Source organism: Nannobrachium achirus (genome assembly GCF_963921795.1).
Source record: "Nannobrachium achirus genome assembly, chromosome: 17".
NCBI classification, from domain to species: Eukaryota; Metazoa; Chordata; class Actinopteri; order Myctophiformes; family Myctophidae; genus Nannobrachium; species Nannobrachium achirus.
This window is the reverse complement of record NC_137824.1, coordinates 6160776-6232864: the sequence shown is the minus strand read 5'-3', so window position 1 is coordinate 6232864 and position 72089 is coordinate 6160776. Positions and strand designations below refer to the sequence as shown.

The window sequence follows — 72089 nt, the reverse complement described above, 5'->3', positions numbered from 1 at the left end:
CACAACATCCTTTGCCCTGCCTCTTAAGTGAATGAGAATCTCCTCAGCTTGATTTTCCAGTTGAACATTGCTTTTCCTTATGTAAGTTTTCATCGAGTCCTCCCATTCATCAACAGCCAATGTATCTGAACTCTCCCCTCTGAATGTAGGTGGCTCTTTGACTTGCCTCTGAGTGAACAGTTGGACTTGTGAGAGATCTAGTGTGTGGCTGGAGAGAGCATCTCTGCTTCTGTATGCATCATCACGGCCTGGGTGCCCCGCAGTAGCAGGGGTTGACGTGAGATGTAATGCAGGCGTTGATGGGAGGTGAGATGCAGGGGTTGATGTGAGATGTGGTGCAGGTGTAGATGTGGGATGTGGTGCAGGTGTAGATGTGAGGTGTGTCAGAATGCTATCTGCTATCTGCTGTCCTATTTGCTGTACAACAGTACTCATCTGATCAGCAAGTCTCATATCATCAGAGATAGGGTCTGAGGCAGGCATGCTAATGCTCTGAGCTGGGTGCAACCTGCCTGTAGGCTGACCGTGAGGTGAGGATATATTGTCACATTCTAAATGGCTGTCCACAGAATCAACTAAACCCGCCCCATCCCTCACTTGACCAGCACACAGTGTAAACGGAAGAGGTGTGCGATTTAACCCACATGTAATACCCCTGCCCGCAGTGAGAGGGGTTTCATCAAACATATCAGGCTTGCCAGAACTCATATTTGATCATAAAGTCCCCACACATATAATATAGACAGCTTCAGGTGAACGTGGCCGATATAACTAAAAGAACCTGAGAATCCACCACACTGAATGAAGGCATACAGCTCCGACGATGCAGTGATGAGAAGACACCAGCTCGGTCCGACAGTCATCGACGAGTCACGGCACCAATGTGACCGATGTAAGATGTCTCCTCTCTGAATTAACACACTCGGAGTTCAGGTGGTGGTAACAGCTCAGCAGCAGGTTGTTTATTCTGCATTCATAAACTGCATTCATAAAATGTGGGCACATGAGACAGTATGTCAGTATGGGTACATGTGGACCAAAGCACTGTCTCTCATGAAATCCTCCATTGCAGTGAGGATTGACTAGTATAGTCCGGTTCACTATGTTAAGAAATGTTTATTCGTTCAAAATTTGTGGGGATTTGTAAAACTATACATTTTTGGAATCTTCAGAGCATGGGGAATCCAAAAATCTTTGTTTGCATTTGCACAGACAACTGCAAAGCCGCCATATTGGACGTTCAAAATGGCCGACATAAAATACATAATTTGTGCTATCTTGGCTTCTAGACAACCTAGAAGCTTAATTAAACATGCCAATCCTATGTTTTCTGGGTAAAGGAATCAAATGAGTAAATGATGGGTGTAAAATATTCCGGACCCCCACCCCCTTTCTGGGGGTTATCTATTTTGGGACCTCCCAGAACAGTACACCAGCCAGTTAATGTCCAATTTTCATAATATTAGTGTTGTTTTGTAGGTTTTAAAACATCCTGAGTTCATTTATTACACTTTTAAAGCAGCCAGAATAACCTTTCTGACTTTTGGTTGGGGTCTTTCCTCACCGGGGACCCCCCAGACAGACCCCTGAGCCTATCTCAGTAATCGCTCTGCTCCTGCTCCAGAACAATGGTAAATTATATCATAATTGAAGTATAGAAGTTGTTGTAGCTGGGATTCTGGAAACAGAAATGAGTAGTAGCAAATAACAGGGGTCTTCCACAGGGGGTCCGGGACCCCTGGGGGGTCCTCATAGTTACTACAGGGGGTCCGCCAAATCTTTATGGGATCTTTTTTTTTTTTTTTTTTTTTACATTTGAAACTTGAATGTTTTTAGGTATCCTGGGTTATGTATTGTACTTTGCAGGGATTGCAATGATTAAGGTATTGCAACTTCTTACTTTGGGCGTGCAGAACAACGTGTCTATTTATTGCACTGCACTACCCACTGACAACACAACACGCACACCTCTTTTTATTGTCACCCCAAAACCCTCACCCTATCCAAGAGCCCATGGTCAATTATGCCCAAAGAGATTCACTACAATACAGTAATTTCAGACATGCAGGATCTATTCGTCTTCATCATCATCATCTTCAATGTCCAACCTAATAGTGTTGACACAGTCTCCACCATAGCATTGAGTGAAAAGCAGGTTATTTGACTAGCTGCAACGTCCCTTGCAAACTGCTTTTCAGTCACAATATGAGCTCAAGTACTGCCTTTGGAGCAGGGAGGGCAAGACACCTGACTGGAACATACCCTCAACTCTCTGAATTCCATCTATTTTCTTCAATTGGTGGGCAATTTGACAGGTATGATTTATCCCTCATTGTAACGTAGTTGGCACAGAGGATATGTGGTAACAGTGCAGCACAAGTTGGAGGTAGCATCTGAGTTCCCATCTGAGTAATTGCAGGGTGGACCTTTTCACCAAAATTGCTTTCTTTCACCTTAGAAATATTGCAAGAATTAGACCTCCTTATCTGTCATTGGATGATGCAAAAACATTGATCCATGCTTTTGTCTTCTCCAGACTAGACTATTGCAATGCACTTTTTTCTGGCCTACCAAAGAAAACTACAGATCGACTTCAACTAGTCCAAAATGCAGCAGCCAGGGTGGTAACTAAAACTAAGATGAGAGAACACATCACTCCAGTTTTAGCCTTGTTACACTGGCTCCCAGTTGGTTTTAGGATTGATTTTAAAATTTATTTATAAAGTTTATAAATCTCTTAATGGTCTGGCACCGTCGTACCTCGTCGACTGCCTGTCTAGATATGAACCAAACCACCCCCTCAGGCCTTCTACTGCAGGTCTGCTCATTGTACCCTCAATGACTTATAAGAAATATGTTGAAGCGGCTTTCTGTTTCTATGGGCCGACAGCCTGGAATAAACTTCCAGAACACCTAAGACAGGCACCCTCTGTGGATAGTTTTATTTTTACACTCTTGCTTTTGGGTGATTTTAAATATATGTGCCTGATATATTTTATGTCCACCCTGTCTGTATAATGTTTTTATTATAGAGCTCTTATTGACAGACTCGTGTGCAGACACACAAGGGAGGGAGAGAAGGAAAAATGCGGTTCATGGTCATCACCATCAGGCTTCAAGTTGGCATTGACCCATGTACTTTGGAGATTCCAACAAATGTTCTTCCCCAGTCAGCAACAGGTAGATTGTGTAGGCCAAGGAACCCTTGACATTTGTGACATCCTATAACTTGACCTCGCTCGAATATATCTATATTCTTTTTTTTTTACCTGTTGCAAATTTCAGAGAAGTAACAGCAGGAGGACATCAGTGTCGGGTGACCAAACACATATCTCGCAAAGCACCATAAGCAGTAGAGGCAAGGACTTGAGTAATCAGGGCCTATTCATGTGTGTGCACTTCCTCAAAATCATGTCCCTTGATGAATGTATTGTATTGCCTAACACAAAAAAAATGTATAAATAATACTGAGAATACTAATAAACCATCAGTATACATAAAAACGGACCCCCTGGGGTCCCGGACCCCCTGTGGAAGACCCCTGGTATTTGCTACTGCTCCTTTTTGTTTTCAAAGCCCAGCTACAACAACTTCTATGCTTCAATTATGATCTGATTTAACATTGTTCTGGAGCAGGAGCAGAGCGATTACTGAGATAGGCTCAGGGGTCTGTCTGGGGGGTCCCAGGTGAGGAAAGACCCCAACCAAAAGTCAGAAAGGTTATTCTGGCTGCTTTAAAAGTGTAATAAATGAACTCAGGATGTTTTAAAACCTAAAAAACAACTCTAATATTATGAAAATTGGACATTAACTGGCTGGCGTACTGTTCTGGGTGGTCCCAAAAGTGATAACCCGCAGAAATGGGGTGGGGGTCCGGAATATTTTACACCCATTTGATTCCTTGACCCAGAAAACATAGTATTGGCATGTTTAATTAAGTGTCTAGGTTGTCTAGAAGCCAAGATAGCACAAATGATGTATTTTATGTCGGCCATTTTGAACGTCCAAAATGGCAGCTTTGCAGGTTTCTGTGCAAATGCAAACAAAGATTTTGGATTCCCCGTGCTCTGAAGATTCCAAAAATGTATAGTTTTACTAATCCCCACAAATTTTGAACGAAAATACATAGTGAACCTGACTAAGTATGCTGTACATGGCATTCTTACAGATCTAGTGATCGTATAGTGGATTTTATATAGTTTGCACAAATAAAACAAAATACAACAAAACTGTTCTCTTCAATAAATACAGAAAACATGAAAATACATGTACAGTAGTATCTTTTTACCATGAACTGTTACCGTTTTTTATAATATTTTATCTTATTTATCAAATCACATGAAATGAAACATTTGCTTAATGAAATGACAAGACTCTTAAACAACATACCTGCATTCATAAAATGTGGGCACATGAGACAGTATGTCAGTATGGGTAGGCTACATGTGGACCAAAGCACTGTCTGGAAAGACAACAACATATTCTGTCAACTAGTTGCACTGGAACGTTTTTTACAAGTGACAAAACACACAAGAAATGAATGACTGACCCAACAAAAACGTCACAGAATTAGTCTAATGTAGTTAGCTTTAAGGCAGTTAGCCCAGATTAACTTGTAAGTGCTTTTTAATATAGTTTATATATTCGTTTTGTCCACAGACAAGAGACACATTACCTCTCATGAAATCCTCCATTGCAGTGAGGATTACCCACAATCCCTTGCTACTATGAAGCTTGGTGCAGGAATGTTGGACAGTAGGAGGCGTAGTCTCCCCATTTAGTGGGATTTTAACTACAACCTTTTGGACTATGTCACACATGTATGCTACTGTAGATTCGTTCCCCCATTCAACACACGCAGTTACAAATACAAACAGGAGACATCTCACTGAGATCTATATAAAATAACGGATTGCCGACGCATTTGCCGTTGATAATTGCGACTTGCGACGATATAGCCTATGTGTATGTCCACTGTTTGTGTTGGTTAATGTTCTTGGTGCTTCGTGGTATCTCAACTGCAGGGCTGGGGAACACAATTCTGCCTAATCGTCCTCTTTTAAAAACAGATATATAAAACAAACAGGCTTTGCTTTTATATTTGATTTGCAGCCGTGACTGCATACTAAAATCTGTCTCAAGTTGTTGTGTTGAAAGACACAGCTCAGCCGTGAGACTCTGTCTCTGACCAATCAGTATCAGCAGCGTGTATACGTCACTGATTTGGCCTCACTTGGCATAGGGGTACTAAAACGGCTCCACTCGAGAGTGGAGCCGTTTTGGTACCCCGTTAAGTACCACTTTCACACCACTCTACCCAGTTACCCATTATAACAGGTCTGACTCTAAAAGCCCGCAAGTTGCAACATTTGCAACTTTCACTTCGATGCACGAATAGCAGTGCGACTCGAGGGAGTGAAGGCAGTCAGTCAACGAGAGAGACAGAGAGAGGGAGCAAGCCAGGGAGAGAGGTGTTTCCTCCAGAATTAAAATCGACAAAAATATAAAACAAAAACAAACCCAGAATCTATAAGCGTTCTGCTTGTGCTTGTAGTAGGCCCTATGTCATCTTTATATGTCTTCTTGCATAATGTCAGTTAAATGTTGAAACATGCTGAACTTATGAAGTATATTGGAAATGCTCCTATTAGACTGAATTCTGAAAAGGTCCAGGAAGGATTTGAGGGAAAGATGAATGAAAACAGCAGTAGAGTTGTGTCCATTTATTGGCAGAGAATAAGCTGGTATCCAAGAGGCAACATTGTTAGAGTGCTGGAGTCAAACTCCCAGCTCAAACGAACAGCCTTCCAGCTTGTGGCTGGCTTTTCTCTCCTGAGATACATTTTGTTATACCTTAAGTACAGTTCAGTTCAAACAAAGAGGAGGGATCAATCTATCTTTAGGTTCTGCGGGAGGTAGGCACGGCTGATGACCTGCTCTATTCCCAAACCTCAAATCACTATTTTAACCAAGCAAATGTAATCTCTAAGTAATGTCTACTTTAATATTCAATGTGTGTATGTCTCATGTATATACATCTAAACCCTTAAAAACATGTGTTTGCATCTCATCATTTAATTTAAGGTTGGCTTACTTTAATTAAAGTAAGCCAACCTTAAATTCTATAGGTACCATGTTTAAGAATTACTGTATGTAAAAAGACAGGGTCTGATATCCAATCAGGAATTCAAATCAGTGCCGACACCTAATGCGAGCTTCAAAGACCTTCTGTTCAACAAGGTGATAACAGGATTTAAACACAGTTGAAATGTAAACACACTTAGAATTTGGGGCACAGACAGCCAGCTGTCAGTCTGCTAGCTCAAACTTACGCTTAAATCATAATACTTTATATGGGGCTTTTAAGCTGTGACATCATTTTGTAGGCAGAGGAGAACTCTGCCCCCAGAGCATTTTCTGTCCCTCGCTATTTCAACAGATCCGAGACAAAAATAACGACTAAAGTAATTCTAACACTTTCCTTTCAACAACAAAGAGAAGAAAAATGTGTAAATAGTAAAAAGATTCACAGAAACTGGGGGCAGAAATTCTCCTCTGCCTACAAAATGATGTCATACTTAACAGCCCCATTATGATGAATAATTATGCATTATTGGTCTGATCAGTTACCTCACATTCATTGTAAAATTGTACCACTGTAGCCTACTATTGGCTTTGGCTAACTGTAAATAAAGTAGGCCCCACACATTAATTTGTGTTTCATCTTGACCTATCGTTTTCCTGATGATATCTGCCTATGTTCTGTATGAAACTGTACCTTTTCCTAAGCAAACTTCTAATAAATTTCAATCAATCAACCAATTACATTGTTGTGTCAGTAGATGTCGCTGTAACACCACAAACGCAGAACACTCAATTCAGTTCAAAGGAGCTTTATTGGCATGAGAAAACATACGTTTACATTGCCAAAGCAAGTTTCAAAACATAAAAACAGTTGAAAATGGGGAACATAGGCCTATATACAGTTGGAGGGGGTACAGCAATGTGTAAACAGAGATATGTCACTACAGTATAGAGGGAGGGAGAGTGCCAAAGTGCTTTTTGGAACAAATAGCAGCATAATGGCATTTCTTTTTTCTCATTATGATTTCAATAGAAACTAGAAAAGAAAATTTCTAAGAAATTTTAAGTCTGCCTGCAGCTCGCTAAGTCTGTGCAACCTTGTGTAGCGGTTGGTGTTAGTGTTTCGTTTTGAGAGGGTCGTTCCCCCTGAAAAACACGTTTTGGCATGAAACGGTTACGTTTTGCGCGTTTGTGGTGCCCCCTATGGTTCGAAGTGGAAATGCTTTTGGGTATATGTTCAGTATAGCGCCCCCCACTTGTGGTTAAAATTTGGTGTTGACTGGATGTTTCGTTTGTGATTTATGGCTACTTCTTACAAAACGGGCTCCTCCCGCTAACTTTGGAACCCTGTTACGGAAGAACGGTATGGACTATCAAAATATCGTTTAAATATGTTTATCGCATGAGTCCATAGATTGTGTGTATCGATTTTTGTGACATTTGGAAAAAATATGTAGGAAAAGGAGCAAAAAGTGTGTTTTGAAGAAAATTCAAAATGGCGGAGAATCTATCCTGACGCAAATGGGCATGGCCTATATGAGGAGATGCGTCATGACCCAAGGAATCCAGGGAAAAAGGAATTTTAATTTTCCGACCCACGGTTCAAGAGTTACAGGCCGAAAGGTAAAGTGGACTGTTATAGCGCCACCATGAGGCCAACTGACGAAATTATTTTTTATTTAATCCTTGATATCATTATAAATCTCCTCTCCAAGTTTTGAAACTGTAGCCCCTATGGTTTGCGAGAAAAAAAATATTGAATGTGAGTTTTTGCGATTCCCATTATAAGTCAATGGGTAAAATTAATTCACTAATAAATTAATATCAATTAAACGATACAACTTTTCTCTTAGAAAAGTAATAGCAACCTATTCCCGGCCGAGCCGCACGTTTTGATGTATATATTGCGTGGGTGGTGTAAATTGTGCGGCAGTTATTACGAGCAGAAATTTGCAAGAACATGACCTACTGACTTAAGTATGGCGGATTACAATAAGTGTTTTGCCATTGCATGGCAGGCACACTTAATGAAGCACTCCGAGTCCCTACCGCGACCTGGCGTTTGTCAACAATATATATATATATATATATATATATATATATAAATACTTTATAAAGGTTAAGGATGTCCATAATTACAACACCAGAGGCAGCACTCTGTTTGTTTAGACTTAGGCCTACCAGTGAACTGTATCGTCATGAAACTGTACCTTTTCCTATGCAAACTTCTAATAAAGTCTTCAATCAATCAATCTAAGCTGGAACACAAAATTGTGCGACTGCGATGGCGGTCCATCCGTGCCGTGGAACAAAATATTTTGAGATGGGGATCCACGGCCAAACACAAATCATTTGCGGATCCTATTCCCCACGGATAGGGACATTCTACAAATGTCTTCTAAATCTCAACAGTTTTCTTGCCTCAGGCTCGTTGGTAAACGCCTCCCTACCTCCGGTTCAGCCAATCACAAGCCTTTGCGGGCGGGTCTTGCCTTTCCCCACGCGCCTTTCCAACACAGAGGAGGTTTCCATACCAACCTCACCAGTGTGATCCGGTTTAGAGCCCGCCCTCCATATCCGGCAGTTTGTACGTCATTCACACATACACACCATTTCCATATCCGGTATTAGACGCAGACAGGATCAACAACCTGACGGTCTAACACTCGGTGGGTGTAGAAATAAGTTGGATGAAACCGAAAGTAAACTTTTATTCCAGAAGCAACGTTTAATAGCAAGTTAACTCTTCACGGAGGAGCAGGAAGAGACAAGATGGCGGCTCGCTCTGTCTCTCATCGTTTCTTCCAAGTCACTCTGTGGACTCTGAAGTCATGGATGGTGGTTTATCTCTACATGGTTTGGATCGACTGTTACAACGCTGCTGTTACAGGTTGGTATTGGTAAAGATAGTTTCGGAATGGAGACCAGCTCCCATAGAACCGCACCCTCTGCTGTATGTAGAGTGACCATAGGCCTACGCCCTCTTTTACCCGGACATGTCCTCTTTTAGGGGGCTGTTCGGTCTGTCCGGAGGGGTTTTATGAATTCCTTCAAATGTCCGGGGTTTCGCGCATATCACAGTTAAAGCACGGGCATTTACAATGCACTTTCAATGGTTTGTTTGGAAACACACTGGGAGAGGCGCCTATGTGAAGTGAGCAGGAATAGCGTTAGCAGGAATAAGGCTTCCGGCGCCGATCTCTTCAGAATAAGAGTCCCCCTAAAGCCATTGAAAAACGTTGAAAACGGATAATTTTGCCATAATATGGACGTTAAAAATATAGATTAGGTATATTCTAACCCAGTAAGCATTTTGAGGTGTATTAGTTGCCTAATAGTCGTGTTTTTATCTTCTACACCACGCGTTGAAAATCAGTGTTGTAAAGGTCTAGATTTGATATTTTTGACTAGTTGTTTAGTCGGCTATATTTACACGGGTTGCTACATATACCACTATTAGTCGGATACAAAAAGTCTACATTTCGCCGTTAGCGGCCGTCGAAAGTAGTGAAAAGTAGGGCGACGGTGGGATTCGATCCACTAATCTCTGACACTCAAGTCGGCGACGCTATCCACTCAGCCATCAATGCTGATATGATAGTATAGACTTTCTGGCCGTATTAAAAGGTGACATTGCCCACCTGTGTTCATTTTAGTGTAGTGCACATTGTTGAGGAAACTAAATGTTAGCGTGTGTGTGTGTGTGTGTGTGTGTGTGTGTGTGTGTGTGTGTGTGTGTGTGTGTGTGTGTGTGCGCGTGCGCGTGTGTGTGTGTGTGTGTGTGTACGCCCCGGACTCATTTTTGAAGCTTGTGATTGGCTGAACCGGACGTAGGGAGCGCTCCGTTGTAGTCACTTGGACCGCGCGAGGTGCACCAAAACCCAATTATCATGGCGTTTATCGTGCGCTTGCCCAGGCCGTAAATATAACGATTGCATTTACCACGGCTTCGTAACTCGCGCGGCGCTCCGCCGGCCGCTTGCAATGTCGTGGACAATAACTGAAAACGAGCGCTCTTTGCCGTTTCCATCCATCTTTCCCAGTTGGATCCATAATCACGCGGCACTGCACTGTCTGACTGACAGACGAGGAGTTCATTTCATCGTATATTTTTGTTTTAAAGACTTTATATTGACATTGGTTTAAAAAAAGGCGTTGAAAAGCCGGCTATACAACGACTACACCCAGACAAATAGCTTAATGATCGGATGGCTATTGGAATCATTTTACACCAATATTTCGAGATCAGTTCTGCAACGTGGAGTTGTTTTTTTAAAGAAATGTTTATTGAAATATGGATTAAATCTAATTGTCTAAATTCGGTGTAAATATAAACGTTGATACGGCGACTATAATTAGTTGGCTAAATCTCGGCTAGATCTAAACTATACTTAATAATGATCAACGGATATTATAATTATGTTAGTCCAATATTAGGAGATCAGTTAAGCACCTTACTGTTGTTTTTTTTAATAAATTGTTATCGAATCATGGAATAAATTGCAAAGTATATTTTCGGTGTGAATATAACCGGAATCTAGCCGGGTGAAATTAAGGCTAAAAAAAAACTAGTCGTGTAAAAAACGACTATTGCTCAGTGGGAAACGAACATACAAAATGCTAATTAGGTTTTTGTGTAAAAAAAGAAGGTTTTAATAACATAAAAACATGATAAATGGATAAATGCTGTTCACTGGGGTGCATAGCCTTTACAAATTTGTCTCTGGACAGCAGACGGCTCTTTGCGTCGGCACTTTGAAAACACGCACGCGTTCGGGGAGATGAATGCCAGAAAAGTCGACCTCTTTCAAAGTCGACCCCAAACTCGTTTCCCAACGGGTCTGAGGCCTTAGCTAGATGCAGAATAGACAAAAATCAAATATTTGCTTCTGGGGGTCCCTGGAACTAAATATTTTGTGATGGGGGTCCGTAGCCAAATACATATCATTCTGGGGGTCCTTCACATGACAAAGTTTGAGAAACACAGATGGCCACATAAGTTTTTTTCAGAAAATTGTTATGATTTAGAAGACATTTGTAGAATGTGCCTATAAGTGGTTAAGGACCCCCAAAATGTATTTTTGGCCGTGGACCCCCATCTCAAAATAGTTTGTTCCACGGATGGACCCCTATTGCTAACCTTTTTGTTCCAGGGACCCCCAGAAGCACAGATTTGATTTTAGTCAAATCTGTGGCTAATTTTAGCCACAGACCCGTTGGGAAAAGAGTCTGGGTCGACTTTGAAAGAGGTCAACTTATTTGGCTACCGGGGAGACCTCCTCTATCACACCACACTCTTCGCTAAGCAGGAAAGGTGTAAAATCTAATTCTGTTGGCTTTCCAGTGCAGCCACTCGCTCAAAAAGTGCAGTTTTTACTTGGCAAAGGCAAACGGCTGGGAGTAGGGATAATATGTGGGAATGAGAAAGTGAGTATTTATTGATGGAAATTAAAACGACTTGCAAAAAATGTTTCATGTGTTTGTCCTATCTTGGAATACTCCTCTGGAGTTTGGGATTCAGGTAACTTAAAGGTGTAAGTGTGCATGAGAGGGATATTAGATATTTTCTGGGAGTTTACACATTTGCTCATATATCTGCTTTAATGGTGACATGGGATGGATGCCGTGTGAAGTTAGGTGGAAGATTAATATGATAAACCTGTGGAACAGAATGCTTGACCTGCCAGATGACAGAATGGCAAGTAGGATTTTCAGGTGGGATATTGTAGGAGGGTCACTCCTATTAAAATGTGTATGAATGTGAAAAATGTGTTGTGTGTGATCTATCTATGAGCCAGCGATCTCTGTGTGCACTGTTTTGCTTGGGAATATTGCCACTTCGTATTGAATCAGGACGGTAAACTGGAACAGAATTAAATCAAAGACTATGTGGCTAGTGGAGGATGAGACCCACTTTCTATTGTACTGCCCATTTTATCATGATTTCAGAAAACACTTGACATTTTCTGACATCTGGCCACGCTTTTTTATACAGATCTCCGGCTTAGCAGAGAATAAAATAATACAGACAAGGTCCAAACTCCTGAGGAGTAATCCAATATAGGACAAACACATGAAACAGGTTAAGATTTTCCTTTTAATTTCCTAACATCAATTATAACTAGGGGTGTCTTCTAAAAAGACACCCCTATCGTCGTTTTACGCGTCGTTTTAAGCCCCGGGAATCGACGCCAATTGTTTGAGTCGAAGCGAAAATATATATTTTTTTATATCACCAGTTAGCCTACTACTGCCAGTACTGCGGTGCACTGCTGGACTGGTGTGGTGTCATGTACTTCCAATGAGAAGTAGCAATTGGCGAACAGTTATTTATTGTCTCGCACCAGCGTCGGGTTGAAAGTGAGACGGAACGGCCAGAACGGTTCAGACCGCCGCTTCGTTAAAACATTCAGAGCCGGGACAGTGTTCCGTTAAGAGGAGGAAGCACGCTGTCAAAATCCCATATTAAATAACCTGCCACAGCACAAACGCGCGTCCACGAAGTAGTAAACAATCTTCTAAAGTCAAATTAACATACACAAGTGTAGGCTACAAGTTACATTTTCTAATTAAAGTGCTTCTGAATTGTTCCAGTGTTGTAATCCATGATGAATGATTGTGTTTCGCTGTGTTTGCGTCCATGACATGTCCACACTGCTGGCTCAAGCGGGAGCTGTGCCTCCACCTGTTTATGATCCTTTTCTGAAATGAATCCGTTCTCGACACTGACTCATTACTCTGTCAGTGCTCTGTGTCCCGCGACTGCGGACTGGATCCCATCGTTCATTTAAAAGAGCCGTTCAAGAGAGCGGAATCGTTCGCGAATGTCTCATCTCTACTGCACGCTGCAGAGAGACGGGGCAGAGTTGAAACAGCGGAGATGTTTTATTTGTTTTAACGGTGTGTTATAACTCTATGGTTGTACACTGCTATGCAGATAACATTTGTGCTCGCGCACCGATATCACCGAAAACACTGTGTATTCAATTCATCTCTTAATGTATTATTCTATTATGTTGACGTGGTTTAAAGCAACACTTTTTTTTTTTTTTTTTACACAAAGTAGACTATAAAACGATTTATCGACGCGTCGGATTAACCCCCGCGACTCGAGTCGACTTCATAAATCCTTTGTCGAAGACAGCCCTAATTATAACTCACTTTCTCATTCGCACATGTTAACCCTGCTCCCAGCTGTTTGCCTTTGCCTTTGTCAAGTAAAAAATGCACTTTTTGTGCATCTGGCTGCACTGGAAAGCCAACAGCACTTTATTTTACACCTCTCCCGCTTAGCGGAGAGTCCGGTGTGGCAGAGGAGGTCTCCCTGCACGCGTGCATGTCTCCAAAGTGGTGACAGAATCCCAAAGTCCCATTTCAAGTTTTCAAATGTATAAATAAATATATTTTGAAAATAGAAGATCTACAAGCTCACGTGTACATAATGCAAATGTATTAACCTCTATGAGGATATAGGAGGTTTATATTGTATTATTTCTACATTAATGTTCTGGTTGGGGATAGGAGCTAAATCTAGTGCATTATATCTACATCGTCACTGTCTGGCCAAAACCTCTTAACTCCATTTTGAGGCTTTTGATTTTTTTGGCATAAATCAGGGCTTTACGTCTGTGTGTTGGTTAAAATAATATTGAACCAATGAAAAGTAGTAAAAAGCCCTTCAGTCAAAACCTCCTAACTCCACTTGAGCTCATTTTCCCGAAGGTTTCGGCCCGACAGCAGATACATATGCAATATTATGAACCTATATGCACATATATGGAACTGAATGTGCCATATATGCCTATATATAAGAGCTTTATTAGGTTGCATATATGTCCTACATATATAGGCCTATGAACCCTGAATTTGGTATACTATAGACGGGTTTCTGGTCCACGTTACACTGATAAGAAGTAGGTGCGTGCGCAGGTTCGGTACCAAAATTAGCCAATGAAACCAGCGCTCCCCAAAACAACAGGTTTGGGGATTGGTGGGAATTGATTACATGATACAGTCACCTGTGCATTTAGTCTCTATGTTTGTAAACAAGAAACCCGTCTATAAGACCTCTGCCACACCGCAGGCAGGAGAGGTGTAAAATAAAGTGCTGTTGGCTTTCCAGTGCATCCAGATGCACAAAAAGTGCCATTTTTACTTGGCAAAGGCAAAGGCAAACAGCTGGGAGTAGGGTTAACGTGCAAATGAGAAAGTGAGTATTTATTGATGTTAGGAAATTAAAAGGAAAATCTTTAACCTGTTTCATGTGTTTGTCCTATATTGGATTACTCCTCAGGAGTTTGGACATTGTCTGTATTCTTTTATTCTCTGCTAAGCTGTATAAAACAGCATGGCGGGCCGTCCAGTGCAGCCAGATGTCAGAAAATGTCAAGTGTATCCCCCCCCCTGAAATCTCAGTAGGCTATTTAGTTTTCTTCTTTTATTCATAGTGTCATAATTGCAGGTTTGTTGCAGTTTGAACTTCCATAAATGCTATCGTTTGGGAGCTTGTCAATCATGCTAGCCACACCACTCTCACTCTTACAGCACCCCTCTACAGCAAACTAACCGCTAATTTATCAACAATTTAAAAATATATGGGACCATAATTTAACAAAATGCATATGGTGATTGAACAGGGCAGGAATTTCACTGCGGTCGTGGTCCCTCTCTTTGGCCGTGTGCCCCTTGGAAAATGACATGCCCAAACGGCCAAAGTGGCTGTGGTGCTCCAGAGCCCACAGCAGCTCATTATCTTCATTTTACAGTTTTTCCTCTGCGTGATTTTCCAGTCATTACGGTGACACCAGCGCCTGGTTGGTTGAACTGCTCACATGACCAGTTGTAGATTCAATTTCAAGCCTTGCATGAGCTGTCGAGTCCTGTGACAGTGTTTATACTACACGACAAAAGCATCACCGGGCCAAACAGGAGTTAAATCTGATGCAGCCTGTTGAATAAACACGGATGTGCGAACAAATGCCTCAAACTCAGCTCTACTGAGCTGAGGGCAACAAAAAAAAACGCAATGCCAAGTGAAAAAAAAAAAAAAAAAAGCCATCATTTCCCCAAGAGGCTGAGCTGTCAGAAAGTTCATTATTCCAAGTATTTGAAGTTGAAAAAGGATCGCTCCGTGAACGGGAGGGCGGAGCTCGTGTGCATGTGTGCATGCACATGGCCAGTGGTGGAAAAAAGTACTCAAATCTTTTACTTAAAGAAAGATATCAATACTGCAATATAGAAATAGTAAAAGTCCTCCAAAATTAAAATATACTTGAGTAAAAGTACACAAGAACTGGTCAAAATGTACTTTAAGTACCAAAAGTAAAAGTACAACATTTTACAAAATGTAATCTTAAGTAGCCTAAAGTACAAATATCTCAAAATTACAATAAACAATTAACTACAATATTTAAGTAAATTTACTTAGTTACTTTAAACCACTGCACAAGACCATGGCGTGGATTTACAATCATTATTTTAATTGATGGCCTTCCTGCCCTGGCACAAAAATATTAAAGGCCAAGTGGTCTTGACCCTAAAATGACGAAATTCCAGGCCTGTGTTTGAAAGAAGACTTGATATGATATAGTACTTTATTGTCAGTTCACACTGAAATTTGTCTTGCGACACAGCCTTGATTGGAAGCATGAAGTATTTATGACAATGTTTATTAAGGTAATAAAATCAAGTGTAAAGATTGGCAAAAAACATCCGCTTTTTAGCACCAGCACTGGGGAAACAGCGAAACAAGTGTCCATTGATATGAACTTTGTCTTGAAGTCTGGGCTCTTGGTCATAACGCAATGAGAGAGGAAAACAGAGTCAAGCAGGACAGAAGAATCACCGTAATTTCTCAAATACATCGCCCTGTCATTAAGTGTGCCTGCCATGCAATGGCAAAACACTTATTGTAATCCGCCATACTTAAGTAAGTAAGTAAGTAATTAATGTTCTTGCAAATTTCGGCACGTAATAACTGCCGAACGATTTACGCCACCGCCGCAATATATACATCAAAACGTGCGGCTCGGCCGGGAATGGGGTGCTATTACTTTTCTAAGAGAAAAGTTGTATCGTTTAATTGATATTAATTTATTAGTGAATTAATTTTACCCATTGACTTATAATGGGAATGGCAAAAACTCACATTCAATATTTTTTTTCTCGCAAACCATAGGGGCTACAGTTTCAAAACTTGGAGAGGAGATTTATAATGATATCAAGGATTAAATAAAAAATTATTTCGTCAGTTGGCCTCATGGTGGCGCTATAACAGTCCACTTTACCTTTCGGCCTGTAACTCTTGAACCGTGGGTCGGAAAATTAAAATTCCCTTTTCCCTGGATTCCTTGGGTCATGACGCATCTCCTCATATAGGCCACGCCCATTTGCGTCAGGATAGATTTTCCGCCATTTTGAATTTTCTTCAAAATACACTTTTTGCTCCTTTTCCTACATATTTTCTCCAAATGTCACAAAAATCGATACACACGATCTATGGACTCATGCGATAAACATATTTAAACGATATTTTGATAGTCCATACCGTTCTTCCGTAACAGGGTTCCAAAGTTAGCGGGAGGAGCCCGTTTTGTAAGAAGTAGCCATAAATCACAAACGAAACATCCAGTCAACACCAAATTTTAACCACAAGTGGGGGGCGCTATACTGAACATATACCCAAAAGCATTTCCACTTCGACCCATAGGGGGCACCACAAACGCGCAAAGCGTAACCGTTTCATGCCAAAACGTGTTTTTCAGGGGGAACGACCCTCTCAAAACGAAACACTAACACCAACCGCTACACAAGGTTGCACAGACTTAGCGAGCTGCAGGCTGCAGGCTTAGAAATTTTCTTTTCTAGTTCATATTTATTCCCGACCCCAAAATACAGCTCATTCATTAGGGGACACGTCTTTTAGTTTCCAAATACGTAACAATCCCGTATTACGAGACGGATGGTAACCGTGTGTCACACGCACGTGCTCGTTCATACCCTAACCCTAACCTAGAGTTGGCTCCAGTATAGCTGCGTAGCCAATCAGAAGTGTAGAAAGGAATAATGGTGCACTGAAGTCTCAGTTTCAACACTTCTGATTGGTTACACAGCTACCTCCATCATGGAGGCTCCATGATGACATCATGATTAGGGATGGAGCTCGTTAATTTTTATTGATAATGAGCACCTTATCGATCATGTTTATCGAGACAGGCTTTTATCAAGCCCACTATTGAGCATTTTCTGTTATTTTGTGGAAAGCCATGATGAGACCCTATCAATTCTGAAGCTTTTTTAAATATAATATATATATATATATATATATATATATATATATATATATATATATACAGTATATATATATATATATATATATATATATATATTTATATATATATATATTAGGGCTGGGATGCGATTAAAAAATGTAATCTAATTAATTACAGGCTCTGAGATTAATTAACACTCGTACACCATTACTTTGGTGTACGAGTGAATCAACAAGTGAGTTTTTTAAATCCAAATTTCGCATTCACTGGGCCAAGCAAAGCGCTCTGATCGGCTACTTTTCCCTTTGTGTTTGTTGTCTCTTCTTGGTTGGTGCATCGTTATGATCGGTATGCCCGAAACTGAAGGTTCTGTGGTGTAAAAGCTAAGTGCGATTAAAATGCGTTATTTTTTTTAATCGCGTTAATTTTCTGTAATTAATTAATCGCAATTAATCAGTTAAAGTCCCAGCATTTCCACTTCGACCCATAGGGGGCACCACAAACGCGCAAAACGTAACCGTTTCATGCCAAAACGTGTTTTTCAGGGGGAACGACCCTCTCAAAACGAAACACTAACACCAACCGCTACACAAGGTTGCACAGACTTAGCGAGCTGCAGGCTGCAGGCTTAGAAATTTTCTTTTCTAGTTCATATTTATTCCCGACCCCAAAATACAGCTCATTCATTAGGGGACACGTCTTTTAGTTTCCAAATACGTAACAATCCCGTATTACGAGACGGATGGTAACCGTGTGTCACACGCACGTGCTCGTTCATACCCTAACCCTAACCTAGAGTTGGCTCCAGTATAGCTGCGTAGCCAATCAGAAGTGTAGAAAGGAATAATGGTGCACTGAAGTCTCAGTTTCAACACTTCTGATTGGTTACACAGCTACCTCCATCATGGAGGCTCCATGATGACATCATGATTAGGGATGGAGCTCGTTAATTTTTATTGATAATGAGCACCTTATCGATCATGTTTATCGAGACAGGCTTTTATCAAGCCCACTATTGAGCATTTTCTGTTAATTTGTGGAAAGCCATGATGAGACCCTATCAATTCTGAAGCTTTTTTAAATATAATATATATATATATATATATATATATATATATATATATATATATATACAGTATATATATATATATATATATATATATATATATATATATATATATATATATATATATATATATATATATTAGGGCTGGGATGCGATTAAAAAATGTAATCTAATTAATTACAGGCTCTGAGATTAATTAACACTCGTACACCATTACTTTGGTGTACGAGTGAATCAACAAGTGAGTTTTTTAAATCCAAATTTCGCATTCACTGGGCCAAGCAAAGCGCTCTGATCGGCTACTTTTCCCTTTGTGTTTGTTGTCTCTTCTTGGTTGGTGCATCGTTATGATCGGTATGCCCGAAACTGAAGGTTCTGTGGTGTAAAAGCTAAGTGCGATTAAAATGCGTTATTTTTTTTAATCGCGTTAATTTTCTGTAATTAATTAATCGCAATTAATCAGTTAAAGTCCCAGCCTTTATATATATATATATATATATATATATGTATATATATATATATATATATATATATATATATATATATATATATATATATATAAATAGATGTAGGGGTGTGTGTGTGTGTGTGTGTGTGTGTGTGTGTGTGTGTGTGTGTGTGAGTGTGTGTGTGTGTGTGTGTGTGTGTGTGTGTGTGTGTGTGTGGTTTTACAGTACTATTCATGAATTAATAATAATAGCCTACTGTAAAACTATACTATAAATTGTATATTTGGGTATATAATATAAACTATACATTTTTTTTTTTTTTACAGTAAATGCATATCTGTTTTTTCCATTATCTTTTCTTTGTTTTAAGCAACAACAAAAATCTATATTTGCACTACATTAACTAGGGCCTTCGAATTCAGTACTTTAACAGACAGAAGGCAAATAACCTTTTTATTTTTGGAAAATATTTGAAGAAACTAAATGTGCACCGTCTCTTTAAAAGTGTAATTTATAACGCATAGTATGACAGTGTCACGCAACAAAAAATACCCAATCAACAAGCTCACACTGTGTCTACTCGCATCGCAAAGTGAGCTTGTAGATCTGCAATTTTCGGTAGACTGAGAAGAAGTCACGCTGGCAACGATACAGATTCATTCGCAATGAGCGATATAGTACCAGTAAGACTCACTAATCGGGAGATAAGCGTGATTTTAGCGCAATATGTGTAGGAGCAGTGTCCAAAAATGTGTTTGAAAAAAAAACGTTCAGATGGTGGCGCTATATGGGACAGATCCATGTTGATGACATGAGTATAGACATACTGTGTACCGATTTGCGTGATTTTAGGGCAAAATCTGTCGGAGCAGTGTCCAAAAATGTTTTTGAAAAAATCGGCCTGATGGTGGCACTATATGGGACAGATCCATGTTGTTGACATGAGTGTAGACATACTGTGTACAGAATTGCGTGATTTTAGGGCAAAATCTGTAGGAGCAGTGTCCAAAAATGTGTTTGAAACAATGGGCCTGATGGTGGCACTATATGGGACAGATTCATGTTGACGGCTCTCTTGGCGCCGCCGAGGCGGACGCGTGGGTACCGGCCCCGGCTCTCCCGGTCGCTCCTAGCCCGAGTTACGGCATTTTATGTGCGCTGCAGTGGCGGGGGTCCTCCACTAGGGGCATCCATGCTGGAGCACCAGGAGTCGGTGGTCCCCGGGAATTCCCCGTGAACAGCCCCGTTTGGGTGGTCATTTGGTCATTTTTGCACTTTTTGGCGGCGGCGTAAGGGGGTCCCTGGAGGTCCCTGATGCTCCGGGGGTCCCTGGTGGGGTGGAGGTTGTGCATTGGCAGGCAAGGAGTGTGTGTGCAAAGTTTGGCATGGATTGGGGCGACGGTGGCGGAGATATGAGTTGGGGAAAAGTGTGACGTGACGGACAGACTGACAGACTGACTGAGGGGCAGACTGACAGACAGCCGGTGGAGGTTTTGGTAGTAACTGTGACCTGACGGTCGCAATAAATCTATGGCAGGGATTTTGAGTATCCCAAACGGATTATTATCAATGGAATCATTCATATTTTCAAGCACCACATACTTTGGGTGGAAGAGAACGGTTGTCACGCTGCTGCAACAGCCGACGCTGGCGTTGTTTCAGCTGTACCTCCCGGCCTGGACCCTATAGCGGCCCATGACGTGACGGTGTGACAGTTACCCGATAACAGGCTCGACAAGCCAAAAGCGTATTGATACTCGGGTCTCGATAAATTCAGAACCGGGTTTGTAATGGACCCGGTTTTCGGGCTCCATCCCTAGTCATGATCATTGTGTCTTTTAAGGCAGGTCTTAACTGCACCTAATCTCCCACAAATCGCCGCCGTAAAGCGTTCTTGCCGACAGGCAGCCATCGGGAGCTTGTCTGCAAGAGGCGCTTGCCGTCGATAGGGCTTTCGAAACCCGTCGATGGAAAACTGAGCATGTTCAGTCAGTGCTTGCGGTCGGTGGTAAATCCTCTGCTAGAATGGACCAGAGTCTAGTCTGATACAGTGCAGAAATTTACAGAAGCAAACCTAAATAAGCCAGAGACATTTTCCCTTTGCACATTTTAACTAATACAATCTCAACTGTCAATTTCCTATAATCAAGTTCAAAGCAACGCTAGTAATAGTGCATGACTGTTGTTTTGTTGCAAGCAGAGCAAGAAAAAAAAAACATCTCCGGTTGCCAGATTCTGTGAGTGAAACAAGCGGCCAGGTCTATACAAATAAGCCCAAAAGAAGGGACCAGTTTCAACTATTGAGCTCTATTACATTAGCTATTTTCTAAAAGAATGTTGAAAGCAAGGCTAAATAAGCAACTACACCTCAGAAACAAGCCCAAACTAGAAAATAAATTTTCTACGAAAGTGTGCCTGCAGCTCGCTAAGTGGGTGCAACCTTGTGTAGCGGTTGGTGTTAGCATTAGCATTTTTAGCATTAAAATTAACATCAGCATTAACATTAGAATTTTTAACATTAGCTTTAACATTGGCATTTTTAACATTAGCTAGCATTAGCATTACCATTTTTATCATTAGCATTTTTAGCTTATCATTATCAGAAGTAGCGGTTAGCATTAGTGGTTAGCCGTTGGGACTGTGGTACCACCCACCGAGTTTGAGACCAGTAATGTGTTGGGAAGTGGAGTTATGGATGTTTAAAGCCCAGCCAATAGGAAGGCAGAGGGGCGGGGCTTAAGCAATTACAGATCATTCCTATTGGCCATGTAAGTACACACACCAAATTCCGAGACAGTATAATGCTGCAAACTGGAGTTATGGCTGTTTAAAGCTCAGCCAATAGGAAGAGAGGGGGTAGGGCTTCAGCAATTACATTTCATTCCTATTGGCTGTATATTATCCTGCTTATTAAACAGCTACTTAACCCTCGTAGGGTCTTCGGGTCACTTTGACCCGGTTTTCAATTTTCAACATCAAGAAAAAGTATGTTAAAATATATCTTTTTCCACGAAACTTCTTCTGCTTGGCTTATTTATTGTACTAAACATGTGATATGAAAATGGTACATGTCATGCATTTGCAACACCCCCCTGTATCAACATATAACACCCAGGGTCTTCGGGTCACTTTGACCCGGCCATTGAAAGTGTATGCTAAATGGCTAATATTTAGACCATTTCTTTCTGAAAAAAACATTGGACAAATGAATTCTCTAGTACATAATTTGCTCACCATTAGAAACTACATTGATAACAATTCAATCAATATTATCTCCGCCAGGCCGGGATGGCCAAAGGTGAGTGATTATGTTTTCGTTGCTTCTGTCTGTGAACAGCTAATCTCAGTCACCGCTGGACCAGTCAGCGTGAAACTTTACATGTACTCCCCCAGGAGGCCTAGGAAGATATTCAACCCCAAATCATCCTGTTATAGCGCCACCATGAGGCAGAATTGAGCAAAACAAGTTTTGGGGGATATTTCCAAATTTTCTCTGGTCATTTTGATCAATGTCATGACCTACAGTATGTGTCACATTTTCTATTTAGAGTGGCCACGATTCCAAAGGTGCTTACGATTTTTGCGGGAGTGGCACATTTTGCTACCAAATGGGAACTTCATCCCTATGCCACTTTACAAATTCCAAGTTCCACAGCTTTCCGATGTGATTTGTAGCATTTATTTTATTTTATTTTATTTTGAGTAGCCAATTTTTTTACCCACTTTTTCTCCCCAATCCAGTCCTTATGCCAATTGATTCCTCCCCTATGTTGTCACTGCTGTTGTAGCCTACCAAATCACCTGACAGTGAGGAGCCCCCACCGAGAGGACTATAGGGCCTTCGCCCTTCGTCCTACTCCTCCCTCCCAAAACCAGCTGCCACCCAGCCTGGCTGTAGGAATTCATGTAGTGACAATTATCACCCTCTCCGCCCAGCTTCCCATCCCTCGAACAACAATTGTGTTTGCATAGATGCCCCACGATTGATTCAAATCCACAACCTCTTTAGTGGTAGCAGGGACACTGTGCCACCCGGGCACCTGTAGCACCTTGTGCAAATCAGAATGGGAGAAATATTTGATATAGTTCTTGATCAAATGACAATAGGGATAATATGTACCAATTGGTGTGAGGTTTGGACAAAGTCTATATGGTAATACCAACAAAATATTTTGCAAAGATCAGTCTCATGGTGGTGCTATGAAAGACAGATGGGAAAGATTTCTAGTGGAGTTTCTTTCTAGGCCTCCTGGGCGTATGTGTGCCAAGTTTGATGCTGAAGTGGTGCCTGAGATTAGCTGTTCACACAACGGCCTGATGGTGGCGCTGTGAAGAATTTGGGGAGGAGGTTCTTCCTAGGCCTCCTGGGAGTGTGTGTGTAGTTTCACACTAATTGGTCCAACTTTCCCGAGATTAGCTGTCCACAGACAGAGGGGTGAAAATATAATCCCTCACCTTTGGCCATCCCGGCCTGGCGGGGATAATAAAAAATATTGATTGAATTGTTAGTAAAGTAGTTAGTAATGACAATCAAATTGTGTTTAATATGATTTTTTGGGATTTCTAACTACTTTAGAATGGTTTAATATGAGCCGGGTCAAAGTGACCCGAAGGCCCTGGGTGTGACTAGAACACGAGGATCCTACGAGGGTTAATTCATTCATAAATTGACTCCTTCTTTCTTTCCAGTAATGAAAGTGTTCCATAAGTGTGGATATCACTACATTAAAGTCATTCTGTTTTGTTTTCAGGACAACATCAGGTGATCGGGTCTTCTCAGCCTGTGCTGGCCAGAGAGGGAGATGATGTCATCCTTCCATGTCACATTGAACCCCCTGTCGACATGGAGGAGCAGACTGTGGAGTGGACCAGACCTGACTTGACACCAACATATGTGCACGTTCACCAAGATGGACGTTACAAGTTCCAGTATACCAACCCATCGTACAAACAGAGGACAACCCTGTTTCATGAAAAGTTGTCTCGTGGTAACATTTCACTGAAGCTGTACGGAGTGAGGCTCTCAGACGAGGGGACCTACAAGTGTTCTGCAATAACCCCGGACCCCAGCAGCAGTTCGATCGAGCTCCGTGTTGGTAAGATTTAATGTTCAAAATGGGTCAATAGGGTATACCGTATGCACTAGGGATGCGAAGATATACCGGTACGGATCGTAATCGCGATACAAGCGTCCGCGATACGAGTGAATCGGTTCATTCAGTGTGTACCGGTACAATAGACGGCCGAAATCGTGATGGATCGTACCGTGAGTGTCTGGATCGGTACATTCCACGGTTGTATCGGTTCTTCCATATAGTATTTCATTCTATCCTGTGTTTCCGAGGCGCCATGAATGCACCATCATCAACCGTTCAGCCCCCTCCCCAAAAGCCAGTCTTTAACGCGAGCTGCGACTCGGACAGACGGACAACATCTGCACTCTGCATGCAGGCAACCAGGGAGACAGACAGTGCAGCGAAATGCGAGTGAATCAACACGGACGAACTAGCAGCCCCACGGGTTAAAAAGATGCAATATTAGTATGTACAGTACTTAGCTTTATAACATCCAAGTCAGCTGCGCTGATTGTTGTCACAGAGTAGCACAGGCTGATCGAGTGATATGTAATCAACAGCCGTTTCTTAGCGAATCTCCGACGGACAATTGATTGAGATCATCTTCTGCGCTATATTAACTGCACACACACAACAACAATGTTGCTGGGTGTTGTAGGACTACTGCTTGCGTTTAAAACAAAGTATTTGTCACTGTTATACAACTTTCCTGTCATGCAACTCATGCAAGCAACTCTCTCACTTTCTCTGCTGCTAGTTCTGCTCTGGGAAAGAAGCCTAATTTATACATCGCAGTACAAGGGTGTCGCACCTAAAATAGCAGACCTACAAGCTCACAATGCGTCGTGGATGCGACGCGCTGTGAGCTTGTAGGTCTGTTTTAAAACATTTTGGCTATAAAAATTGCATAATCCTGGATTAAATATAATATAATATAATATAATATAATATAATATAATAATACAAACCAGGGAGAACTTTATTGTTTTTCAGGTCAAGGACCCCTTAGCTCAGACAGAGATCAAGCAGGGACCCTCGCTGTAGGCTAGGCATTACTGTATCACACAAATATTTGGCAGGCCCCCTGTAATAACCCTGGATTGGGATCCCTGACCCCCAGTTGAAGACATATAGGCCTACTAATAATGACATAGGCCTTCTATATGATTAGTTATCAAACAATTCTACAATAGCCAGCAGCTTTGTGTTCTCCCAGAATACTATATGTTGGGTTGTTAGACAGAGCCTAGTACTACAGTGAAACAATAAATTCTCTTGAATTTAAATTTCATACATTTTTAGTCGCTATGTTTTGTAAATTTGGGGATTTGGGCTTGAATCGTGGTGAATCGTGAATCGTATCGCATCGTATCGGGAACAGGGCTGGATCGTGATGTATCGTATCGGCAGGATTTCAATGTATCGCAATTATATCGTATCGCTGGCAGTGTATCGAGGTGCGTATCGTATCGCCACAGTGGTCGAGATTCGCATCCCTAGTATGCACATATGCCATTTTGTTCTAGCCTGGCGGAGCCAGACGTTATTATCTGTGTTCATTCCTTCCACAGTATAACGTCTGGACTTTTGGCCTATTGGCAGCTTGAAAAGTGGGCGGGTGTACTTGCCTTGACAGACAGACTCCTCTAACCAATCAGCATAGCAGAACATCTCTCAGCCAGTCGGAAGAACGGCAAACAAACACGTCTTTTCGGCCGATAAACTCCACTAGCGCATCCCCTGTGTTCCTTTTTAATTGTTGTAATTGATTCCAACTCTGAAATAACTGCACTTATTGCTTCTTTTATGGTTAGAGCGTTAACTGTTACACTTGTTGCATCGCGAGGGCAGCCATTGTTGTTTTGAAAATGCTGCAGCAGCAGCATGCATCTACATCCCCGTCTACACATGGACCAATCAGGGGAAGCTTTCCACTTGTTGTCAGGAAGACTACGTTTGTTGTGCGGAAGCATAGTGCGGAAGCAGTCATTGATTGGCCCCGATCAGAGAATAATCGGTATACTCGCTGCCAATCAACGGAAGTCCAGACGTTATACTGTGGAAGGAATGAACACAGATAATAACGTCTGGCTCCGCCAGGCTAATTTTGTTCTACTTCCGGGTGTCTTTCGACTTCCTTCACAGGTGTTACTGATGATACTAATTAAGGCTCTGTTTGATTTATTGTACAATGGTTCTTTAATTTCAAGGACCCCCATAACTCTCCGCAAGGGTCCATTTGATTCCATTTGTACACTCAGAGTTACACACCTGTATGTGGACATTTGGAACCCACTCAAGCAGTGCCGAGGGAAGTAGGGGTGCTGGGGGTGCGGCCGCACCCCCTCCCCCACGTCCCACCGCACCCCCCACCGCACCCCCTAAAGGGGGGTTGGGGGAAAAATATTGCCGATCGGCAAGTAGAGGCTCTGACATCAGTGGCGTGAAGTAGGAGCTATTTGGCTACTTCTATTTCCAGTACAATTTCAAAATAAACATGTGTTGAATGATCGATTGTATAGACAAAAAAAAAAGAAAGGCTCTTGTTTTGAAATGTGCTTCTGGGCACTGTTTAGACAGGAAATGGCTTTCAAAGGACTTCCCTTTTAACTTGTCTAAGCGTCTGTCTCTCCGTGCGTAACATATGCGTCATGGACTCGGGTGAATTATAACAATACGGGCATAAAAGGAATATACAGAACACCAAGACAACACAACCTAGGCTATGAAGGCATTAAACATCGCCCTCTGCTAGCCCTGGCGTCCTCACTGGTGAGTCGTGGCTAAAGACTTGTAATGATGAATGCTATGTTATGCTGCTGTGCTGCCTGGCTAGGCTAATGTTTGGGCTAGCTAGTGGCTAATGGCTATGGTGTACCAGAAGTTGACCAGCTGTTTCCTAACACTGGGGTCTGGACCGATGCGGCGGACAATATAGCATCTAATAATATCCTGCTGGCTGCAATCAGATCAGTGGCATATGGCCACTGTGTGCGCATTTTTTATATGTCTCCGCACTGTCCACAGCCCGTTTGGAGAGGCAAAGGGAAAGTTTAGTGTGCAGTTCCCAATTGTGTTACATTTAGCTAAAAAATAAACCGCGGAAACCCGAATAAAACATGCAAAAAAGGTTATAAAACACAATTAAAATCCAATTTTTTGCGCGCGCGCGAACGGGGATCGTGTCACTGCACGCGCGCTTCGCGCGCGTGCGTGACACGATCGACAGCCCCTCCTGCCTCAAATTAGTTCCCACGGCTATGCACTCAAGAACACTTTGAGACCCACTGGTGTAGCAGAGTGTTTCCAGTGAGCCATGCACAATATCAGCACCCTGACTCTGTTTGAGAGGCCCGGAAGTAGAACAAAATGGCATTTGTGCAATTGTGCATATACCCTATGCTCAAGTTCCCTCAGCCCTATGTTCCCTCGATGTTAACCACTATGCCCAGCCTAACTCTAACCCTAACCTCAGAGAGGGAACATAGCCAAGATCCCTTCAAAACATGGATGGGGAAACAGAAAGCAGTAATTTACCCTTCATCTCCATTCCCATATAGAACTATTTAACACTGTTACTGAACAAACACTCTATAGCAATGATTACTGTCACAATATAGAGTTATTTAACACTGTTACTGAACACACACACTCTATAGCAATGATTACTGTCACAATATAGAGCTATTTAACACTGTTACTGAACAAACACTCTATAGCAATGATTACTGTCACATAGAGCTATTTAACACTGTTACTGAACAAACACTCTATAGCAATGATTACTGTCACAATATAGAGCTATTTAACACTGTTACTGAACAAACACTCTATAGCAATGATTACTGTCACAATATAGAGCTATTTAACACTGTTACTGAACAAACACTCTATAGCAATGATTATTGTCACAATATAGAGCTATTTAACACTGTTACTGAACAAACACTCTATAGCAATGATTACTGTCACAATATAGAGCTATTTAACACTGTTACTGAACAAACGCTCTATAGCAATGATTACTGTCACAATATAGAGATATTTAACACTGTTACTGAACAAACTCTCTATAGCAATGATTACTGTCACAATATATCTGCCATTCATTTTTCCCATAGACTTTTACCAGTATTAGTATCTTAGATTTTTGGATTTGTCACAAAGACAACATACCTCAAGTTCTTTGTGGAGAGAGTTATTGAAATAGTAATAATTATCGTAAATTATTATTAACTTACTATTAACCCTATTTTGGCTCTAGGTGAAAATATCAGATCTACAAGTTGACAAGGCATCTCATTCTCAATGCAACCTGATGTGAGCTTGTAGATAATCTTATACTGTTGTACTGGGATCTGACCAGTACAACCACAGTGTGTTACTGTTGTACTGGGAGCTGACCAGTACAACCACAGTGTGTTACTGTTGTACTGGGAGCTGACCAGTAAAACGACAGTCTGTTACTGTTGTACTGGGAGCTGACCGGTACAACCACAGTGTGTTACTGTTGTACTGGAAGCTGACCAGTACAACCACAGTGTGTTACTGTTGTACTGGGAGCTGACCGGTACAACCACAGTCTGTTACTGTTGTACAGGGAGCTGACCAGTACAACCACAGTGTGTTACTGTTGTACTGGGAGCTGACCAGTACAACCACAGTGTGTTACTGTTGTACTGGGAGCTGACCAGTAGCTGACCAGTACAACCACAGTGTGTTACTGTTGTACTGGGAGCTGACCAGTACAACCACAGTGTGTTACTGTTGTACTGGGAGCTGACCAGTACTGGGAGCTGACCAGTACAACCACAGTGTGTTACTCAGTGTTGCACCCGAACGCGTTCAATGAACGATCGTTCATGAACACGTTCATATATTGGCCGAACGTGAACTGAGCGTTCTTTGTTTTCGCTTGATGAACGATATTGTCGAACGCGTTCATTCTGACGCCCGTGAACGGTGTTCGTCGGCCGTTCATGCGGCGGTCTGCGCCTCCGTGGTCGTCTCTCCTCTCGTCTCTCTTTTCATTCACATGCTCCAATAGTATGCACTGCACGCAACTCCTCGCGAACGTTGATATGCAGTGCTGCAGCTGGGTGCTTCATCACATGAAGCACTGTGAATCTCCTCCTTGTTACGTCTCGCAGTCGCAACTCGCAAATAAAGCCTGACTACTTTGTCGTATGTGTGTTGCACTGCGAAAATAGCTGATCTGCAAGCTCACAACGCGTCGCATCCACAAGACAACGTGAGCTTGTAGATCAGCTATTTTATATGTTGTGCGCGGGGTTTAGAAACTTCGGCCTTCAGCCCTTCACAATAAGGGTGCAGGAAGACTGGGCACTGGGCAGTGGGCACCTAAATATTGTGGGCACCTCAATGTTAAGCTGGATGAAATTATTACTGTGTGTGGTTCTATATGGGCTGTGTCAATAATTCTGACAAATAATAGCTTGCAGCAACGTCTACATTTCTTTTTTTTTTAATAGCCAAAAGTATAAAAATATTATGGTTAAAAAAAGAACTAAAAAGAACTAAGTTAGTTCATTTTGGGGAACCATGAACTTTAGTTCAAAATGTAGAATTATAAACTATGAAATTAACTAGTTCATTTTAGAAGTTTTGAACTTGAACTTGAACTAGCTCATTTTGAAAGTGAACTTTCCCAACACTGGTGTTACTGTTGTACTGGGAGCTGACCACTGGGAGTGACCAGTACAACCACAGTCTATTAGTGTTGTACTGGGAGCTGACCAGTACAACCATAGTTGCGACCGTAGGTCGCATTTACTACCAAAAGCTCCACAGGCTGTCTGTCACTCCTTGACTGCCAAACTACAACCTCCAAGGACCCCCAGAGCCCCAGGGACCCCCAGGTCCCTGGGGGACCCCCAGATGTAAAAAATGACCAAATGTGCTCACACGTCACACTTTTTCCCTGCTTATATCTCCGCACCCGTTGACCCGATCCATGCCAGATTTTACACACACACTCCTTGCCTCCCAAACTACAACCTCCAAGGACCCCCGGAGCCCCCCCCCAGATGTAAAAAATGACCAAATGTGCAAAAATGACCAAATGACCACCCCAACGGGGCTGCTCACGGGGAATTCCCGGGGACCACCGACTCCTGGTGCTCCAGAACGGATGCAAAAGTGGTGGCGCCCCCAGTGGAGGACCCCCTGCCACTGCAGCGCACATAAAATGCCGTAACTCGGGCTAGGAGCGTCCGGGACAGCCGGGGCCGGTACCTATTCGTCCGCCAAGGCAACGCGGAGACCCCACCCCTCATTTCTCACATGGCCCTATTCTAGCGCCACCTTCAGGCCGATTTTTAAAACACATTTTTGGACACTGCTCCTACAGTTTTTGCCCTAAAATCACGAATATCACTATAATAATAATAATAAACCTTTATTTCTATAGCACCTTTCAAAACGAGGTTACAAAGTGCTTTACAAGAGTTACACAGAACATCAAAGGACAGAGAAAAAAACATACACACAAGAGGTTATAAGGATTAAAAATAATGCAGAAAAACAATGCATTGAATTAAAAACAAAGCTGACATATGGTAGGATACAAATACATAAAAGTTAAGAGAATTAGGGATTAAAAGCTAGTCTATAAAAATGAGTTTTAAGGAGGGATTTAAAGCGGGGGACGGACTCAGCGAGGCGAATCTCAGGGGGCAGGGCATTCCAAAGGGAAGGGGCTCTAAAAACAAAGGCCATATGTCCTTTGGTGTTATATTGACCTGTAGGAGGGTTGAGAAGTGCTTTATTGGCAGATCTTAGTGAACGTGAGGGCACATAATTAGTAATTAGATCTGAAATATAGGTGGGGGTAAGGCCCATCCTGGCCTTACATGTAATTAGGAGGATTTTAAAGTTAATTCTGAACTCAACTGGGAGCCAATGAAGAGATGCTAGGATGGGTGTGATGTGATCATATTTTCTGGTACCGGTTAATAGACGGGCTGCTGCATTTTGAACCAATTGGAGACTATGGATGGATTTTTTTGAAAGACATGTATACAATGAGTTACAGTAATCTAGACGAGAGAATATGAAGGCATGGACTACTTTTGACAGATCGGAAGGGGTTAGGAATGATTTGATTTGTGAAATATTTCTTATGTGATAGAATGATGATTGAATGACCTTTTTTATATGTTGTTGAAAGCTGAGGTCTGGGTCGAAAATTACACCAAGGTTTCTAACTGTGGGTTTAAGGTTGGGAATCAATGGGCCAAGGTTAAGTTCGATCTGGGCTCTGGCGAGGGGGGGGGCCGAACACCAAAACTTCTGATTTATTTTCATTTAATTGAAGGAAATTGTTGTGCATCCAGTTTTTTATATCAGTTATGTAGTTATGGAGGGTGGCTAGTCTGTCTGTATTGTCTGGGGTTAATGGTAAGTAAAGTTGAGTGTCGTCTGCGTAACAATGAAATTGAATGTTATGGCTACGGATTATATCACCTAGTGGGAGCATATACTGAGAAAAAAGGATAGGGCCGAGGATCGAGCCCTGGGGGACACCACAGTGTAAGGGGGCTACGGATGATGATGCATCACCGATAGCGACGGAAAAACATCTACCACTTAAATATGATGTAAACCATTTGAGGGCCACACCAGAAATGCCCACAACAGTCTCCAGTCGACTGATGAGGACCGCATGGTCGATGGTATCGAACGCGGCCATTAGGTCGAGCAGGACCTAGATGGAGCAACTGCCAGAACCGGTGGATAACAGCAGATCATTGGACACCTTTAGGAGCGCTGTTTCCGTGCTATGCATGGAGCGAAAACCTGACTGGAACTTTTCAAAAATTGAGTTTGCACTCAGGTGGGTTATTAACTGATTAAAAACTGTCTTTTCAAGAACATTCGATAAAAAGGGTAGTTTTGAGATAGGCCTGTAGTTGTTTGTAGCGGATGAATCTAGGTTTGGTTTTTTAAGCAGGGGGGTGACTATGGCAGTTTTAAAGAAGGCAGGAACAGTACCGGAAACCAGGGAGCTATTGATTAGTGAAAGAATATGGGGACCAACAGAGGGCAGTATTTCCTTTAAAAGTTGAGTGGGTACAATGTCTAATTTACAGGAGGTGGACTTCATAAGGGAGATGGTTTTAATAAGTGTTTCTATGGATACAATTACAAAGGAGGAGAAGGAGCTGATGGGGGGATCAAGAGAGTTGGGGGTAACTGTAGGGGATTGGATATTGGCCATCTGTGTTCTGATGGAATAAATCTTTTCAGTGAAAAAGGTTAAAAATGTCTCACAGTGCTCAGAAGAAGCAGGCATGTCGAGGTTTTGGGGAGCACCAACCACACGCTCTATAGTTTTAAACAAAATTTTGGGATTTTGATTACTTCTCATCAAGAAAACTGGCTCGGGGGAGTCAAGTATCTTTTCGGAACGTATCTTTTCGGAACGATGATAACAGGTTTTCTGCTGATTGGCACGAGCATTGCCCTGGATTATCGGAAGATTTGCAAGACGGCAGCAATCCAAGGAGCCAACAAGCTGCCTGCCATGCTAATTGAAATTGGTAGGGCTGTGGGTACTCTGAACGGGGCGATCAATGAACTGAGAGGGCCGTGTGCCCGGACTGATGCGAACACTGATCGCTGAGCTGAGGCTTTACGGAGATAACAACATGGAGATTGATCGTAAACTTTGATGGAGAGAATCACTGCCCTATACAGAGGACCAGGAAACGGACATTAGAGTGAATACTCTATTCTATTTCACTCGCTCTAAAACAAGCTGAATTCAACGGATTGGACCCCCCCCCCCCCCATCCCGCAAGGTTCCCATTGACACTGTGAAGAAAGCCTATCCCCCCCACACCCCCTCATGCTTCCCACCCTCCCACCCTCAAACACCTGTTGTTGTGTCTTCTGGACTGTCTGCTATCTGGAAGCCTCTACACAGACTCACGCTAACACAAACATGACTCCCAGACGTACACGCATGCACACACACAACCATACACCCGCCTTTCAACCCCCCCCCCCCCCCCCCACGTTTTGTCAGGGCCCCTTTTTTTCCCTTCTCCCACGCAGTTCCTCCCAAACCTGGAGGCGCAGTATGGAAGCAGAGTTTTTTATCGCCCAAAATTCCTGCAAACCCCCCCCCCCTCACCCCCACGCAAAGCTTGCACCCCCCTCTCTCACAACTCTTTTCTTTTCATGCAAGTGAAATTTTGGTGCGCTGGTACAGGGGCTGCACCGCGACTCAGCGTGTCACGTATGCCTTGATGTGTTACAAATGTTTGTATATATGTTTTGAATACATGACTGCTGTGTCGTAAGACAAATTTCAGTGTGAACTGACAATAAAGTACTATATCATATCATATCATCATATCATTAAGGTGATTATTGGAAATCAAAGTTGAAAAATATTTTGCTCTTGCATCTTTTACAGAAGCGTTATAATTTCGCATGAGGTCTTTGAGCAATTCGTTAAAAACAGTTAATTTGGAGGATTTCCATTTTCTTTCTATTTTCCTTAACTCTCTTTTAAGAGCTCTGGTGTGGTCATTTAGCCACGGTGAAGCTTTGTTGGTCAGTTTAATCCTGGTTTTTAGGGGGGCCACAAGGTCTAAAGTTACCTGGCAGGTCTTATTAAAATAGGTAAGCTGATCGTGGATGGAGAGGTGAGGAGCTGGGGAAGTTACAGTAGAATCAAAAACAGTGGTAAATTTGCTGGCAGTTAAGGGAGTCAAGATGCGTGAGCAAATGGAAATGGGTGTTTTAATGGGAGGAGGAGCAGTCAGTAGACTGAAAACAACGCTTTTGTGATCGGATAACTTAAAATCAAAGGTTTCTAATTCAGAAATGTTTACACCTGAGGACAGGACTAAATCAAGTATGTGACCTTTGTCATGAGTTGAACCAGTGGCATGGAGAACAAAATCAAAAGAATCAATAATATTCCGGAATTCCTTGGCTAACGGATTATTAGGACAGCAAACATGGACGTTGAAGTCGCCAAGAAGGGATATTTTGCTGTATTTTGCCATGGCTATAGATAGTAATTCGGAAAATTCAGGGATAAAGGAACCATTATGTTTTGGGGGACGGTATACTGCAATAAACAGAGTGGGATGTTGTTTGTTAATGGTGAAGGCCAAGTATTCAAAAGATGAAAAATCACCAAACAGGATGGGAGAACAAATATAATCAACTTTAAAAATTACAGCTAAACCACCACCAGTACGGGCTGAGAGCCTGGGTTTTTGTAAATAAGAATAGGTGGGGGGGGAGGCTGCGTTGAGGAGAGCAAAGTCATCACTTTTCAGCCATGTTTCAGTAAGGATAAGGATATCAATATGTTTAGATATGATAAAATCATTACAGAGATTTGATTTATTGTTGAGTGATCTTATATTTAACAAAGCCATTTTTATTTTTATTTGACTGCCAGATAAAATAGGGCTAGGGGGAATAATGCTAGGTTGTAGTGGAATTGAAATTAAATTCAGGGGTGTAACAGAACAAGTTCTATGTTGAAAATAGTGTCTATCAGAAATTATAGTGGGAATATAATAGGTGGTGGGTGTTGTGAGTCCATCAGGCCACCAGGGGGAGATGGCGTTATTATGGGTAAAACTAGTTGTTTGCTGCTCTATGGTTTGCTGTGAACCGGAATGAAATGGAGAGTTACTATCTGCAGTGTAAACAAAGTGAACGTGGTTAGATGAGATGGATGCGTTGGATGCTGGAATAAACAGTCATTCACGTGGTTGCGATTGAGCAGCCACAGCGCGACGTAGATTATGTGAAAGCATTTGTGTACCATGTTTACTAGGATGCAGGCCGTCTGGCATAAAAAAAGAGGGACGGGACCAAAATAATAAGAAATTAGCAACGTAGCTGATATTATGGGAGTGCGTGTGACATACGGACTGAAGCCAATAATGCAGCGACAGTAAACGACTAAAGGGCCATTTATAGTTACGTATGGTTGATTTTGTGTACGTTTGGGGGCGAGACAGTACGTACGGTAATTGCGTTGACATTCATACTGACCGTATGGTCTCTGTGTACAGGGTTCAATAAAGCCTATATGTACATACTATATCCACTAGATGGCACCCACATGCATCTTCCCAATGAGCAAATGCAACATGCTACATACATAGCACCTACATTGTTGACAGAGAGGTTTATAGACACCCTTGGAGGATACACTCGGATTGAACGACACTAACCATCGGCGCTAGTCACTGTGCTGTCCGGGTATAATATAAAAAGGACTGGAGAATGGATGAGCATGGACACATGCCGTTGCAAACGCCTAGAGCGCGATCTCAATGGGGGCGCCGCCGAGCCACGGTACGGTAGCCACCCAAACCGACCCAAAACCGACTAAAAACACCCCGTGCACGGGAGTGGAGAGAGACGCATTTGAGAGAGCTCAGCTGGTAGAGAGCGCTGATTAGGCTGACATGCGGGTCTGCGTCCTGGCCTGTTCACTGTTCAGCGTGTATTTGTGATTTTTTTGTTAGTTTTTTTACTTCCTCCAACGAAATGGATACAAGAAAAAAAGACGAAACATTTCTCCCTCTACTGCCCCCACGGTTGACACAAGTTCGCCACGGGTAGTTCATGTGTACGTACGTTTTTAGCGCTTTTTATCCGTCGGGTTGAGTGTTGTCCGTAAGGTTACGGAGACAATCAATTACGTCCGGACGGCCGGAGGAACCGGATTAAATCACTCTCCCCCTCCGTCTCTTGTGTATTCCTGCGGAGTTTATGTATTACTATGCATGGTACTTAAGCTGTACGTTTCCGTGGGGCATGGTGGGCAGAGGACCGCTGATGTAGACGGTCATCCCACAGCCACTTAGGAGATCAAGGAGGCATTTAAAGCTCGCCCTTGAAATTTCAGAAAACCTGTCGTTGGCTCCAGAGTGGATAACAAGTTTTGTTATGGACAACGGGAGCGCGGCGAGGATTCCAGGGACCTTTTCTAACAGAAGAGCTGTCGTTACTCCAGGAAAACAATGCACTATTGCGCCAGGAAAACGGACATGTTTTATTATACTGTCCCCAATGATAGCTATAGAGGGACCACTGTGGGACAATGGACTGGACACAGTAGGGGGGGATTTGGATGGAGTATTGCTGGTCTGTGTAATGGGGGTTTGCTTTGCCTGTGGCTTGATGGGACCTGAACGGCGTTGGACAGCCGCTTTCAATATTTTGCGGCGGTCGGATCTCTGGACAGAGGGAGCCAGCTTCGGCTTGCCAGCGCACGTCGGGAGGGTAGCATGGACCATGGCTGTGGGGCTGGGTGACGACAAACCACCCTGTGATGGACCATGGATACTGAGCGGAGGGAAATTTAAATTGTCCAAAACAAGGAATCTATTGCTTGTAGTGAGTGGGGAGGGTTGGGGTGGAGTGAATCTTCGGGATTTTCGATTGTGTCTGGTGCGAGAACTGTCAATCCAGGGGAGCGGAGTGGAACTGGACGAGGGTCCCAGCTTGGGCCTGGCATCCTCGGAGTCCCAGCGGACAGAGTCATCCAACCCTGGGGCAGATGCAGCGGGTTTGGCCGTGACGGGGGCAGCTGGAGGCACCCAGCCCTCCACGGCGGGGACGGTCAAGTCCAGGTCCCTCCTTGTGACAGGGATATACGGGGCCGGGCTCCTCGCTACGGCGGGGACAGTCACGTCCAGATCACCGTCCGTAGGAAGGCATGCTACATGGGGACCAGTGGATATCTCGGCGTCGGGTGACGGGGGGGCGAGGAATGCAGCGGCGGCGGAGTCAAGGAACATCTCGGCGTCCTTGATCTGGGAAAGCAGGGAGAGTCGTCCTTCCAGGTCGGACACCTTCTGCGTTAGGTGAAGACAACTGTTGCAGCCGGATGGTGAGGTAAGTGCCGACATGGTGGTGGTGGTAGCAACAAAGGCCCAAAGACTGGGCCTGTTGAGTTGGAACAGCGTTCAGTATGTGCGTTTAGAGGTGATTCATCATGGGTTGATGTTCCATAGCCTGTAGGCTAGGGCTGCTTTGCTGTCACTGCTATGCTGTCACTGTGCTGTCACTACAATTCTCAAGTGTCCAGAATTGCTTAAAAAACAAAACAAAAAAAAAAAGCTAAAAGCCAGAGCAGGCAGTTAAAAGCCAATGATACTTGCTTAAAATCATAAAATGTTAAAAGCTAGAGCAGTCATTTAAGACCCAATTTGTTTGGACACAGCTAGCTGCTGCTCTGCTGCTTGCTGCTGCTCTGCTGCTTGCTGCTGCTCTGCTGCTTGCTTGCACTACACAGCATGTCTACACTCATGTCATCAACATGGATCAGGAAGATTTGAGAAAAACTAGTTTTTGCCCTATTTGTGGAGATAAGCCACCTACGGTCGCTTATCTCCCGATTAGGGAGTCTTACTGGTCGTATGTGTCGCAGTGAGCTTGTAGAGTGGCTATTTTCCTCAACAGTTTTGCGTTGTGAGGTTTTTCTGCACTGCTAAATAAGTCCCAGTCAGAAGACTCTGTTCCTGACTGCTTTAAATGTTCAAATTGACTGAACTAATCTTCTCTCCACAGCTCCACAACAACCAGCCCTACCAGATGTAAGTTCCATTCCACCACAAGGAGTCCTTCGCCTGCTTCCAGATACCAGCTCTGTTACTAAACCCATCACTAGCATCCTGTGGAAACATGGACCCAATAAAGCAGCAGAATGGGATCTGGTTCTTGGTCCTGTTGTGGATTACTACGGGACATGTAAAAACCGTGCAGAAATGGATAAAGAAACTGGACAGTTGGTCATCAACAATATGACCATAGAAGACAGCGGAGAATACTCTGTGCACATCAACGGTCGACTGCTGAGCAAGACTTACACAGTTAAACTGATGAGTGAGTATGAACTGTGTCCTGTGAAGGCCATGTGTCATCATGGGTCTATCATAATATACAATGTTTTTCTGTCCTCAGAAATGTTCATTTGAATTGAAGTTTTGGTTAGTAGAGTATCACAACTGGCTCAGGCCATGACAAACATTGGGGAGAGGAGACAATGTAAAAAAGCATTTCCCCTATTGAGTGAAAGATTAGCTATTTCTAGAAGAAATAAAATATTTAAGGTGTTTCAATTTTAAATTGTAGTTATAGAGGACAATTATAATGTACTAGACCTTACCCGTTTGAAGATATGTGCTCCAATATATGTGCAGAGTGTGGGTTATGGAGAAATTAACTGTAACTGGTGCGTGTGTGAGAATATGTGGGAGCATCATAATGTAAGGAGCAACCCATGGAGGAGTGTATATTTTTTGATGGATACAAATAATTTAACAGCTAAATTAGGTGAATAGAAGTATGGGGATGTATGCGCTTGCCATACCCGTCGGAAGATAAGACACACATCAAATGCACCCGGTGCATTAGTGACCCGTGCATGCAGGCAAACCACATATATGAGAGAGAGAGAGAGAGAGAGAGAGAGAGAGAGAGAGAGAGAGAGACACTGCAACATTCCTAACTGTGTGTGTTAGCCTGATACTTCAGTCCGCACATCACCACCCCCTGTTGGTGGGTGGTTTGTAGTGGAAAAGCATTTACTGACTGACTGACTGACTGACTGACCTCCTACTGACTGACCTCCCTAATTATATGATAGATTAAGGCATATTTGTCGTATTAGCCAGGGATCCCTTTAACAACAAACATAATGACAAAGGATCATATGAGGTGTGTAGTCAGTAGTCAGTGGTGTAAATGTGGATGAGTGAAGCATGGTGTAGAGCAGGGTGTTGGTTGAAAAGTAAAGCTAAACAGAATAAGCTATACTGGTATGGAACATCAAGCGGGGGACCGAGAGAAAGACAGCCGCTGATCGACAGATCTCTCTCTCTCTCTCTCCATCTCTCCCTTTCTCTCTCACTCACATACACACAGCGCGCAGACACACTTTTCATACCGTCCATCCGTCCATTAGGTTGTATCATGATTAGGATGGGAATTACAACTCAATGGTAGCGTGTTTGTTTTATATCAGCAGAAATAGTCGCTACCAGTCACAAGACTGGGAACAGCACACGAGTGACACGACACATCTCGCTTTGCTCTTGCAAACCAAAGTACACACCCAGAAGCCTGATCTACAAGCCCTACAAGCCCTACAACGTGGCGCGGAGGGACACGTTTTGGGAGATCTATTGTTCGGTGTGCATATGACTAATCATAAATCAGGTGTTGACTAGTTTAGCAGTGGAGAGGGGGGAAAGTCAGAGTTGAACAGATCATGGATGGACATGAAACGTGTCAAAGTGAACTCATGTTATCATCAAAATGGGACAGAAATTCCATATTGAAGAGTTTTTTTTTGTTTGTTTGTTTTATTGCGCGAGGCGAGGCAATGGTGTTGAGTGGATAAAGTGAATGTAAATGTGTTTGTGTGTGCGTGTGTGTGTGTGTTGCAAGGCGAATCTCTCAGAACAGCCCCTGTGACATTTTGTATTCATATTATTTATTATTGCTGTGTTCGAGCCCGACTCAATCGGGATAGAATCCTGTAGTGTGCGGAGTCCACGACTTTTCAAAACGGCTAGTGTGAGCGTGTTTAGATTGTCTGGTCAGATAATCTTAAACAATTATCCTGTACTGTTTAATGCTACCCGATGTCATTATGCCCGATGATCTGTGGTTAGGCACACCCCTAACCACCTGTTCAAAATGTGAATCCCTCTAGAACAGTGGTGTCCAGTCTGGCCTGTGTGATGATTTGTAAAAACATACAACCTTTAATGATGCCACTAACTGCCCTGCACCATAACCTTTACCTGAGGAAGATCACACAGCCAACATGTGTTTTGTTTTAACTGCAGTCTGGAGACAACATCAGCACTAAGTTATATTCATTGTGTTTGCTCAACAGAGAAAGTTCCAAAGCCAGTGGTCACCAAGTTACCTTGTGATTCTGACTCCACCAGCTGTGAAGTTGTCTGTGTCTTTCTTGAGGACGTCACAGAGTCAGGTTCGGTCACCTATCGCTGGAAGAAAGATGAAGGGGAATGGATGGAGTCTGACTCTGGACCAAACTCTAATCGGCTGATTGTCACCAAGGATGAAGATGGGAAAGTTAAAACATTAACCTGTGGAGTGAAGAACGAGTTCAGCATGGAGGGAAGTCATCCTCAACTCAACCTGCTTTATGAAGGTATGTAGTTTACTACACCATGTGAACACATTGAATCACTGTTACAGTCTTTATCATGAAGGTATGTAGTTTACTACATCGTGTGAACACATTGAATCACTGTTACAGTCTTTATCATGAAGGTATGCAGTTTACTACATCATGTGAACACATTGAATCACTGTTACAGTCTTTATCATGAAGGTATGTAGTTTACTACATCATGTCAACGCATAGGCATGCTGTAAGGAATCACCTCCGCCCCTTGAGGCGTGCCTTAACCTGTCCTAGCCCAGAGATTAATGTGAATATTAATATTAACATGGCTCTTTTTAACACTTATGTTGCAATGATTTTTTCCGGCCAATGTCCCGCGTTGCCATGGTTACCATAGACTTCCATGTAATTGTGCAATTGTGTAAAAAGTGCACGCGCATGCCTAGATGATGCACCACGTGTGTGCAGGCTGTTCACAGCTTTCAAACAAAAAAATCCGCTTGGAAATCCGTTCAGGCATTCATGATTTATGAGCCATTATGTTTTCTTCAGATGTAAACAAACATGGCTGCCATGTTTGAAAGAATGGGTTCGTATGGGGGTTAAACATGCAATTTCGCGATCGCGATCATGCCTAACACATTTCTGGAGGTCCAAAAAAAAATTTTGAAAAAAAAAAAAATTGAAAAAACTAAAAAAATATTTTTTTTTCAAAAACGGCCCAAACTCTGGAAACTCGGGGTTGGCACAGCACTAGTACCAATACAAACTCGGGAAACTCTGGGTTGGCACCAGATGTGTTAACATCCGTGCCGTCCGTAACAAGCCTGCCTCTGTTCGTGACATTATTTGTGATGAGAAACTTGACATCATCCTATTAACAGAGACCTGGTTGGGCTCTGAAGAAGCCATGCTCATGGCTCCAGCTTGCCCTCCAAAATTTAAATTTATTTGCTCAGGACGTGAGGGTATGACAGGAGGTGGTCTGGCGATGATTTTTAAAGACACTTTAAATTTCAAGCCTCTCTCTCTGGGAACATTTTTATCTTTTGAATACCAGGCCACCCTTCTGGAGAATCTCCCATCTTTAATAATGGTTACTGTTTATCGCCCTCCGAGGAATAGCAAAATACTATTTTTAACAGAAATATCTGAACTTTTGTCCATTTGCTCCATCAATTACAACATGATTGTGATTTCAGGAGACATAAATTTGCATATTGACAATAGCTCAGACACAGTGGCCATGGACTTTTTAGAGATCCTACACTCTTTTGATCTCAATCAACATGTCACCAGCCCTACTCATAAACTTGGCCACACCCTCGATTTAGTAATCACCAAAGGTATTAATGTCGCCTTGAACAGGGTTGTTGATAGACCCGAGCTCTCAGACCATTTTGTAGTGTTTTTTACTATGACTGTCCCAGGAATGGAGAAATGCAACACATAATCCATTATTAGAAAACACTTTTTCTCTCCATCCGCTGCTAATGATTTTAATTTTCACCTTTCTAATGCACCCTCCCTACCTATTGCTCTAGCAGTCAACGACCGGGTACAACTTTTTAATGCCAAACTAGAATCAGCCCTAGATAAAGTAGCCCCTATTAAAGCTAAAAAGAAAAACACCTCCAAAAAAACACCCTGGATCAATGAGCATGTGCACTCACTAAAGAAAGAATGCCGCAGAAATGAGCGACTTTTTAGAAAGAGCAACCTCACTATCCACCAAGAGAGCCTTAGGAAGTCAACTTCTGACTACAACAGAGCCTTACGTTTGGCTAGACAATCTTATTTCTCAAACATTATAAATGAGAACAAGAGAAACCCCAGAGTGTTATTTTCCACTGTTGATCGTCTATTAAACCCGCCTCAGTCCCACAGGCTGTCACTCCCAGCTTCTACAGCTAGATGTGACGAGTTTGCCTCATTTTTTGACGACAAAATATCCAATATTCGTGCTGGTATTAGAGGTGACACTGCCACCTCAATTACTCCGACAGCGATTGTGTCAAATGTAGCTCACTCTAGAGGAAGCCTCAACTCGTTCTCTGCTGTCAACGAACAAGAGCTTAGAAATATAATATCAAAAATGAATTATTCGTCCTGTTCACTGGACGTCATTCCCACCCCCTTCCTTAAAGAGGTTCTGGATAGTGTAATGAATGACATCCTGGAAATTGTCAACAGTTCCTTAGACTCAGGTGTCTTCCCAACCTCACTAAAAACAGCAGAAGTCAGGCCCCTAATCAAGAAACACAACCTCGATCCCTCTGTGTTAAACAATTATCGACCTATATCGAATTTGCCCTTTCTGGGCAAAATCATTGAAAAGGTTATTTGCCATCAATTGGAAGTCTATCTTCAGCTAAATAAGATTCACAATAAATTTCAGTCTGGTTTCAGGAAGGGCCACAGCACCGAAACAGCGCTTGTGAAAGTGGTTAATGACCTCAGGCTGGCCTCCGCCAAGAAAAATGTATCGGTTCTTTTATTGCTGGACCAATCAGCTGCTTTTGACACTCTAGATCACCTTATTTTATTAAAACGTCTAGAACACTCCATAGGTCTGTCAGGTACGGCCTTGTCCTGGTTTCAATCTTATATTCATGACAGATCTTATTTTGTCAAATTAGATGAATTTGTCTCCGACAAACACACCATCTCTTCCGGCATTCCGCAGGGTTCAATCCTCGGCCCTTTATTGTTCTCCCTATATGTGCAACCACTGGGCGATATTATTGCCAATCATGGTGTTAATTACCATTTTTATGCTGACGACACTCAGATGTACATCTCTGTAGCCCCAGATGACCCGAATGCCCTTGAACCTTTGCTGTCCTGTCTGTCCAGCATCACATGCTGGATGTCTGCGAACTTCCTCAAATTAAATGAGGACAAGACTGAGGTTCTCATTGTTGGATCTAGTGATCAGAGGGAATCAATAACGGGTAGACTTACAAACCTGGCTGTAAACAGCAAAAACACAGTAAAGAACCTTGGGGTTGTCATTGATTCTGAACTGAGTTTTAATACACACATCAGTCACGTAGCCAAGACTGCTTTTTTCCATCTTAGGAATATCGCCCGAATTAGAGCTTTTCTGTCACTGGATGACGCAAAAACATTAATCCATGCCTTTGTCTTTTCTAGACTCGATTACAACGCCCTTTTTTCTGGCTTGCCAAAAAAAACAACAGACAGACTACAAGTCATCCAGAATGCGGCTGCCCGAGTATTAACACGAACTAAGATGAGGGAGCATATAAGTCCAGTTTTGGCATCGCTACACTGGCTCCCGGTTGCCTTTAGAATAGATTTTAAAATTATTTTGCTTGTTTTTAAAGCCCTTAATGGCTTGGCACCTTCCTATCTGGATGACTGTCTGAATAGATATGTTCCTGGCCGTCCCCTTAGGTCCGCTACTGCTGACCTACTTGAGATTCCTAGCATGGAAATGAAAATTAGGCAGTCTACCTCGGTGGACAGCTTTAAGTCCCAACTCAAGACTTATTTATTTTCTATTGCTTTTAGATAATCGTACCCTAGCCTAACTGTCTTTGCCTGGTACTACTCTATTGTTATTGCTACTATCTTCTATGTTAATGTTTTATTTACTTTTGTTTTGCTGTATTGTAATTATTGCTGTTTTGTTTTTTATATTTTGTTGTGTGAAGCACTCTGGGCTGCATTTTTGTATGAAGGGTGCTATACAAATAAAGTTTCATTCATTCATTGAATCACTGTGTTACAGTCTTTATCATGAAGGTATGTAGTTTACTACATCATGTGAACACATTGAATCACTGTTACGGTCTTTATCATGAAGGTATGTAGTTTACTACATCATGTGAATGCATTGAATCACTGTGTTACAGTCTGCAGTGTTGACCTTTTGACATATTTAGGTTATTAACATAAATCATTAAACCTCTCCTCAGGACCTCCACCCAAACCTACACCCACGGGAGGCATTGTTGCTGGTGTTCTCGTTGTTGTCATCCTTGCAGTTGGTGTGGTGCTGGGGGTGAAATATCCTGGTAAGTTTCTCATCATATTTTAAGTTCCACATAACATACAACATGCTTACTGAGTTACTGCTCAGCAATGACAAGCAATTAACGGTTTAACCCAATCCTCATAACTTGAAGGGGTTTGGCAGTTAATCCTAATTATTAGGGGTGTATTGATACTTTTGAACAACGATTTGATACGCATCACGATACATGGTTGACGATACGGTACATGGACGATATTGTGCTCACGTGGGTGCTCACGAGGAGACCTGTAGTGATTGTTTTTTTTTTTTTAATCAAAGCACCTCCCACCACCCTCCCTTCCAGAAATCGCCCACAATAGGGCACAGTTTCAGACTACTGCGTGAGTTGAGTCTGAGATCAGGCTATGATATTGGTTCAGTCATGGTGATACGATTTGATTCAATGATTTAAAATCGATATAGTAACTATTTAGCAAAGACATTAAATATGTTTAAACAGTGTCAATAGAGCAGTTTTTAAGGGAAAAAAATCTATCATTATGGATATAAATAAGTAAACACGTGATTCTTTATTATTTTACAACACATGGACAGACCCACACCTTGACATGAACTCAGAGATTACCCACATTTATCGATAGACCAAAAGTAACTTTATGGAATGGAAAAGTAATTAAACCCCTCTTTTTAATTTCCCCTCTTAAAATTGCTAAATACAAGTGTTATGCCCCAGTCTAGGGGTCCTGAGACACAACATGAAATTAACCCTTGTCTTCCCCAGCTCCCAAGTAGCCACACCAACAACGGGTTATAAATGCAACATAAAGTGCGGTTTATTTACAAAGTGGTAATAACAAACTGGAACGGTTAATAGAAGTGAAACATAATACATAGGGGTCTATGAATAAGTAGAACTAATGAAAACCTAACGAATAACTTAAAAACTCAGTAGTAACTGAAGAATCACTTAGGAATAACTGCAGGATAACTCAAGACTCAAATCAAAAGAAAACTCACTCAAAAGAAAATCACTTGCCTACCAAAAGAACAAACAGTATCTTACCTCCTTAACATAAACATTATTCAAAGGCTCAAAGCAACTCAACTCAACTTAACCCATAACTCATATCAACTCATAAGAAAACATAAGGACATGTTGGGGGCCAGTTGGGAGAGGAGGAGGACAAGGTCTGCTCCCCTGCGTGGCTGGCCGAGGTCTGCTGCTCCTTTTATCCCCAACCTCCACCCTTGTCAGCCAGTCAGCAGACAGAACTCCAGGAACGCTTCCCCACCAATCCCAGCCATCCTGGTCGTTTCCCCACCAATCAGCTGCTGGGAGCGACACACCTGTTTTTTACATGCTCTCACACACTCACTCTGTCTGGGAGTGATACCCCTGTTTTGCATACACTCCCAGACACTCTCAGCTCTGTCATACAGTACACCACACCACACTAGGACCAAAGCAATACAGTACCTACAGTAGTTCTACAACTACGACCCCAGTCGTAACAACAAGGCAGAACTATTTAGTTTCTATACAATCGATTATTTGCATTGCAAAAGGATTTGATACTGATTATTTACATTGTAAAACGATACGATACGATATACAGAGCCAAACCGTACAACATTTGCTTTAGTAGATCATTGCAAACTAAAAACGATTTTTCGATTCAGTTACTATATCGTTACACCCCTACTAATTATCATAAGTAGACTCCCCACATATCCTAATTTGCATATATTACCACAAGGAGCCACCCTTCAATCTCCATTTAAGGAACCACTTCATGGCACTGACTGCAGTCACACCTGCGTGTGATTGCTGCACACAGAAATCACAGGAAATCACACACAGAAATAAAGTTGAGAGAATTAAGTCAAGAATACCTAAACTAAAGTCTAAATATGGTGGAACACCAGACTCCAAACTAAGAAAAATATATATCAACACTTCAGTAAAAGTACTTCTGAAGTGAACAGAAATGTATTTTTATTTAATGAATGTTATTATTATTATTATTACCCTTATTATTATTATTATTACTTATTTGACATTAATCAACAAATCACCACTACACGATAGACATCAATGTAAATGTGCTGAAATTAGCATGTTATTGATATTTCATGTTCAGGAGTAGCGTTAGTAGTAGATATGGAACATGTTACTGAAAGCTGGTGGGTGGGCAACGGGTAGCTGCTGGTGTATAATGGGGTGGAAGTAGGGGTGTGGTGGGTGATATGGTGGTGCAAGGGGTGGGTATAGACCGTTATCCTGAGCGCTTCCCTGTAGATGAAAACTGCACTACAACTGCGGTTCAAACAGCAGCCAGTGGTGGAGTAGAAGTAAAACTAGAAAAGAAAATTTCTACGAAATTTTAAGTTTGCCTGCAGCTCGCTAAGTCTGTGCAACCTTGTGTAGCGGTTGGTGTTAGCATTAGCGTTACATTTTTTAACATTAGCATTTTTTGCATAAGCTTTAACATTATGGTTCTTCATATGACACCACCCACATGTCTGTACGACAAACGGTTCACAAGATAAACGGTCACTTCCTGTTTGGAGAGGGGCAGTTCCTGTTTGGCGAAATAGGCCACAATTAAGGTTAAGGACTCTTAATCAAGTCATATGGCTCCACCCACGCGTCTGTACGACAAACGGTTCACAAGATAAAGGGTCACTTCCTGTTTGGTGAGGGACACTTCCTTTTTGGCGAAATAGGCCCCAATTAAGGTTAAGGACTCTTAATCAAGTCATTTGATGCCACCCACGCGTCTATACGACAAAAAATTCACGAGATATAGGTTCACTTCCTGTTTGGTGAGGGGCACTTACTGTTTGGCGAAATAGTCCCCAATTAAGGTTAAGGACTCTTAATCAAGTCATTTGACGCCACCCACGCGTATGTACGACAAACGGTTCACAAGAAAAAGGGTCACTTCCTGTTTGGTGAGGGGCACTTCCTGTTTGGCGAAATAGGCCCCAATTAAATTTAAGGATTCTTAATCAAGTCATTACACACCACCCACGCGTCTGCACGACAAACAGTTCACGAGATAAAGGGTCACTTCCTGTTTGGTGAGGGGCACTTCCTGTTTGGCGAAATAGGCCCCAATTAAGGTTAAGGACTCTTAATCTTGTCATTTGACGCAACCCGCGCGTCTGTACGACAAACGGTTCACGAGATCAAGGATCACTTCCTGTTTGGTGAGGGGCACTTCCTGTTTGGTGAAATAGGCCCCAATTAAGGCTAAGGACTCTTAATCTTGTCATTTGACGCAACCCGCGCGTCTGTACGACAAACGGTTCACAAGATCAAGGGTCACTTCCTGTTTGGTGAGGGGCACTTCCTGTTTGGTGAAATAGGCCCCAATTAAGGTTAAGGACTCTTAATCTTGTCATTTGACGCATCCCGCGCGTCTGTACGACAAACGGTTCACAAGATCAAGCGTCACTTCCTGTTTGGTGAGGGGCACTTCCTGTTTGGCGAAATAGGCCCCAATTAAGGTTAAGGACTCTTAATCAAGTCATTTGATGCCATCTATATGGAAGTTTTTATTGGACTTTATTTTTTCGTAAGATTTTTCAGTGTATTCGTAAGGTTTTTCAGTCTACTCGTGCATTTTGTGTGTTTCGTCTTTGAAAATGAAACACTTCGCAAGAAATCACTAAGGTACACGTGCATATTGTGCTTTTCGTCTTCATAAATGAAACACTTCGCAGAAAAAAACGACCTCGCAAAAAGAAAAATAGCATTCGCAGAAAAAAATATAATCTTTGTACGTGTTTGCGTTAAAAAAATTTCTACGAAGCATGTCATTTAACTACGACGAATAAAGTCCCTTTTTTACCTCTCCTCTCGTCGTAATTACAACTTCGTACACAATCTCGTTGCCTTGTATAAAAAAGATACCTCGCAAGAAATCACGAGGCTACACGTGCATATTGTGCGTTTCGTCTTCGTAAATGAAACACTTTGCAGAAAAAAAACAACCTCGCAAAAAGAAAAATAGCATTCGCAGAAAAAAATATAATCTTTGTACGTGTTTGCGTTCAAATTTTTTCTACGAAGCATGCCATTTAACTACGACGAATAAAGTCCCTTTTTTACCTCTCCTCGTACACAATCTCCATGCCTTGTATAAAAATAATACCTCGCAAGAAATCAGAAGGTCACGTGCATATTGTGGTTTTCGTATTTGTAAAAAAACACTTTGCAGAAAAAAATCAACCAAAAAAATAATAACCTTTGTACGTATTTGTGGTTCATTTTTTACAACAGCATCCCCATTTTTTCTATGAAGCATGCAATTTATTTGCACACGACCACTGAAAAACACGAAGACGAAGTATTCATTGCTCACACGACCACTGAAAAACACGGAGACGAAGTATTCATTGCACACACGACCACTGAAAAACACGGAGACGAAGTATTCATTGCACACACCACCACTGAAAAACATGGAGACGAAGTGTTAATATTGTCCAATTGCAGTTATTTACACAATCCAGCAGGGGGCAACATTTCACCATTCCTTCATGACCATCCTATCCATATATTTAGCTAATTCCATCACCAGTCCTATGGAAGGAAAACGGGGCCAAATGTTTTCATCATTCATCCAAAAACAAATTGTGAAAAAATAAAAAATGAAGTGAAAAAATAAGATTTGAACCCGAAAAAAATAAAATTTGAACCTGAAAGTCTTGAATTTCGATTTTGAACTCGAAAAAAATTAAATAAATGTAACTTTGATTCGCTTTTTTAATACTTTTGATTTTTTTTTTTTTTTTCAATTTAATATATATTTCGATCTTGGAGTCCTTTTCTTCAGTTGTTTATTTATTTCAGATTCAGATCTTATTTTTACGGATTAATTTTTTATTTTTTTTTCGGTTTCAGATTTATTTTTTTCAGTTTCAGATCTTATTTTTACGAGTTCAACTTCAAAAGTTTCAGGTGCACTTTTGGCCCTGTTTTTCCATGGGGGCGGGGCCTCAACTGAGAGGGGCGTGGAATCATGAGTGACAGGCCTCCCGGAACCAGTTGTTGTCGCTTATTATAAGCGACTTAATTATTACCATTATTATTATTAATATTAATAGTAATTCTTCATCTCCAGAGGCGAGGGGCCGGCGGCCGACCGAGGGGCCTCTTGAGTCGGGGTCCGACCACCCGGGGACCCCCTGGAGCCCCGGGGACCCCCCGCGGACCCCCTGCTATCTAGTCCCATGTATTTTAAAAATGTTCGGCTCTACAATGGTTTCAATGGGAGGGCCGACATTTTTTGGGGAAATCCGGGAAATCCCCCTCCAGGGGGCCCAGGGACCCCCGCAAAATTATAGCGCCGCCTAGCGGCGGCGCGCCGTCACTGCAGCGCACATAAACCTCCATAACTCGGGCTAGGAGCGACCGTTTGAGACGGGACCGGTACCCACGCGTCCGGCTCTGGGCCGACGCCAAACAGGAAGTGCCTCTAGATCTCATGAACCGTTTGTCGTACAGACGCGCGGGTGGCGTCATATGACTTGATTAAGAGTCCTTGACCTTAATTGGTGCAACAGGAAGTGCCCTTCGCCAAACAGGAAGTGCCTCTATATCTCATGAACCGTTTGTCGTACAGACGCGTGGGTTGCGTCATATGACTTGATTAGGAGTCCTTGACCTTGGTTGGTGCAACAGGAAGTGCCCTTCGCCAAACAGGAAGTGCCTCTATATCTCATGCACCTTTTGTCGTACAGATGCGTGGGTGGCATCATATCACATGATTAAGATTCCTTAAAGGAGTAGTTCACCCTCAAAATGACTTTTTTTCTATTGATTACTCAGGCCATGGAGAGTAGAGTTCAATAATATTTTTTGGTTTTTGTCACATTCCTAAGACATAAATGTGATAACAATAAATTTACCCCCATTGATTCCGGATGGTGACCCGTTTCGAAACGGGTCACCATCCGGAATCAATGGGGGTAAATTTACTCGAATCAAAATTTTGTCTTAGGAATGTGACAAAAACCAAAAAATATTATTGAACTCATTTTGGGGGTGAACTACTCCTTTAACCTTAACTCATTGAGTGCCACCCCTTTCACCACTAGAGGGCGCCCAGTGGCCATAGAAAATCCCATAGAGATATGCTGGTATATGCAGAAGCCCTGCAGCCATGACTTGCCTGAACACTTTCCTTTGTGCATGTACAGGAAGAGGATGAAGTTAGCTTGAAGTTAGCTATTGGCTACCAAGCATTTTAGAAGCCTTATTTTCGTCAACTTAGCCATGATTAAACCTTGCACACCTCATGCATGGGAAAAAACAGAGAAGAATGAGCTCTAAAAAATCCAATGCAATCCTGGATTGCATTGAAGTGGATTTGTGCAGTTTGTTCACAGCTTTCAAACAAAAAAATCCGATTGGAAATCCGTTCAGGCATTCTTGAGATAATCGCCATTATGTTTTACATGTTATGTAAACAAACATGGCTGCCCTGTATGTTAGATGGGGTTGTATGGGGGTGGAACATGCAAAATCGCGATTGAAATCATGTTCACTAGATTTGATGGGGTCCAAAAAAAATTAAAAAAAAAAAAAAAAATCAATTTTTTTTTTTTTTTTTAATATCCTGAACATGTTCGGGATAGGCACTCTGGTATGCGATAATATATCCCGAACTAATTCGGGATAGGCACTCAATGAGTTAATTGGTGCTTCCTTCGCCAAACAGGAAGTACCCTCGCCAAACAGGAAGTGCCTCTATATCTCATGAACCGTTTGTCGTACAGACGCGGGGGTTGTGTCAAGACTTGATTAAGAGTCCTTAACCTTAATTGGTGCTTCCTTCGTCAAACAGGAAGTGCCCTTTGCCAAACAGGAAGTACCTCTATATCTCATGAACCGTTTGTCGTACACGTGTGGGTGGTGTCATATGACTTGATTAAGAGTCCTCCAGCAGTGATGACCCATCTCTACCCACGTCACAAGGGGCAGCAGCCAATCAGAAGAGGATGCAGGGCTAGTTAAACCAATTAAGCTGAAGGACTCGTAATCAAGTCATATGACACCACCCAAACGTGTATGACAAACGGTTCATGAGATATAGAGGTACTTCCTGTTTTGCAAAGGGCACTTCCTGTGTGGCGAAGGAAGCACCAATTAAGGTTAAGGACTCTTAATCAAGTCTTATGACACAACCCACGAATCTGCACGACAAACGGTTCATGAGATATAGAGGCACTGCCTGTTTGGCGAGGGTACTTCCTGTTTGGCGAAGGAAGCACCAATTAAGGTTAAGGACTCTTAATCATGTGATATGACGCCACCCACGCGTCTGTACGACAAACGGTTCATGAGATATAGAGGCACTTCCTGTTTGGCGAAGGGCACTTCCTGTTGCACCAATTAAGGTCAAGGACTCCTAATCAAATAATATGAGGCCACCCACGCGTCTGTACGACAAACGGTCCATGAGATATAGAGGCACTTCCTGTTTGGCGAATGGCACTTCCTGTTGCACCAACCAAGGTCAAGGACTCCTAATCAAGTCTTATGACGCAACCCACGCGTCTGTACGACAAACGGTTCATGAGATATAGAGGCACTTCCTGTTTGGCGAAGGGCACTTCCTGTTGCAACAATTAAGGTCAGGCGCAGTGGCACGGCCGGCTCCGGGGCCCCGAGCCGGACGCGTGGGTACCGGTCCCGTCTCGAACGGTCGCTCCTAGCCCGAGTTATGGAGGTTTATGTGCGCTGCAGTGACGGCGCGCCGCCGCTAGTCGGCGCTATAATTTTGCGGGGGTCCCTGGAGGGTGGCGGTGCGGTCAAAGTCCCGGATTTCCCCCCAAAAATGTCGGCCCTCCCATTGAAACCATTGTAGAGCCGAACATTTTCGGCTTTTAAAATACATGGGACTAGATAGCAGGGGGTCCGCGGGGGGTCCCCGGGGCTCCGGGGGGTCCCCGGGTGGTCGGACCCCGACTCCAGAGGCCCCTCGGTCGGCCGCCGGCCCCTCGCCTCTGGAGATGAAGAATTACTATTAATATTAATAATAATAATGGTAATAATAAAGTCGCTTATAATAAGCGGACATGGCAACAACTGGGTCCGGGAGGCCTGTCACTCATGATTCCACGCCCCTCTCAGTTGAGGCCCCGCCCCCATGGAAAAACAGGGCCAAAAGTGCACCTGAAACTTTTGAAGTTGAACTCGTAAAAATAAGATCTGAAACTGAAATAAATAAATAAAAAACAACTGAAGAAAAGGACTCCAAGATCGAAATATATATTAAAGTGAAATGAAAAAAGAAAAAAAAAAAGTATTCAAAAGTATTAAAAAAGCGAATCAAAGTTACATTTATTTTATTTTTTTCGAGTTCAAAATCGAAATTCAAGACTTTCAGGTTCAAATTTTATTTTTTTCGGGTTCAAATCTTATTTTTTCACAATTTTTTTTTGGATGAATGATGAAAATATTTGGCCTTGTTTTCCTTCCATAGGACTGGTGATGGAATTAGCTAAATATATGGATAGGATGGTCATGAAGGAATGGTGAAATGTTGCCCCCTGCTGGATTGTGTAAATAACTGCAATTGGACAATATTAACACTTCGTCTCCGTGTTTTTCAGTGGTCGTGTGTGCAATGAATACTTCGTCTCCGTGTTTTTCAGTGGTCGTGTGTGCAATGAATACTTCGTCTCCGTGTTTTTCAGTGGTCGTGTGAGCAATGAATACTTCGTCTTCGTGTTTTTCAGTGGTCGTGTGCAAATAAATTGCATGCTTCATAGAAAAAATGGGGATGCTGATGTAAAAAATGAACCACAAATACGTACAAAGGTTATTATTTTTTCCTGCGAATGCTATTTTTTTTTTGCAAGGTTGTTTTTTTTCTGCAAAGTGTTTTTTTTACAAATACGAAAACCACAATATGCACGTGACCTTCTGATTTCTTGCGAGGTATTATTTTTATACAAGGCATGGAGATTGTGTACGAAGTAGTAATTACAATATGAGGAGAGGTAAAAAAGGGACTTTATTCGTCGTAGTTAAATGGCATGCTTCGTAGAAAGAATTTGAACGCAAACACGTACAAAGATTATATTTTTTTCTGCGAATGCTATTTTTCTTTTTGCGAGGTTGTTTTTTTCTGCAAAGTGTTTCATTTACGAAGACGAAACGCACAATATGCACGTGTAGCCTCGTGATTTCTTGCGAGGTATCTTTTTTATACAAGGCAACGAGATTGTGTACGAAGTTGTAATTACGACGAGAGGAGAGGTAAAAAAGGGACTTTATTCGTCGTAGTTAAATGACATGCTTCGTAGAAAAAATTTGAACGCAAACACGTACAAAGATTATATTTTTTTCTGCGAATGCTATTTTTCTTTTTGCGAGGTCGTTTTTTTCTGCGAAGTGTTTCATTTATGAAGACGAAAAGCACAATATGCACGTGTACCTTAGTGATTTCTTGCGAAGTGTTTCATTTTCAAAGACGAAACACACAAAATGCACGAGTAGACTGAAAAACCTTACGAATACACTGAAAAATCTAAGAAAAAATAAAGTCCAATAAAAACTTCCATACATCTACGCGTCTGTACGACAAACGGTTCACGAGGTAAAGGGTCACTTCCTGTTTGGTGAGGGGCACTTCCTGTTTGGCGAAATAGGCCCCAATTAAGGTCAAGGACTCTTAATCAAGTCATATGAAACCATCCACGCATCTGTACGACAAACGGTTCATGAGATGTAGAGGCACTTCCTGTTTTGCAAAGGGCACTTCCTGTTACAGAGGGGGCGGGGCTTAATCAATTACAGCTCATCCCTATGGGGCTGTTAAGTATGACATCATTTTGTAGGCAGAGGAGCATTTCTGCCCCCAGTTTCCGTGAATCTTTTTACTATTTTTACTATTTACACATTTTTCTTCTCTTTGTTGTTGAAAGGAAAGTGTTAGAATTATACTTTAGTCGTTATTTTTGTCTCGGATCTGTTGAAAATAGCGAGGGACAGAAAATGCTCTGGGGGCAGATTCTCCTCTGCCTACAAAATGATGTCACGGCTTAACTCATTGCATGCCAGGCCCGATAGTCCCGAGATTATTTTAATGTCTTTCCCTGCCAGGCCCGATAGTCCCGAGAATTTCCGCCATTTTGAAAAAAAGAAAAAAAAAAAAATCAAAATTTTTTTTTTTTCAAAAAAAAATTTGGACCCCAAAAAATGTAGTAGGCATGATAGAAATCGTGAAATTGCATGTTTAACCCCCATAGCAACCCCATCTATCAAACATGGCAGCCATCTTTGTTTACATTTTAGGAAAACATAATGGCTTGTATCTCATGAATGCCTGAACGGATTTCCATTCGGATTTTTTTGTTTGAAAGCTGTGAGCAATGTGGACACACGTGGTGCATTATCTAGGCATGGGTGTGCATGATCCGTGCACTATGAATTACATGGAAGTCTATGGAGACCAGAGGCACCATAGAGTACGAAGGTATTGTTAAATGGCGGGGAATGTGTTAAAAGCCCCATTGGCCGGAAAAACGAAATCACGTTGCTAGGCAAAAGTATGGCAGTTATGCGGCACCAAAGTGTCTGGGTTTTTTTCGGAGTCCGACATTCAAAGTCAATGGGGGTTTTTGAGCGTAGTTTTTTACGAATTACGTTGCTATGGTAACGCGGATCGGAACGAAAAGTAATAGCACACCATTCCCGGCCGAGCCGCACATTTTGATGTATATATTGCGGGGGTGGCGTAAATCGTGCGGCAGTTATTACGTGCCGAAATTTTCCCCATTCTAAGTGAATGGGGTTTTTGGGCGTCGTTTTTTGCTAATTACGTCGCAATGGTAACGCGGAACGGAAAGAAAAGTAATAGCAACCTATTCCCGGCCGAGCCGCACGTTTTGATGTATATATTGCGTGGGTGGTGTAAATTGTGCGGCAGTTATTACGTGCAGAAATTTGTGGCGAAATAATTACTTACTTAACTAGAAAAGAAAATTTCGAAGAAATTTTAAGTGTGCCTGCAGCTCGCTATTTGTGTGCAACCTGTGGGACCACCTACTGAGTTTGAGACCAGTAATGTGTTGGGAAGTGGAGTTATGGCTGTTTAAAGCCCAGCCAATTGGAAGACAGAGGGGGCGGGGCTTAAACAATTACAGCTCATTCCTATTGGCCATCTAAGTACACACAGCAAGTTTCGAGACGGTACCATGCTGCAAACTGGAGATATAGCCGTTTAAAGCTCAGCCAATAGGAAGCTAGAGGCGGGGCTTAAGAGGGGGCGGGGCTTAAGTAATACGTCCCTATTGGCCGTTTAAGTCCAGACACCAAGTTTCAAGACTGTACCATGCTGTGAACTGGAGTATTGGCTGTTTAAAGCCCAACCAATAGGAATACAGAGGGGGCGGGGCTTAATTACAGCTTATCCCTATTGGCCGGAAAAAGACCAAAGTTGTGTGAGCATTTTAAATTTTAAATGACGTTGCTAGGCAAAAGTATGGCAGAGTTATGTGGCGCCAAAGTTTCTGTTCTTTTTTTCCCCGAGTCCCCCATTCAAAGTCAATGGGGGTTTTTGCGCGTAGTTTTTTGCGAATTACGTTGCCATGGTAACGCGGATCGGAAAGAAAAGTAATAGTACACCATTCCCGGCCGAGCCGCACATTTTGATGTATATATTGCGGGGGTGGCGTAAATCGTGCGGCAGTTATTACGTGCCGAAGTTTCCCCCATTCTAAGTCAATGGGGTTTTTTGGCGTTGTTTTTTGCGAATTACGTCGCAATGGTAACGCGGATCGGAAAGAAAAGTAATAGCACCCCATTCCCGGCCGAGCCGCACGTTTTGATGTATATATTGCGGCGGTGGCGTAAATCGTGCGGCACTTATTACGTGCCGAAATTTTGTGGCGACATTATGTACTTACTTACTTAAGTATGGCGGATTACAATAAGTGTTTTGCCATTGCATGGCAGGCACACTTAATTAAGTATGGCGGATTACAATAAGTGTTTTGCCATTGCGTTGCATGGCAGGCACACTTAATTAAGTATGGCGGATTGCAATAAGTGTTTTGCCATTGCGTTGCATGGCAGGCACACTTAGGGCACGTTCTCACCCAAAGTCCGCTTAAAAGGTCCGGATCAGGGACCAAATGTTTACATTGTTGCATTTTGAATTTGGTCCGGTTAGCGTTCACACGGGACTTTTGTTAAAAGAACCAAATATGTAAACAACTGACACGTGGTCATACAGGCGGCTGTTGATCTATTGACAGAATAGGCTATTCCTATGGAAAATTACTTCACTGCCTATTCCAATTAATTTTGTGTTATTAATCACAGCCGCTTCCTATATCTCTTTTTTTAAAAGAAGCGAAACCCGCATTTCAGGCAGTAATTAGCGATGGATGGGTGGAGGAATCTCTCTCTCTTTCTCTCTCTATCTCTCTCTCTCTCTCTCAAAACATAGCCTGTATAAAGACTTCTCCTTGATTCATTTAACAATAAATAGCGCAAGAACGCGAGAACATAATATAAGCATCCCCGTTTCCACATCAAATCTCTCTCTGTCTGTCTCTTTCTTTCTTTACAAGCAAGTGAAGCAACAGGTCCGTAATGATATTTCCTATCCTTATCAGGTTGGAAATGTGAAGCTAAATGAATAAATAACCTAAATAAAAACAATAAAATAATGTATAATCCCAAATGTTGAATCTATATGCGTATGAGCCATAACTTTATATGCGGTGGCGCATGCTTAAAAAGAACATATTAATGTAACGGGATGCTAACCCACATCTCTCCTCATTTAGCCATGAAACATAACAGCCGTGCATCAGACACTCGGACAGTGTTGTAAGCTTATAAATCCGTTATTTTTGTGCACCGCACCCGATGACATGGACATACTGCCGTCCCAGCAACAACGTGAAGAGTTTGACTCGTGCACGCCTGTCCTCAGGGAACAGCGAGAGAGCGAAAAGAGAGCGAAAATCCTAATGCCTCGAAAGAAAAGCCAAGTTTGACTTTATTTTGTGTTGTGGTCGTTTGGATGGAGGTTGTGCGCGCAGCGCGCCCGCCGCGCCTTCTCCTCCTCCTGTGTTATACACAAGATGGTGACCTTACTTTTATTTGTGACTGTATCTGTGTCAAAACAAACAATGATCACCGTGTTCGGAGAGCGACCCCTGGAGTCACCGCACACGATGGGTCACCAGTTTCCATGTAACCTCGCAGTTTCCATGTAGCTAACAAGACACCGCAGCACTTGCTCACAGGGAGAGGAGATGATACAATTATTAACGTGTAGCCTACTGCAGATCATGAAGACATATCAGCGTTCGGGTCATATCAATAATGAATCCCGTTAGAAATTCATGCTTTTAGAACTAATTATTAATCCAGCTTCACAACTGCAGTTAACAAAGATTGATGAGTGTAGTCTCTTGTAGCCGAAGTTACATTGCTTCACGAGTAGTCGTTTATTATTTTTTCCATATTGTTTTTCAATGAACAACACACAATGCAGAATGTAGTAGGCTGATCAGACATAAGTTTGGTCCTCTATAAAGTCCGGCTCCGTTCACACCAGCAGAGGACCGGACCATGGTCCGTTTGGAAGGGGACCGAGTCCTGCCTTTTCAAGAGGACCATGGTCCGGACCAAACAAAGGGACCATGGTCCCTTTGCACGTTCACACCAGCGGACCAAAGGAGAAAGAGGACCATGGTCCCTTTTAAGCGGACCAAATAACCCTGGTGTGAACGCCCCCTTAATGATTGAAAATTAGAAATACTCAAGTAAAGTACAAGTCTCAAAATTGTATTTAAGTACTGTACTTAAAGGGATATTCCACTTTCACATAACTTTTGTACATTTTATTATCTAATCAGGCTTTTGGGAACACCCAGGATAGTTTTAGAATTTCTTCATTTAGTATTTAGATATTTGATATTCATTTCCCACCATTTTCCCCCTTCCAGGACCTTCCTATACAAACCAATTATAACTTCAAACTCCCTTTTAACCATGATAGATTCAATGAAAACAACTTTCCCTTTTTCTGGTGACTCCTGACACGCTCCGAATACGTGAGCAGACCGTGTTTTTTCGATAAAATTTTTCATTGATTTCTATAAATTGGTTGGGGCTTGGGCTTCAACTCAACACAGTGTTTGGGTTAGGTTGTAATTTTCAGACCTGTTGAAAACTCTACAGCAGTGCTTCTCAAACCCCCAAATATACATGCATTCTGCAGACCCCATCTGAAAATATTTATTGCCTGGGAAGAGTTGTCAAGATTTATCAAAATGGTTCACAAAAGAAGCCGATCTAGAAGCTCAAAATGGGCTGTAATGTGACCCTTTGTGAGCTTGTAGATCGGCTATTTTCAAACAAAGAATAACATAGGGTTAAAGTGATAAAACTGTTCCTCGTTCTGCTGTGGACCCCCTGGAAAAAGTTATTGTAATTTAAATCCTATATTATACAACTGTATAATAGAAGAAACTTGGAACTTCTTGAAACTTCATGAATACATTATTTGTGCATGATGTAACACTTATTAAGACCACCCTTGGAGCAGGGGTTCCCAAATATTTTTGTCTCAGGGCACCCCATAAATATTTCTTTTTAATCCGAGGCACCCCTACATTATAATTTTCTCTCCCCAGCACCTTATATTTATAGCATATCGTCGTTGTCGGGTGGAAACCTTGTATGTCCAAAACCGTTCGTTTCTAGTGAAAACAGCCGATATACAAGCAAACAGTGTGCTTGTAGATCGGCTGTTTTCACTAGTTTTGTGTGACAGTCTTGTATGATGAAGCAGGGCTTTGCTTTACCAAAAGACGTACACATTTGAAACTTGGAGATATGAGGTTTCTGCCCGACAGTGACGATATTTTAGTGATTATGTTGCGAGGAAATCGTTGCGATAATAGCCATTTTGGTTAGAACTGACTGAAAATAACTTTGTACTTCAAGTTTAAAACTAGACCAGGTCACCTGGACGTGCCAGACCCGCAATGAAAACTAGTATGGCACTGAACTAACACATGAACACACAGGATTTTATAGTCTCAGCAACAAAGCGTAGTGAGCTTGTAGATCGGCTGTTTTCACTAGTATGGCACTGAACTAACACATGAACACACAGGATTGTATAGGCTGAGCAGCTGGAAATGTTTGTGAGCTTGGAGATGGGCTGAGGAATTTATAGTGTCAGCAGCTCGTCAGCCAACTCAACTCAGCTGGTCCTGTACAGGTGACGGCACTCAAGGCAATCAGCCCAGCAAGGGAAGGGAGGGGCAGATGAGCAGAGGAAAAGAGGGACAGGCAGAGGAGGAAAAGAGGGACCGACAGACCGACCGACAGACCGACCGACAAAGCCTTATGTAGGCCGACCCCCTGGGTCTGGCAATGATACTAAATAATTTTTCAAGTGTCCAAATAAATTCCAAATATTATCAAATTATCTTGCGGCACCCCTGGACTGCTGTCACTGCACCCCAGGGTGCCCCGTCACCCACTTTGAAAACCCCTGCCTTAGAGTGCTATTCTTTCTTAAGAAAACATGGTGTATGCCAAAATCTTCTTAAAAAGAATAAATGTCTTTGAACCGTTGGCAAATGAGGCCCATTGTTTTTATATGTGCCTTTCCAACACAGCCAATGTTAATGTATGCCATGCCATGTCATCACTGGGTTTGAATTTCTTCTCAGATCGTATAAGGAAGATGTTTCCATGTCTTCAGCCTGCACCTGGATGTGAAGGTGAGTTTGAGAACTTTATTTAAACAATTGAACCTCCTACTAATTAATAACCAGTAAGGGCGAGGTCGTGCCATCTGTCTTGGCCATATATGGATTATGTTAGTGTGGTTCTCCTAACAGGGCATCATCTGGGATACAATCCCTTTTATGCCCACATATGGAGATACCTAACTGTAGTGCCCAAAGTCCTATACTCTGGGTACTACAGGTTGCCGAGGGAAGTTCTGACGTGTATTCAAATGACTGAGGTCCAGACATCCATTGAGTGCATACAAAAACTCTATACAGACCACAGCTCCTGAACACAGTCACAAACTGTTTGCCTCTGCCACTGGCAACACCTGAGGCTGATTACAGAGAATGGTTAAATACCTAAGCAATTAGGGCGTGACCATGGCCTTCACTTTAGTGACATCATCAATTAACATGACCAGTTAGAATGGCTCTTACACTAACAGAATCCCTTTTATGCCCATATATGGAGATCCCTGCTCTGAGTATCTGACATCACTGTGATGTCACCTGTGGGTCCAGACTGCGTCCACTAAGTAGAGTAAGCTTTCAACTGTCCACTGATACCTTTGGTTTGGTGAGGGGCTAAACAGTTTTTGTTATTTTCGGACCAGGCGGTGGGGTTTTCCGGTTTTGCCAAGGAATACGGAGGTAGAGGAACATAGCGTTAGGGAGAACTCCACTAACGCTATGGAGCAGAGCTAATTTTCACCCTACCTTCCCCGAAAACGTTAATATTAAGTCAATATATATGGATAGATATTGATAAAGGATAAAATAAATAAAATGTCCATATACAGTATGGACATTCCCAGATGATGCCCTGTTAGGGTACCCCTGTATGCCCATATATGGAGATCCCCAGGCATCAACCCAGGCCCTAACTCGCCATGGCCCTGCTTGTCTTTACTAATTAACATATGTTTTATGCCCATGGAGATCCCTGTCCCAATGTCATCAATGTTAAAGACATATCTGGGAATGCCCATATTTGGTAATGCCCATATATGGACATGTTTTGACCTAACATTGTTGACTATCATGCAGGGGTCTCCATATATGGGTAACTGGTCCGATACACATCACTGGCCAGATGGCCAAGAATTGTCACAACCTCGCCCTTTGCATGTCGCCCTGAGGCGTCTTACTAGTCTCTGTGTTCATGTCAAGGTTTGGGTTTGTCCATAGATGTTGAAATATAATGTCCATGTATTTGCTAGAGAATTAGAATAGATTTTTGACACGTTTCACACAGATTTAATTCCATGCAGGAAATGTTGATTTTGGGAGCGTGTCGCTGTTACTACATCTCATCTTTTCGACACCCGACTCTAACCCTCACCCTAACCTTAACCTCCGTGGAGTGAGTCACTAACCCTCCGGTCGAAATGATGGGCGTTCGCAAAATCGTGATTTCCCCGTTGATTTTGTGTTTGTAAGAGCAGAGGTGTATTGCTACTTAAGAAGTAGACGACGTACAAAGACAAATAAACCCACTTTTTCATTGAATTTGAACACCAGGAATCTAATGAAAGGTCACTGACATGATACAGCCATTCTTTATTGGTGATAAATACACAAATATCACATGTCTGGCTTACGTTTTAGGCTTAATATAACTATTTTAATCAATAAAAACACAATTTTACGGGTCAGTATCATCCATCTCATCGTCAAACTCCACCTCATTCTCTTCCCTCTCATCGTCATCACTGATGACACCAGGCAACAGGCCAATGAGAGAGTGGGGCAGAATTGGTCCACTATACCAGACCAAAACAGACTCCAAAATCCCTCCCACCCCTGACCTTCATCATAGGTTTAGGCCTCCAAAAGATTGTCTCAGCTGCTGGCTTGTGACAGGGCAGTTCACCCGCTGGATGTGGGGGATGAGTCCTGGCAGGGGGGCAATCTAGAACAATCCACTCCACAAACTTCTACCACCGCTCAGCCTAAATACTCCTTGAACACCTTGATATATCAAATAAAATAAACATCTTCCACCCCCCATTCATATATGAAGATCCCTGATGTCATCAGTATTGGCCCATATGGCCAAGCCAATGGCCATGCCCCCTTTTTTTTAAATCCGAATATGTTTTATATTGCATTTGTATTGTATTGTACAGTATGTATATGTTTTACAGAGCTCAGCAATGTGTCAAAGTATCCCTGAGCAAGACATTTAACCCCTAAATCCTCTCTGGGTGAAGCTGAAAACTGTGGCTTGCAAACAACAAACATGACTCTGAAGTTATCAAAGTTGGGGGTTTTGTGTTTGTGGACGATGTTGAATTCCTCATAGGAACAGGGAATATGAAAAAAACATCCAAAAGATAAAGATATTTAGTCTGCCCTTAGAACGTAGTAAAGTGGATCAAAGGGGATTTCCAGATGGGTCTAATTTGTGGACACATCCAGATCATTTCAGTATGGGTACCTTTATATTTACACACATAGGGCATAAGGGGAGCTTAGAGGGTCATACAGTATACTCCTTGTTACTGAGTAGACATTTAGTTTGTGTATAATACATTTTATATTGGGTTTCATTTCACTTATTTCACTTAACAGAATGTTACATTTCCATGTCTACCATTACAGATGAGATGGAGGTCCTCACTCCTAGCAGATCACCAAACCCATGGACCTCAAAAAGTCTAAGATGGAGGCCACGGTTGGAGAAGCTTGCAAGCAACAAACATGACTGTGAAGTTATCAAAGTTGGGAGTTTTGTGTTTGTGGACGATTCTGAATTCTTCATAGGATCAGGGAATAATGGAACTGAGGTCTTCTTGGGGTTAAGAAACGATGGCACTGAAGTCGCAGTGAAGAAAATGACTACAAGGAACTATAAAAAATTGTGGAACAAAAATACATTTTCACGTCTTTTAAAGCTTGATGATCCTTCGATTGTACGATATGTTGACTGTGCAGAGGATAAGAAAGGTGGTTACCTTGCTCTTGAGTTATGTGAATACAACCTGGAAGAATACATCACTGACAATAAGAACAACTTTTCTGAACTGGAGAAGAAACAGCTTGCAAACCAAGTTCTCATCAGCCTAAAAGTTCTTCATTGTCAGGATCCTCCGATTCTCCACCGGGATATCAAACCCCAGAATGTCTTGATTGGTGAGATACAAACAAAAAAAACAAGCACATAAAATAAAATAAAAAACATTTCCCTTTTTTATGTTTTTAGCCTAAAACCGAATTTGCCTTGCAGATACTGTTGCCAAAGCAAGATTAGCAGATTTTGGAATGTTCCTAAAACCCCAAGAAATAACCACCACAATGCAAGGAAAGCAAAAGCAATGCTGGATGTCTAGGGAGATGTTGAAGGAAGAAGAGTGTGCTGATAGCCAGGTTGTTCTTCATTCTACATGGGTATTTAATGAATGAGAACAACATAAAATGTTCTTACATACTTTATCTTCGTTGTTAAGGTGGCTGAGACCGAGGACGATGCTGAGGATGATGCATATACAACAAGCAGTGACATCCAGGTTGTTATTTATTCTGCATGATAATGTAATGAGAACCATATGAATGTGTTCTTACATACTTTATATTCATTTTAATGGCTGAGACTTTGTGATGGATGAACATATTGCATCCCTTATAGGACGCAGTGATGTCCAGTTTATTATATTCTGTGTGAGAATAATTTAATGAATAACTTAAAACACACATTTAATTATGTTCATGTTCATTCTAAAGGTGGCTGGGATGTTGATATATTACATCCTGTCTGGAGGACATCATCCATTTGGTTCAGGCATTAAATGTCCAGTCAACATTCATGAGGGAAAGTACAACCTGGACAATGTTCAAGATGAGGCTGCTAAACATCTCATCGACTGGATGATCATTGAAGACCCAGACAGAAGACCTACAGTGGAGCAATGTTTGGCCCATTCCTTCTGGTCAAATGAGAAGTACGAAAGAAACATTCACACAACATTCAACTTACACACACATTAATTAACATCTAAATCTATATTTATTTTTGATCCTGTGGTCCAACAGTGTGGTACGAGGTGTACTCTTTCTATCATCTAGCATATATATATATTTTTTTTTATGAAAAAATCTGCATCATATCATAACATGAAGATATTACTATTCATTTTTGTTTTTGGAGCCCAGCTAGAAAACGTATGCTTCAATTATGATCTAATTTGACGTTATTGTAGAGCAGGAGCAGAGCGAGGAATGTAATGAGTACTGAGATAGGCACAGGAGTCAGTCGAGGTGAGGAAAGACTCCAACCCAAAGTCATTCTTCTGGCTACTTATTGTCATTGAGTACTTTATTTACAGTTTACCAATTACAGTGGTACACTGTTATACAGTGAATGCACTGTAGGACTTTTTATGACACATGACTCAATCATGACTTTTCAGCCATTTTCAACATTTCACAACATCTCAAAGTAATCAGCGCCCACACCCTAAGTGGGGTTGGCAAAAAGGCCTTTATGTGTGGGGTTTGCATGTTCTCCCCGTGTCTCCTAGTGTAGGTACCCTCACAAAAAAGTAATCCTGGTCTCTATACTGCCTCCCCCTGGCCAGCCAGGACACCTGATGGAGGGGAAAGGAACTGGTTGGAATAACGTGTTCCTTTCCCGGGCTACGTCCAGCCGGTCAATCTCTCCCGTCAGGTGAAAAGAAGTGGCTTGGACTCCTCATGCATAGAAGGAAGCATGAGGTTAGTCTGTTGCTTTCCCCAGGTTGGCAGAGGGAGAGAAGAGCCCAGGATTACATTAGATAATTGACACCGGGTGGAAAATCGGTTACAAAATCATGGAATAAAAGAAAAAGTAAAAACAAAGTAATTAATGAATGGCATTGCACCTACATTAACTCAATTGCTGCCATTTAACAATACCTTCGTACTCTCATATGCCCCTGTCTCCATAGACTTCCATGTAATTCATAGTGCACGGATCATGCACACCCATGCCTAGATAATGCACCACGTGTGTCCACATTGCTCACAGCTTTCAAACCAAAACATCCAAATGGAAATCCGTTCAGGCATTCATGAGATAACAGCCATTATGTTTTCCTAAAATGTAAACAAAGATGGCTGCCATGTTTGAAAGATGGGGTTGCTATGGGGGTTAAACATTTCAATTTCGCGATTGCTATCATGCCTACTACATTTTTTGGGGTCAATTTTTTTATTTTTTATTTTTTTTAAACGGGAAATTTCCGGGTTCTACGGGCGTGACAGGGCGGTACAACGGGATTTTTCCGGGATTTTCGGCCATAGCAGCATATGAGTTAACATGCGACAAGCACTAGCAGAACGCTAACAGTCAAAAGGTTGGACACAGCTTTTGACTGGTAGGGTATATATATATATAGAGAGAGAGAGATCTTTTTGTCTATTTTAATTGTGGAGGAACTATCTCTCTCTCCAGTGTCAGGTGGACGGACGACCGTACAGACACGGACAAGCTGTGACGGTTCTGATAGTAAACTGCGACCATATAGTGAACAAACATACAAGTGCATCGTGCAGTAAAAATTATTTCTATTTTACTTACTACATTTATTTAAGAGGAAGCTGCATGTGGAATCGCCCTTTCCGACCACAAACTCGTTGACATCTTGCATGTGTTGAGGGCTTATAGACCTGTTTTGCCAGAGATTTGCAGCGCTTAAACATTTTCTGCACTTCCTTATTGTTAGTGTGAATCTCCAGGTTAGACAAAGCCTATACTTTTCCATGTCTATGGCAGCACCCCTGGTTGGTACGCGACGTGGTTTTCCCAGGGACCCTGAGCGCAACGGTGGGGGCCGATGGTCAAGGAGGGTTGCGAGCTCCCTGCATCACATCCGGGACGGATAGCCCCACCCACATCGGAAGTCAACTTGTCAGGCCACAGACGGGCTGTGTTGTTGCAGGAGAACGGACATCTTCAACGGAAGCGTGCTTATATGAGAAACAACTAAAATAAGACCTTAAAACCTAACGAAAACAGTTGTGTGCATTAGCGCAAGATGACGATAAAGGAAATCATAAATGCGAAAACATTAAATTAACTTCCGAAAAGGCTTCTAGGCCTACACTAGCCTACTAGTAAAACTAGTGGAACAGCGATCTTGCCACACATGAATAATTGTGGTTGTAAACAATAACACAGACAATATAAATCCGTATTAGTCTAGTAGTGGGAAGAAGGGGTTATCATCATCATGGCCCCAAATAACTTTTGAATATCTTGGAATTGGTGACGAGTCTCTTACAAAATCGGCAAGAGTTCCTCTCATCGTGTCCCACCATGGCTCAGGGGCAGTAATTAAAATGCAATGACTAGCCTCCAGCCGTGTTCGGTCACATTTTATCGGGTTCCTCATCTAGGCATTTTTGCTAAATGGAAAGCAGAGTAGCATACAAAGCAATTCGTAAAATACATGATATACGTTTACTTTTCCAAATATGCTTCCTAACGTGTACATATTAGTCTATATTAGTACTATTAATCAAGTGAATCAATTATATTAGTTTACTGTCATGTGACTGTACCTTTTCCTATGGAATACATCTAATAAATATGTCAATCAAAAATCAACCTTGGGAAAAATATAGCCTTGCAAGCGAAGTGTTGACATTTAATTAGAAACACAGAGTCATGGGGGGGGGGGAACAGAAGCGCAACCGGAAAGGGCGTGGCTTCCTTGGTCCGCACACTCCCACTGTTGCGTTCAGGGTCCCTGGGAAAACCGTGGTCGCGGTTGATACTGGGTCAAAACATTACTGTGTGTGTGTGTGTGTGTGTGTGTGTGTGTGTGTGTGTGTGTGTGTGTGTGTGTGTTATTTTGAAGGATTGGGAACCAACATGCTGACCAGGACCTCGGAGCATTGGAGCAGCATGCTGAGTAGAGACACTTCAACACTTGGAAACACAAGGTGACTTAATTACTACTGCACTTCATACTTCTCCATGAGCACTAGTACATTTAATTATATTAAAAACATAAGGAAGTAATTCTCTTCCATATGTAACCTGGTGGCAAGGAATTTACTTTTAACTAAATCAGAAGGACTACCCCACCTTGGTGATATCTGCACCAAGGAACAGAATTTGTGAATAACTTCTATAATCTTGGGTTCCCCACATAACAAGGTCGATAATAATAAGGGCTTGAGACAAGAGTTTTCCCCCAAACACATGGAGTACGTTTAACCCTCTAAGGCCCAAATATAGAAATACTTGAAATAAAAAATTGAAAAAAATCAGATGGTGTTGTAGGAGTCCTATTAAGAGGAAAATTTAATGTTTAAAAAAAAAATGTTTTTGTAAGGTTTTATAGCCATAAATCATAAATCATAAATCATGCTCTAATTTACATATGGGGGATATTTTTCACAATAATAACATATGTACATGTTCTAGACATTCTAATGATCACCAAAAAAAATAGTACAGGCATTTTACTTATGTTTTAGTGAGGAATATAGCTTCCATGAAAAAGTGAGATGTTGTTCGTCAAAACTATGGAATGTCAGCGGGTGTGGCGGGTGTGAATGTCAGCCCCTGTGGGGGGTATTTATATGCAAATATTGTGGCCAATGGCATTGTAATACTAAACAATAGAATCCAATGGTGATGTTTAGGTGGTAGGGGGAGCTAAAATAAAATGATTTAATCCTTCTTTTGGATAAAATACAAACGTTGTAATATTACAACAGTGGGCCTTAGAGGGTTAAGACAGAATAATATTCCTGTTTCAACAATACATACATTTATTATGCCTAATTAAAATACAATACAATGAATATAACAGTTTAATAACACAGGAAGTCAATGTAACCAGTCAGTTAAAGTACAAACCCCAAACATCATAAAGACAAGCAAACATAAGCTAGGTAGCAGCCAACCAGCTCACAGGGGGAGCTAAGCTAATACATTAAGCTAGAAGATGCCAAGCTTTGCCCAACTGACAAGTACATCTAATTAAATACACACAAACTCAAACTCACAGCATGCAAGAAGAAAAACAAAAGGCGACACGGTGAAGAGAGTGCTCGCGTTCACACTGCAAACCTACTGTCGTGGGCTAAAGTGATCCTATAGACGGGTTTCTTGTTTACAAACATTGAGACTAAATGCACAGGTGACTGTATCATGTAATCAGTCCGTCCAATCCCCAAACCTGTTGTTTTGGGGAGCGCTGGTTTCATTGGCTAATTTTGGTACCGAATCAAACGTGACGTGGACCAGAAACCCGTCTATGGTGAACCCCTGAAGCCGGTCGTCTTTACACCTTGGTTCATGTTGGCTCCAGATGAGCAGCACGCTTGCCATGTTTGGGGGGAGAATAACAAAACAAACATAAGAACACAAGACATAGCTCTATAAACAATAAAAACAAGCAATAAAAGTTTTAAAAAAACTCAGCTAAAACAAAACAGCAGTGGTGAACTCTTAAGTGGATTAAGAACATTTTAGTACATTATACATAAAAATAACAATAAGTCAGTCAACCACCACAAAATGTGTATATACCTTGGGTTGTCTTTGTCATTTCATATTATCCTCTCTTGGTACATGGACTTGTCACCTCAGGACTCAAGACAGCAACCTGGCAATAACAAAATAATGATTAATATACAGCTTTTGGTACAATGATCAAGAACATCCATTCATCAGTTTACTCACCCCGACAGGGAAAAGATAAAGCACAAACACCCAAATTCACAAGACCTGCAACCAGCAGCCTTCAGTCTATTTATGCACTGACGCGTCAATAGACGGGTCCGCTGTCGCGTCAAATGACGCTGACGCGGTCGTCAACGGCGCTTGCTGCCCAGGTGAGGAAAGACCCCAACCAAAAGTCAGAAAGGTTTTTCTGGCTGCTTTAAAAGTGTAATAAATGAACTCAGGATGTTTTAAAACCTACAAAACAACTCTAATATTATGAAAATCGGACATTAACTGGCTGCCGTACTGTTCTGGGAGGTACCAAAATACATAACCCCCAGAAAGTGGGTGGGGGTCTGGAATATTCACCCATTCGATTCCTTGACCCAGAAACATGTTTAATTAAGTTTCTATATTGTCTAGAAGCCAAGATAGCAAAGATTATGTATTTTATGTTGGCCATTTTGAACCTCCAAAATGGCGGCTTTGCACGTGTCTGTGCAAATGGGAACATTTTTTGGATTCCCCATGCTCTGAAGATTACAAAAATGTATAGTTTTACAAATCTCCAAAAAAATCCATCAAAAATCCATAATGAACCAGACTAATAGACTCCCATTATGATAATAATACAAGTAATATAAAGTGTAAACATATATATTAAAAATAAAAATACAAGCGCACATAACTGCATAAAGCTGAACAAAGGTCTAACGAAGTTTCGAGCACAAAGATCATCAGATGTTACTTGAGTAACAACTTATTTGTGTTCACAGTGCTGAGGATGCAGCTCAAGTTGACCTGGTGGAGTGGTTTCCTGGTCTGGTTGGAGTTGTTTGTGTCTGCCCAAGAACAAGACTGGAACTCAAGGTCCACACTGCATGAAATGATTCATTAAGATGATGTCAGTGTAACCAGTAGTTTCTCTCATTCCCCCTGTTTGTGTCACTGACACCAATGATTGTGTCATTAAGGCCTGATTTACACTGCAGCCAAATCCAGCCTGAATCAGATCTGTGTCACATCCAGATGGGAATCTGATTGGCTTCATTTAAACCAATCAAATTCCTATCTGGATGTGACAGATCTGATTCAGGCTGGATTTGGCTGCAGTGTAAATCAGGCCTAAGTGCAGGTGTATGTGTGAGCCAATTCTGGACAGCCAATAATGATGCAATACTGCTTTTGAAAAGCTGGAAGTCCTTGTGCAACAGCAGATCGTTATGTAGAATTGTACATGAGTTCTGGGTAAACCCCACCCACGGACGCATCTGAATGGCTGAACCAGAGCTAGGGAGCGCTCCTTATGTACACTTGGACCGCGCGGAGGTGCTGAAAGTGAAGATTTACTATTCTGTCTCCCAGTGTATGTAACTTGGACGGCGCTGAGTCGGCTCATGCGACCTTTCACAACGCTCGACACGGCGACTCTCGCTACCGCTCACTCGGCGGTGTCTCACGTGGCTCAAGGTCGCCTGAGACAGTGCGCCTCCATCATGGTCAATGGAAACAAGCGCTGCAGATCTGACAGATGCTCCACAGGAAAGCAGAGTGTGTCCCAGTGTGACCATGGTATGGTTTTAAACGTTTTCAAGGGATATTTCACAAAAAAAAAAAAAAAGAACTTTGGTCAGTTTATCGTCTAATCAGGCTTTTATGAACACTGTTTTTAATTTGCTTCATTCAATATTTATAGATATATGATGTAAATGTTACCAGGCGCTCCAGGCCCAGACCCATTGTAACTTCAAACTCCATTTTAACCATGATAGATTAACAGTTTGGCTGCTCTCGGTAGCCAAACACGTTCACAGACGAGATAAGGTTTCCATGGTAACCCGCATCTCAGACGCTTGCTACGGGTGCTGGTGAAAGAAAAAACTGCATACGTCATGACGCAACGCAGCCAGAAGCAACCGAGAGCGGCCATTATCCATTGACTCCTATTCTATACTGAAACATAAAAACGGCTTTATCTCGAAATAAGGTGCAAATAACGTCGAGGAGGCCGAGATCAGCTTGTCTTCACGGCGACACTATGCCGTGATGGTCGGCCCCGGTTAGGATTTTAGTTTTCGCGACCGTTTGTAAACAAACAGACGTCCATCTTGGATCGTCAGTGTACACCCACGTGCACACGCACAGAGCTTCCGGGGCTCTTCAAAATAAAGCGTAAGTGAATGGTGGCGTCCTGAGTGTTAATTAAAGACACCCATTATTTTTTTCTGGTGACTCTACTACTCCTATTATGTGAGCAGGCCGTGTTTTTGAGCGGTGGTCACACCGTCTCCATAGCGTGGCCGTGTGTGTAGGTATGTTTGTTTGTTTGTGGGTCTGTATGTAGCCTCAAGCCTGTGGTGTAGTACCTTTTCTGACCACACATGTTAAGGGAGGGGCGCTGTTGTTCAGGCCAGGCCACACACACACACACACACACACACACACACACACACACACACACACACACACACACACACACACACAAACACACACACACACAGGGGGTCCTCCAAATCTTTGAGTGATATACATTTTTTTTATATTAACCCTTTTTGTGCCGGACAAGTTCGGCTATTTTTCAATCAAATACAATGTTTTTTTTGTTATTTTACTTACCCTGAGCTGCTTGTAGAGATGTGGGTGGTCCTGGCTCGTCCTACGCTTTCCAACGAGTGATTCTAGATGGTCCGACGATTTATTCCATTGAAAATGGTTTAAAATAAAGTTTAGAGCCCCCCCAAAAAAACTCAATCTATACTGTCGGCGGCGCGACGTATTCCGGGGTGCCTATCCCGCTCTAGTCCGGGATATTTAATAAAATGAATTAATTAATCGGAGGCCTCAGCGAAGCCCCGGTCTAATTTTCCATCCATGCCCAGGGCCGCGATTCTGTTTACATCGGCCCGTAATCGGGCAACGCTGCCGCACCGCGCCGCCCACTCCAATACAAACTCACATCTTTAGAGACCTTTTTCTCTGAACTGTGTTCCCAGTGCAGCGTTTTTTTGCAACTAAAATAGCTTCAGATCGGGCTTCTAAAAAATAAAGAAGCTAATAGTTAACTGTTAGCTAACTTCCTCCGGTCTTCATCCATAACAGTGGTTGCAGTGAAATCCCAAGCCACTACTGCCTGTGTCAACGCAAGTTAGAGTGAAGGCCTATACAGAAATGTCTGGCATTCTAGCGGCACCTTGTGGCCCCTGGCATTAAATCAGTTAACCACTTGAACCCTAGTGTCCATATTCTGAGAAATGTAGCCAAAAATAGCAGATCTACTAGCCCACCACACCTCGCAGCGTGAGGCGTTGTGAGCTTGTAGATCTGCTATTTTTGGCAAAGAGGTTTGGTGTAGAGGGGAAAAAGAGCGGACTAAGTTCAAAGTAAAAGGTCAGGTTTATTAAGTATTGAGGGTTCAAGTGGTTAAATATCTGAAAACACAAATTTACATGAATCCAACATACTCTGATAATTGTGCTGTCAAACAATGAAACTACCGGTATATGGAATCTATGAAAAGGTTGTT

At 42.2% G+C, this 72089-nt stretch overlaps 1 protein-coding gene across 1 annotated transcript; it reads left to right on the top strand.

Annotated features, from left to right (window-relative positions):
* Nucleotides 1–23904: 23904 nt before the first annotated feature.
* On the top strand, nt 23905–65627 carry LOC308301983 (putative serine/threonine-protein kinase irlB; the record flags this gene model as incomplete). The annotated part of the gene is made up of 10 exons (XM_080746128.1): nt 23905–23965; nt 37523–37837; nt 39858–40139; nt 44060–44158; nt 59845–59895; nt 62512–63042; nt 63137–63276; nt 63357–63416; nt 63631–63817; nt 65623–65627. The coding sequence occupies exons 2-10, from the start codon at nt 37720–37722 to the stop codon at nt 65625–65627; spliced, it is 1473 nt and encodes a 490-aa protein (XP_080602254.1). The 5' UTR covers nt 23905–23965; nt 37523–37719.
* Nucleotides 65628–72089: the final 6462 nt, after the last annotated feature.